Genomic DNA, 58,387 nt, shown 5'->3' on the forward strand with positions numbered 1-58,387 from the left:
CTTCTATCCATTCTAACATCCTGTGAGTGGATTACACAACTTCTGAAGTCGACCACTGACCCGGCTCCTTGTCCCCCAGCCCCCACCCCAGGTCCTGCCCTGCCCCTTGCCCTCCCACGGGCCCGGCTGCAGTGTCTGTCCTCTGGGGGGACGGTGACCTCTGACCTGCCTTTGAGGCTCCTCTACCATCCAGCTCTGTGACCCGGGGTCCTGCCACGGACTTCAGAGGACAGAGAGGAAACACTAGATCTAAAGTTGACTCCCTGGCCACTGGTCACTCCTAAAGCTTTAGGCAACTGTGACATGATGACAAGAGTAAATTATTCCATGACTAGTGGCTGTAACCTGAGTTCAAATCAAATCACAGTTCCCTTTATCTAAACTTTCACTTAGCTTTACGGTACACATAATCTTCCCTTTCACCTAGTACTACAGTACACAGAATTGTGTATTGACATTTACAGTATGTATTTTACAATGAATATCTGAACGTAACTGGGCTGAATGTTTGAGGAAGTGAGCATGCTAAGATAGAAAGATGGAATAGGCCTATTCCTAACCTCCTAAAGTCCTAACCTTCAACATTCTAACCTCAACATTCTAACCTTAACATCCTAACGTCATTCATTATGAGCAGGTAACATTGGTCAATATTTTTTCTTTCCCAGGAAGGACCATTAAAAAGTCCAAGAGCAAATCTGAGAAGATTAGAAACCGCTATTATTCGTCTGGATGATAGTTTCAAACTGATCTCTCTCCACTATGTATGCCTGTTAGTTGAGAAGGATGTTTGGTTAGGAGAGAGGGATCTGGATAATGATTTCTCAGGGGAGGCCTTCTTAGTAAACACTTAGTGGGATCTCAATGGACCTCTTGTTTACCTTTGACCCGAAGCTCGAGGAACTCAATGGCAGGTCCTCCTAACATTGCGTGTTTGTAATTCAACACATTAGGCTAGTGGGTGAAAAGTGAGAAGTGTTGCTCCCACAAAGAGGAGGATCACCTGTGTGATTAGAGAACAAAATATAATTTATAAATGTAGAATTGATACAGTATATACGACCATAAAACAGAGGGGTAAACAATGACTACTTTTTGTCATTTGAAATTCATGTCAAATATAGGTTCAATAAAAACCTCTACCCTTCTCCACAAGTGTGCAGAGTTCTGAATATAGAGCTATCCAAATAAAGGGAATTCAGAAAGACATATTAATATTATTTTTGTCACTTTATGGGTCCTTGAGAATCCATACACTATTCTGTGCATACAGAGTTATGTTCTGTGTGTGTCTGCAGTTGGAAGGTCATCGAATCCGGCATGACCACAATACATTTGTAAAGTTACTTCCTAAGCCCAAGTAGAACTCTTAGCATATGTGCTAATCCTCCCCTCAGAAATATTATTTTGTATGTGTCGTATAGTTGTATAATGTGTGCCATGCAGGTCTACATACGTCCATACATGTTCTGGTCTTCATTAGATTATGGCTGAACATCCTCCCGGCCTGACAGAGGTCTTTCATCTGCACCTCCCCAGCCTGGTCCTGCTCAACCAGAGTATAACTAGTAACACCCCACAGCCCCGGGCAAGGTCAGAGTTTGCACCAGCACACAACATTACAGCAACATTGCCTGCTCTAATTGAAAAATAACATTCAAGTTACCTTGCATCAATCTCATAGACAATGTATTCCAGTCCAACCATTCATATAAGTCCCAATGGAAATAGAATAGTTCCAGGTGGTTGTGATCTAAAAATAATATCATACTCCATCAATGGCAATGGAACTGACCTGGAACTCACATGGGAATAAACGGGTGAGCATTCAAATCATTAAGGTTACCCATCATAACTGGTAACGTCACGAATGACAATGAATGGGAAATTACTGTTTAGCGAGCTGTCCTTAAGTTTGCCTAATGAAATGTAAATACTATATTAGGAGGGCCCCAACCCCAACACTGCAGGGCATGAAAACCATCTGAAATCCATTGATTCCTTATGAGGTACGGCTGATATTGTTTGGGCAGTAGGGTGTGTGCTTGCGTTAGGACGTGGCGAGTCTATTGTAAGTGAAAAGGGGAGACAGAACTAGCGTGCAAGGTTTGATAAATGGCGAAGCATGGCTCAGTGCATTGCTAATCTGCAGAACGGGTGCTGAGGGGTCAGAGGAAATGTGTGGGAAACACAGACAATCGTTGTTGCTGTCAACTGAAAGGAGTTAGTGTTTTGCATACCTCATTTAATCAAAAAGACAAAATGTCATCGAACAGAAGGGTAAATATTTGACTGATCGTGATTATTTGAGGGCCTAAAAGACAATAATTGTTTACCAAAATATGTTTCAATTGGAGAACAATATCCCCTAGCCTGGAACAATGAGCTTGTAATGTCACGCAAAATGAATAAACACTATCTGGGCTTGTAGAGTCTGAGACAAGCTTTTGTGCCTTTTATTTAGTTGCAGTTTTTCTTTCCTTTTATGTCCTCAGAGACTTGGACTTAGTGCAGCGTGGCTCAAAGGAGGATGGAGGCCTTTGTTTTAACATTTTCACACTTGAGGGCTGTGGTATTTGGTGTGTGTGTAGAGAGGACTGTGACAGGCTGAAAGGGAGAGAAGCTGGCTCACAGAGAAAGGAGGCCTTGGCAAAACACTGGCCATGGTCCTGGAGCACAGAGCAGCACAGGGGAGGATTAGTGTGCATGGACTGAGATGAACTAATCTCTTGTGACATTATAGAACTGTACATAAACAACATCCTGAGAGAAGAGTGGCCTGCCACTTCCTTAGTCTCATCCACATCCAAAGACAGCCTCTGACTGACTGGAGAGGAGAGGGCCTGAGTGGGGGAAAAGCAGGATTCTGAATAATTACCTAGCTGCCAACTGTGGAAAGACAGGGCTGGTTCTTGACCACTTGGAAATGTGGACGTCCTTAGAGGCCCAGCAGCCAATCGTCTACAGTCTAGACTTCTAGGGTCTCGGTTGTCACAGAGAAAGTTGTTCAAGCACAGTGCGCGCACACACGGAAAAGCATACACGCGCACATGGCAACTGGGATTGAAGACTTGGCAATATACAGTACACTAATCCAATAATCTTGAACATGAATCTTGATATACCACAAAACAGTGCAATTATCATGCTTTTCACAGATTCATGATATTGCATTAATAAACAGTAATAGATCCCATAATAGCTTGAGACCATACCATTGTATAAAACCCATATGCAGAGAACACTTAGCGGTCTGTGGGAGAGCTACAGTAAATCGGCTGTCTGTCAGTTGTGTATATGAAAAGCAAACCAGAATTTGAGGTCAAAAACAGCACTGTAGACATTACAAGGGACATAAGGGCTAAGCAAGTGTAACATGCTGGGTTGTCCATAACAAATGTCAGGATGTCCAGACTATGTAAAAACTACATCAGGCAACACACTTGGCCAGCGCTGATGGGTGTTGTATGGGTGTTACTGGCACAAGCGTAGAAGGTATGAGTCAGTCGCAGACAGCTGACTGACTCATCACAGCCAACAAATAACCATTAAGTAGCACTGGCATCTGTGAGGTATGATTAATATCAAAACGCAAGGAAAACACCACAAACCTCTGGCCTATGCTAATTTTAGTCGATTTCACACAGTTTACTGTATTCTCTCTCATACCATAAGAATTTAAGTACTCACAAAAATGTCAACATTCCACAGCATATTGAAAAAGTGAAGGGATTGAGACAAAAAGGATTTAAAGCTGTTTGAATACAAACAGCACACTTTACGCAACTGGCAGGGCACAATACTGTAGTCTAAAGGAGAGTATTATGTCCAGGGCACCCAACTCCAGCCATGGCTTGCTGGTAAGCTCTGAATGACCTGTTTATTTGGACTGTATGTCTCAAGCTTCTGGGGAGATCAGTGAATATGCTTTGTTGGAGTCTGGCGTTATGGACCACACAGCCAACATAAGCACCAGTATCTGCCAAATAGTCCAATGTTTAGACAATATACACTATTTCATATTGACTCCTCACAGCAATTTCAATTAAGAGGATAAAGCATAAGGAATAGGTTAAGGATTATTTTATTACTTACCAGTTTGTACAGTTTCTACCATGGAAAAATAACATGTAACATGAGACTATATTTACAATTCCATTTTTACAAAATGTCTTTACAAGATGTTTTGCCGGTTCAAAAACACTAGACTAAAAACACAACACACACACACAAATAAATAGACATTCACTGACTGTTCCACAACAAATATTTCCACAGTCAAGAACATAAAATTCCATAATTTCCACATAAAAGTTATAATTTCATTAATAAACATGACATATGAATCCCCATATATAATTATCTGTTAATGAAACATTGCTAACATATCCAAAAGAGGTAACAGACATGCTCATGCCTACAGAACACTAACGTTTGACATGCAAAACCATTACAAGCATTCAATTTGAAGCTTGTGATTTATTTACAGTTTTACATTCAAAATGTTCTACATGCAACATGCTAGGAGAAATATTCTGGGTTAAACTACACTGGTTTTAGTTACATTATTCATCGCTACATAGGGTATGCCTAAGCGACATCTTTTTACTTGGTAAAATAAATAGGTGAACACACGCCTTTCTCAATGAATACATGATTGTGTTTTACAATTGTATGCCGTTCTCTCCACTGTTATTAACGTGCCTTCAGTTAAGTTACCATGATATTCAAACAAAATCTGATTGACTTTTTTCCTTGTCCTTTTATAATCTAACAATCTTTGAGTTCGAGATATACAACGATATACAATTGGAATCGATAAAATACTGTTGCTTTGTTATTGTTTCTATTGGAACAAACAGTTTGAGAATTCCTAAACCAACTTAGTCTTAGTGTCCCATAAATAACAGGAGAATGAACCAGCCAGTCCTAAAGAAAAGAGTCCTACATATCAGTATGCATCTAACCGTATGGAGAGTCCAGTCAGTGGATGGAATCAGGAAGGACTGAGGGGAAAGCATATGCTGTGCAGCCTGAAGGTGAACCCATTTCACATAGGTTGGGGTCAGATTTCATGGTCTGCTGTGTTGCTGTTTGGTTCCACACTGTATTCCCTCCCTGGGTGAAGGTGCTGAGAGACATTGGTTCCTGTCGCACTGGGTCTGATGGGTCAGGGGTCTCAATGTCTCTCCGCTGAGGACTTCTGGTGATGTGGATGGTGCTGCCTGAGTCTGGGTCCTACAACACAACACAAATACATGTCAATTTCAGTTCCTAATGGTACTACAGAATAATGATCAAAATAGAGTAATGTGTGGTCGTGCAAGAAATATACTGGTCATTGATGAAGATGTCACTGGTGCGTCACAGATTTTCTCAAATGAGCTATGAGTCATGTGGCTGACTACAGGAGAGCAACAGTCAGTGGTCAGTGAGTTGGTACTTACGGTGTTGAAGGACTGGTAACACACTGGGGGTCTGGAAGGTCTTAATGGTGGCAGGACCCTCACCTCCTGACGTCATCACCTGGACCTCCAGTCTGTAGTACGTGGCTGGCCGCAGGTTAGACACCACCAGCAGACTATGGTCCTGAAAGGGTTAACAGCACAAGAGAAGACCATTAACCATCTTTGGTGCCACTGTAGAAAACCTTATTTGACATACCAAATGTTGTATGTCAAAGTTGATCTACTTTTTGGGGTCAAGAACTCACACTAATAACATTTTCTATCAGCTTCCATTTTCTTTTGTGAAACATTTTCTACAACTGTAAAGGATTTGAGCAGCAATGTTCTATAAACTTTTAATTGTCCTCCAAGACTGGCTGAATACCTTTCTCACAGACAGACTGTTGTTTAAAAGATTTAATCTTGGTTGGACTTCAGGGCTAGTATAACTTTCTGGTACCTGTATAACTTTTTCCCCATAGAAGTCTAGAGTTTTTGTCCGTTCGGTTGTTAAGATGTTGAATTATCTGTTAGGTAAACCTGGGCTACATCCCATCCACCATCTGCTCTCTATTCAGCCACAGAGGTAAATAAACACTTATCCTGATAAACTGAGTGTAGTGATGAGTGTTTTTATTTTTTAGAGCTGCGAGCGGCTCACTGGGTGGCGCAGACAGGCGGAACGTGTTGTTGATCGAGTAGATTATGTAAAACAGTGGGTTTTTCAGCGCGCTCATACAGGATGAAAGAGGAAGCAGGGAAGGTAGATGAAACACAGGAGGAGGAGAACTTCTAACGGGATCCCTCCCTCAGATCTCTGTGTATGATTGCACAGCACTGCTTATCTAGTTCTTCATGTAAAGAGGGCAATACAGTGTATCCTTAAAAACACCTCCACTCCTGGCAGGCATTGTATAATGAAATGCTGAAGATCACACTTATTTTTTCAGCACACAGAGGGCAGTGTCCCTGGGAAAAGTACAATATATTATTGATAACATTTTCCTTCAAATGTTGTGTCCTACAGCAAAAGCAAATAAATTACAATAGCCACTTCCTGGTATAAGCAATTCTAAAGTGACTGCATGTACCTTTCCAAACAAGAATTTTCACTACAGGAATAATAGTTATTTGAATATTATGGAGTTGAATAGACTTACTGGAGGCAGGACCTGGGACTGGGAGATGATGCTGTTGGGCAGGCTGTTTTGTCGGCTCTCAGTGGTGACCTCGGCCCAGGTGACCTGGAAGCCTGTGATTCGTTGATGGGCCAGGACCTGTGACACCCGCCACAGAAAGCTGCCTGTGATGTTTCCCTCGTGGATGGAGAAGGACGCTGTCAGATTCTCCGACTTAGCCAACACTTTGGGAAGTGGGGCTGCAGAGAGAGATCGGAATAACTATGCTGAAAAACACTTGTCTGATGGACATGTATTCTTGGCATAATGTAAACTGTATGTGCTAGGCTGGGAAGAAATAAGTCATAGTAAATAAATAAGGCAAAAATCTACTATAACATGAGAAGAAGCAGCCTCTTTCAACAACCGTGTGGAGAGTCTTGGAGTCAGGCACATAATGCAACATGATAATAAGAGTATGAACATAACATGACTTGGTTGTACTGGGCAGCTGACTCACCTTCCTCCCCAGGACAGGGGATGTGTTTGTGGCTCTTGCTCCTGATGGTGGTGCAGGACGGGGTGAGGAAGGTGGTGCTCTCGTCCTTGGCGCGCCTCTTGGACTTGAGCATGTGAACAGTCACTTTGTACTTGCAGGAGAAGAGCAGGCCCGGGAGGTTGATGTAGTTCTCCTGAGCCAAGAGACGCATTAAACGTTCAGAGCCCTGACATGATATCACCCAGGTCACATCCCAGGGAACCACCACAGATAATTAAATACATGGAGTCAAGAGAGGATCAGGTTCCCTCCCTATGCCCTGGAACATGGCCCACATTACTGAACCACTTTGAACATTCACATGTTAGGGGTTAACCCACTAGTCCTCCATTCAAACTACAATGAAAAAAATATTACATTATTTTGATGGGTTCCAAGTGTAACACAAATATAAAAAGGAGGTATCTGATAAAGACGAGGGGACAAGAATGCATTTCGGGTTCATTTGAAATGAAAATGACATGTTAAATGAATTACTTCAGACACTTTTTCCAGAAAACATGAAGATTTCCTGCTGAGTGAGTGGCTGATCTTTTTTATTATGATTTCTTCGAATAAAAACAACAATACAATATAATATGAATGGCCGCTCCCATCAGTCTGTTCATTGGGTGAGCTCGTCCCCAGACGCCAGCAGGGCAAAGCACTCGCCCCCGGCCCGAAGGGGTTTTCCAATGGCGGGAAGGACCAAGCACCGCCCAACGCCCGGGAGGGCATGGAAGCGAGCATACCCAACCACCAGGACCAGCACACACACTGCTCAGTGTGAAACCAAAACAGAAAACAGAATTAACTAAATGCAAAACATTCAATAATCACATCCCCACCCTCACACCTGATTGGAGGACCTCAAACATGATACTGTGCATGTGTGTATGTATTTATTCCCACACTCATTCATTCCAACCTTCAGATAGACACAGATCAACCCATCTTTCTCATTAAATCATCATTCTACCATTTCCTCTTGCAATACAAAACTTCATTCTACCACGGTGTCTCACGAGGGACTTCAAACTCTCCATCTGCAACATTTCAGCCCAAATTTCCTCCAAAATAAATTTTTTACCCAAGAGCACAATGATATTTCCTATTGACTGACTGTGGTCCAACCGCGCTCTGATATTGACATAACAATCATTCTTGGACCCGACTCCAAAAACAAGCCACCGATGGACAGTACCAAAATATATGTTTTATTGCTTCGGCTTCCTCGTGGCATAGTCTGCACAAGGCTGACTGACTCTTTTTGTAACAATAATTTTTATATAATAGCTTAAATTGAAAAGAAAGAATTCATGTGTCAATTGTTGTTTTGTATATCAATTCATAAACCCGATGCCATGTTATTGGGACATCGTAAATCTGTGCCCAACCATTTTGAATTTTATGTGGCATAGTTGTTAACCCTCTTGACCGTAAGTGAATCTGACACATTTTACATGGGTCATTTTAACTTCTTCGATATAGGGGGCGCTCTTTTAATTTTTGGATGAAAAACGTTCCCGTTTTAAACAAGATATTTTGTCACGAAAAGATGCTCGACTATGAATATAATTGACAGCTTTGGAAAGAAAACACTCTGACGTTTCCAAAACTGCAAAGATATTGTCGGTGAGTGCCACAGAACTGATGTTACAGAAAAAACCCAGATAAAAATACAATCAGGAAGTGCCGCATTTTTTGAAACCGCCTCATGGCAATGACTCCTTATATGGCTGTGGAGGAGCTAGGAGTCAGCTTACCTTTTCCACGTTTTCTCCAAGGTGTCTGCAGCATTGTGACGTATTTTTAGGCATATCATTGGAAGATTGACCATAGACTACATTTACCAGGTGGTCGCTTGGTGTCCTCCGTCGCAATTATTGCGTAATCTCCAGCTGCAGCATTTTTCCGTTTGCCTCTGATGAGAAACCGACTGCCAGGAATGATTTTTCATCGAATAGAATTGTGAAAAACAACTTGAGGATTGATTCTAAACAATGTTTGCAATGTTTCTGTCGATATTATGGAGCTAATTTGGAAAAAAGTTTGGCGTTGTAAGTGACTGCATTTTCGTTTTTTTTCTTAGCCAAACGTGATGAACAAAACGGAGCTATTTCTCTTACACAAATAATATTTTGGGAAAAAATGAGCATTTGCTATCTAACTGAGAGTCTCGTCATTGAAAACATGCAAAGTTCTTCAAAGGTAAATTATTTTATTTGAATGTTTTTCTTGTTTTTGTGAATGCTAGGCTTAATGCTATGCTAGGCTATCAATACTCTTACACAAATGCTTGTGTAGCTTTGGTTAAAGCATATTTTTAAAATTTGAGATGACAGTGTTGTTAACAAAAGGCTAAGCTTGTGTTTCAATATATTTATTTAATTTGCGATTCTCATGAATAGGAAACGTTGCGTTATGGTAATGAGCTTGAGGCTATGATTACGCTCCCGGATACGGGATTGCTCGACGCTAGAGGTTAAGCCATTTATGATTTTACATTTTTGGCAGACAAACGAATTAAGTAATTGCCTCTTCCATTTTTGTGACAGAACTGCAATGAGTTGTTATCATTTTGTATTGAGCATACATCTCCATACACCTTGATTAACTGCTTGTATGACAATTTTAACAAAGTTGTTTCCAAAGTACATCATAAACATGACACCTTATACTATACATTATCTTGAAAAACATGGGCTTACCCTCTATCAGTACAGTGAAGTTTAGCCATATTATTTGCTGTAATAAATGTTCTGCCTCTTCTGAAAGATAACATTTGAATTGTAGCCAACTCTGTATGGCTTCATTTAAAAAGGAGGATACTTTAAACAGGGTTCCATTGTCAATCCACCGAAAATTGATGGTTTTAATCTGTATAACAGCAAAGAGACAACTTTTAAGGATTGGATGTGCCTCTCTTAGTGTCTCACTGGAATTAAATCGTCCATTTGTAATAACGACATTCTACACTAATAGTCGTGAACTCAGAGGGCGAGTGTTTTCTCTCTGATATGCAACAGCCCTGATTAAAAACGAACCAAGGCGCCATGTTCACACACAAGAGACAAGGACAGCGCTGTGCTGGAATCCTTCCCAGGGATCTATAGAAAAAGGATGTGTATTTCCTAGCAACCAGAGAAGGGCTCCCTGAAGAATGTGTTGCTTGCCAGGCTATGCCATCCTGGAACAGTGCTGAGTTCAAACGGCGCAACCCCCCCCCACCCACACACACACACACCCAGCCCCTGCACCCAATGTGCTCATGCTGGGGGTGCATGGTCCATCATTCCCGAAAACATTGTTTTAGTACAGCGCACCATGTTTGGGCAGTGCACCATGTTTGACCACACCGACTGAGTCATAATCAAAACAGTCGCTGATTTACCCGCTGCAAAGCTGCACAGCAGGACTGAGGCGCTGAGTGGGGCCCTTTTCTTTACACGAGATGTCTTTTCTTAGTGCCAGACAAAAGGCTGGCGGGCACTTTGCATACCACTGAGATGTAGGGCTGTGACGATACCAGCATCGCTATATTTTTTCCTTGACAAAAATTAAAACACAAAGCAGACCAAACTCTATGGTCCTTTAAAAACCTACTGTACGTCAAATATATTGGAAAATAAATACATGTGACTCTGAATGACAACATGCTGTTTGGTTCTGACACTAGAGCTGCTTTCATAAAGAAATGAAATCTGCTTCATGTTTTGAACAAGACACAGCCAGACACAAACTTGCCGCAATGACTGTACTTTGATAGAAGGATAATTTGGGGTATTAGACAGACCTGTGTGACTGACTTCTCTGGTCCTCTGGTCTCGTTGTGACTGCAGTACTCAGGCATCCACTGGACATGGTAACGACTCACCAAAGGATCTGGGAGGAGAGGAGGAAGAAGAGAGAGATGAGAGTATTCAATGACCTGGTGCAAAAACAACAAAGGACCCGATGACAAAGACAATATCAGACATGATACTTGCTTGTTGGGTAAAACGATCTTATCGTATAATACATTATCTTACAATAACACCCAGTCAGACTGTCTGAGTACTCTCTATTAGTGTCCCACCATCAGTCTGATCTTGTCAGGCATTAACAGATGCTGCTGATACACTAACTGGTGAAACGCATTAAAACACGATTCTTACATTTCCTACTGTGACTCATTTCAACATGACATTAATGTCAACATAATAAAATAAGAAATAAAAAGAGTTTGAACGACTAAATACGTACATACAAATATTTCTCCTAAATGTTGTGTTGAATCATCTCATCAGCGGAACGTGGCCATGTTTAAAGGCCTACCCTAAGCAATGGTGAACCAGCGCCAGTCTCAAACACCGGGACCCAGCCCCAGTTCGCTTCATTACAAAACCGTAGACCCTCATTGCCTAATCAGCGCTGTTTATGCTCCCATTGCCCCCTGATATTTGACAGGAATTATTATTCATCTGGCTGTGTGCGTTCAGATGTGAAATTATACTTCTCCGATTAATAATTGAGTTACGCTGTGTTAGCCCTCGGCAGGGGACTGGATTGCGGTCGGGAGATAAAAGGAGGCCTTTGAAGGTTTCGACACGGATCTGGCGTGCTCAGCCTCCCAGCAGTTTGGAAGCAGAAGAGAGGAATTAAGGGGAAGCGGGAAATTAGGGGAAAATAAACAAGATATGCGTAGCTGAGCTGACAGAGAAGTAGAGGTACGTAAAAAAAAAGGGAAGGAACATTAAATCAGGTATAGAGCAGCGCGGCAGAGCTCGCCTCAGAAGTCTACTGATCTGTCTGTCTGTCTGTCTGAGTCAGTGATCCACTATCTCACCCTTTGAGACAGTCCTTTATAAACCTATGTGTTATGAAACAGTACAGATAGACATTCCTACTTGACCAGATGTGTCCCAATGTTGAGCTGCCTCTGAATGAGCGAGTGCAGTAATCAGCAGTGTTGAGTTAATCTGTCCCTCAGTCTGAAGTTCTGAACACAGAGTCTGATGAAAAGAAACCTGATCCTAGGCTATCAGGGACCAGGTTTCTCTCTCTCTCCTTCTTCCAGTATAACCCGGGTGGTCAGACGCAGACCCAGAGGCAGACCCAGAGGCATCCATCATCAGCCCAGTTAGAGGCTGAGTCTGTGCCACACCATCACCCTCACAGACTAGGACTGCTGCAGCGTAGTGTAGTCATCCCCCCAGGCTAGGCCATGGAGCGAGCCCAGAACTAACTCCACAACACTCTGGGACTGAAAGCTTAGCCAACCCAGTCACAATCACTCAGCCTCCGGAGCCCGGGCCAGCCCTGCTAATCACTCTGGACCAGGAAGACTTCCGTCTCTTCATGGTCTCTTTCTCTCTCTGCGACTGAGCAGATGGCTTCTCCATCAGAAGCACCACTGGGCCTCTCCTCAGCCAGGCCAGCCTGGGCATTCCTGCCTCCACTCTGTGGAGTTTGGCTTGGCGATGACATACACTACCGTTCAAAAGTTTGGGGTCACTTAGAAATGTCCTTATTTTTGAAAAAAAAAAGATCATATTTTGTCCATTAAAATAACATCAAATTAATCAGAAATACAGTGTAGACATTGTTAATGTTGTAAATTACTATTGTAGCTGGAAACGGCAGTTTTTCTATGGAAAATCGACATCGGTGTACAGAGGCACATTACCAGAAACCATCACTCCTGTGTTCCAATGGCACGTTATGTTAGCTAATCCAAGTTTAGCATTTTAAAAGGCTAATTGATCATTAGAAAACCCTTTTGTAACTTTGTTAGCACAGCTGAAAACTGTTGTTCTGATTAAAGAAGCAATAAAACTGTCCATCTTTAGACTAGTTGGGTATCTGGAGCATCCGCATTTGTGTTTCAAAATGGCTAGAAACAAATAACTTGTCTGAAACTCATCAGTCTATTCTTAATTTGAGAAATTAACGCTATTCCATGCGAGAAATTGCTAAGACACTGAAGATCTCGTACAACACTGTGTACTACTCCCTTCACAGAACAGTGCAAACTGTCTCTAGCCAGAATAGACTGAGCAAGAGGACAAGTACATTAGAGTGTCTAGTTTGAAAAAAAGACACCTCGCAAGTCCTCAACTGGCAGCTTCATTAAATAGTACCCTCAAAACACAAGCCTCAATGTCAACAGTGAAGCGGTGATTCCAGGATGCTGGCCTTCTAGCCTTTTAAAATGAATAACTAACACTATGTGCCATTGGAACACAGGAGTGATGGTTGCTGATAATGGGCCTCTGTACGCCTATGTAGATAATCCATAAAATAATCTACCGTTTCCAGGTACAATAGTCATTTACAACATTAACAATGTCTACACTGTATTTCTGATCAATTTGATGTTATTTTAACTTCTTGAGTGTAGGGGGCAGGATTTTCATTTTTGGCTAAAAAAAAACATATCCATTTGAAACTGCCTATTTCTCAGGCCCAGAAACTAGAATATGCATATAAATTGTCAGATTAGGATAGAAAACATTCTAAAGTTTCCAAAACTATCAAAATATTGTCTGTGAGTATAACAGAACTGATATTGCAGGCGAAAACCTGAGGAAAATCCAACAAGTGCTGTTTTTCCTGAAAGCTCTCTGTTCCATTGGATGCCTTTCCTCCATTTAAAGGGATATCAACCAGATTATTTTTCCTATGGCTTCCTCAAGGTGTCAGTCTTTAGACATAGTTTCATGCTTTTATTTTGAAAAATTAGTGAGAAAGATCACATCACGTCAGTGGATAGCTGGGTGTTCGCAGAGTTTTGCTTGCGCAACAGAGTGGGGCAGCTACTGTCTCTCCCTCTCCTATTGAAAAAGCTACAGTCCCGGTTGATATATTATTGATTATATATTTTAAAAACAACCTGAGGATTGATTATAAAAAACATTTGACATGTTTCTGTGCACATTACGGATACTATTTGGAATTTTCGTCTGCGATGTCGTGACCTCTCGAGCCTGTGGATATCTGAACATAACGCGCCAAACAAATGGAGGTATTTTGGATATTAAAATAATCTTTATGGAACAAAAGGAACATTTATTGTGTAACTGGGAGTCTCGTGAGTGCAAACATCCGAAGATCAAAGGTAAGCAATTTAATTTATTGCTTTTCTGACTTTCGTGACCAATCTACTTGGCTGCTAGTGTTTGTAATATTTTGTCTACCGAGAGAGATGTTCTTACATAGATGCTTGTTATGCTTTTGCCGAAAAGCTGTATTGAAATCTGACACGCCAGGTGGATTAACAACAAGCTAAGCTGTGTTTTGCTATATTGCACTTGTGATTTCATGAAAAATACAAGTTTAGTAATTTAATTTGAATTTGGCGCGCTGCAATTCAGCGGGTGTTGATGAAAATTATCCCACTAACGGGATAGGTGCGTCAAGGAGTTAATGGACAAAAAAAATGAGCTTTTCTTTCAAAAACAAGGACATTTATAAGTGACCCCAAACTTTTGAACAGTAGTGTATATTAGCAACATAATATAGTCCAGTGAATGGGACTTGACTGGCTTACCTTTGGAGCACGCCTTTCAAGGTTTCCATATTTTCGTAGGGGCTGGGGAACGGGATCTAAGGAATTTGTGGACACTGCAGTGGGGTGAATGTTTTAACTCTTACATGTGGTCCGTGTGTTTCTGGAGGGTGACGTCAGGTCTTGTAAAACAAAATGTAAGGTTTCAACACTAATATATGAGAGAGGGCTCATATTAATTTATTTGGGACTGGGGGGCAGTATTGAGTAGCTTGGACAAAAAGGTGCCCAGAGTAAACGGCCTGCTACTCAGGCCTAAAAGCTAGAATATGCATATAATTAGTAGATTTGGATAGAAAACACTCTGAAGTTTCATGTCTGTGAGTATAACATAACTCATATGGCCTGCAAAAACCTGAGAAAAAATCCAACCAGGCAGTGAGAAATCTGAGGTTTGTACTTTTCAAGTCATTGCCTATTGAATATACGGGGTCATGGGGTCATATTGCACTTCATATTGCACTTCCTAAGGCTTCCACTAGATGTCAACAGTCTTTAGAACCTTGTTTGAGGCTTCTACTGTGAAGGAGAGCTGATTGAGTCAGGTGTCTGGCAGAGTGCCATGAGCTCAGTCTCACGCGCTCCCGTGAGAGTTAGCTGCGTTCCATTGCATTTCTACAGACAAAGGAATTCTCCTGTTGAAACATTATTGAAGATTTATGATAAAAACATCCTAAAGATAGAATCATGTCAAACGAAGTATAGAATCAATGAACTGTAAAATGACTTTTCGTCTGAACTTTCGCCTGGACTTGCCCGGCACTCCTGAGTTTGGATTTGTGTACTAAACGCGCAAACAAAAATAGGTATTTGGACATAAATTATGGACTTTATCAAACAAACATTTATTGTGGAACTGGGTTTCCTGGGAGTGCATTCTGATGAAGATCACAGGTAAGTGAATATTTATAATGCTATTTCTGACTTCTGTTGACTCCACAACATGGCGGATATCGGCATGGCTTGTTTTTGTGTCTGAGCGCCGTACTCAGATTATTGCATGATTTGCTTTTTCCGTAAAGTTCTTTTGAAATATGACACAGCGGTTGCATTAAGGAGAAGTGGATCTAAAATTCCATGCATAACATCAATGTTTATAATGGGTATTTCTGTAAATTGATGTGGCTCTCCCCAAAATTACCGGATGATAAATATGAACTTTATCGAACAAAACATACATGTATTGTGTAACATGAAGTCCTGGGAGTGTCATCTGATGAAGATCATCAAAGGTTAGTGATTCATTTAATCTCCATTTCTGCTTTTTTCTTTGGCGGGAAAAAATGGCTGTGTTTTTCTGTGACTGGGTGCTGACCTAACATAATCGTTTGGCGTGCTTTCGTAGTAAAGCCTTTTTGAAAATCGGACACTGTGGCCGGATTTACAACAAGTTTATTTTTAAAACGGTGTAAAATACTTGTATGTTTGAGGAATTTTAATTATGGGATTTCTGTTGTTTTTAATTTGGCGCCCTGCAATTTCACTGGTTGTTGCTGAGGTGGGACGCTACCGTCCCACATAACAGAACACCCTAGGCCGCCATTCCTCCTGGTCCACAGTAGATTTAAACTCACCCTGTGCTCGTATTGCCCATGTCAAAGACAACCCGTTTCATTTAGTTGATCTACAATATCCAATAGCTTTTCCTACAGATTTATCTCAATTGAGAACCAATCATTTCCCGACATTGATTAACCAATGCAGGATGCCTGATGAAGGGCAGAATGATGTGGTAATTACAGTAGGGTCGGCGCCAAGGCCCACGTACGCTACAATAATATGGTACGTACCCCCTCGGTTCTTCCAGTAAATGCGGACCTGTAGCTGGCCGTCCTGGTAGAAGGGTGTGCCCACCTCCAGAGGGCCGGCCGGGCGCTTGCCAAGGGTGGAGCCAACAGGCATCATAACCTCCTCCTTCTTGGACACTGGTTTCACTGGGTTGGAGAAGGAAAAGAGAAGTTAACATCTGATTTCTAGTCCAGCTAATCTCATAAAATCTCCAAATGTAGCTCAAAGCTCTAATATGGGAAGGTTACAGTATGCTTAAACATATATTATCGTACCAATAGTTATGCTAATAAATACTCTAAAATGAACTCATAAAAACTAATAAACAGTGTCATTATTTATCATTAAGTCAGATGGGTGCAGCCTTGTTTAGACTCGATGTCCCATGATGCCTTACCAGAGTCATTGTTCTGGGCAGCGGTGCTGAAGTGGAGTGATGCCTTGGAGCTCTTCAGACGCACCTGACCCCAGTAGGTGACTGCCTGCAGCTCCACTGTGTAGCTATTGTTAGTCAGAAGGCCCTCCAGATCCACCCAGCTCTGGGCCTGAAATCCCAGAGACAACACCACGTCAACCACAGCCAGAACACAATGTGGCCAGACCACAACCGTATCACTCAAACCAGATGACTCAGATCCCTGTCCCAGTCTTGTCCATTCCAGTCCCAGCCCAGGCTAGCCCAGTCGAAGCCAGGTCTGTGGGAATAAGGACCATCCTTATTGGGAACACGTGTGCTGGTCTAAACCAACATGGAGAGAGAGGAGATAGTGATAGAGTCTTAGGCCTGAGGCTTTACGCGCTGTGAGAGGGAGCAGTGTTATCCCCATCCCCTGGGGCTTCGTTACGGTGTGTTTAGGTCTCAGCATTCCTCCAGCAGCATGAGCCTGATAGGCTCCAGTTATTGACCAGTGCTTGTTTTGATATTCCACCATCAGCAGGTAGCTTTCAAAGCCCTGAGGTGCCAAAGTATCAAAAGATATCTGGTGTCTCCCAGCTTTCTCACCTCCATGCCACATCTGCATCTGGTTACCAACACTAATTCCGGATTCTAAGTCAGCACAAGTGGAATGACTGTCTAGACAATAGCGTTTTTGCTTTATTCTTCATAGCGATGCTAAGCTAAACAGACATTTGATACTATTGCACTTGTTAAACCACTTCATTTGACAGCTTGTTAATTGTTATTCAATTAATAAGAAACCACTGGGCTAAAGGACCTTGACTTATTCTCAGTTACCAGTAGTCAATCTAAATAACAGTAACCTTGACAAATATGGGTTAAGTTATCAAAGGAACACATCCCTGTGACACTATCTAGCCGTAAATGAGGAATACATTATATGTTATGTTTTCTTTCAAAGCCTAACCAAGCGTTTAAGGGTAATTTAATTTGTCTGAGGAAATAAAACAATGAAAAGGGCAGTGTGCCGTGCTGCATGAGCGATTTCTTTAAGAGTTTATGTATTTAAATGGCTTACGTTGCTGATCTTTTTCCATTGTGGGGCCTGTGGTTCTTATTTACAGTGCAGAGACTAGGGGAGTGAGGCTGAGCTTGAGATGGGTCTGATCCAATCAGCCCATCCAGGCCCTCGGGTGTCTAGCCTCCCAACCCGCAGACACATCACCCAGACGGGAAGAGAAGAGCCGATGCTTACCCCGTTGGTGGTCTTCCTCCTCTTCTTCTTGGACGGCACCAGCGACTTCCCGGGAACGGTCCAGCTCCAGAAGACTTTGTAGTGATGGACGGGGATGTCGGGCTCCGAGGGCAGGGTCCAGTTAAGATGGACTGTCACCGTCCCCTCAGCACCTAGCGTCATGTTAGTAACATGCAGGCTGGTTGGTCTGGGAGGGGCGGCGGGATCTGGAGAGAGACCAGGAACACAGTACTCTAATGTCATGTAATCCACAGCAGTTCTCCTTCTCTCTCTCTCCAGCTGTTAAGCTTTAATTCAGGGACTGAGTGAGGAGGATAATGTTAGACACAGAAAGACTATTGTTTCTTAATGGAAGACAGAAAGAGATCATGATAGAGCTGTTTTTGTTTGTACAATTTGGGAACGACCACAAATAACGGCGCCGGCAGAAAAGTGACAGCTGCAATGTTTTTTTGGTGCTAATAAGTGGCTGGAGACTCACAGACCAATGAAAAAACACTAATCAACAAAATATTGAGATTCATTCAAATGGACGATCACTTAAACCACATTAATGTGTTGATCCTTGCTTAAAATCATATCAGAAGTTTGGTTTAATGTGTCTAACCAGGATACATTTGCACCAGTTAAGACAGCTTTGCAGTGCAGCTGAGAGACCAGAATAAGAGGGGCCCATATGAGAGGCCCAGCCAGTATGATGGTGTAAAGTTATTAGTCCACCACTGACAATCTGTCATGAAATGTTATGACAGGTGTCACGTCTACGGCAGCGTTACACAGGACAGAGAGCTCGGCTCAATGGTCACCAAACACATGCTGCTCACTTTCACATTCCATCTTAACTTGAGTCTACCTAGCTGTGTGCATCCGAGTGTGTGTGTAAGATGATGTTTCAGAGCTTGTCTGGCCAGATGGGGTCTGCCCCAGGATTGCTGCCGGCTGCCGCATATAGTCAGTACTGATGTCAGGCCATGGGTCCCAGGCAGAGGCAGGGCCAGGCAGAGGCAGGGCCAGGCAGAGGCAGGGCCAGGCAGAGGCAGGGCCAGGCAGAGGCAGGGCCAGGCAGAGGCAGGGCCAGGCGCCAGACCAGAGGGAAAGGCCTATTCCTGAGAAAATGATGGAGACTACAGCCCTGTTACTGTTAGCTCATCTCCCCTTTCTTCCTTCTCCCACCTGAAACACATTTGGGGTGGTTTCAAAGTGCAATTGGACGCATCGTTTCTGAGTGAACCAGCTAATTATATCCACGCTATATAAATAAGCAGTGAGTTTTTTGCAAATTGCCCAAACAAAGTATGGTGGTGCGAAATTGCAATCAGATGATCAGGCTGAGCTATGTAAATAACAATGGAATGACAGAATCAATCGCTCATCATGTGACAGCTCTCATCCATCCATCAGCGTTGTGGGACTGATTGGAGGTCAGTTTCCAGGCCTGCAGCACAATCCTGTTTCCACCTGGTGTCTGGTGATGTCACGCAGCCTGTCAGAACACCCAGGGGACTTCATGTTAGAATATAAATGACAAGGAAGGTCATTCAGGCAGCATACAGTTACCACTACCACAAAACATATGAGGATGAAGCAAGGTACTTCATTTTGCTTCCCTGGTGAATATTGCACCACAATCTTGTCATAGACTATGTAAAAAAAGAAATGCCTTCATTACTTCCTCAGCTATTCATATTGAAGACGAAGACAAAGGTGGTCCCTGCTAGACAAAATCTCTAGCCAAAGCCATGTTGGTAAAGCAAACACACCACAAGAACTCAGACAAAGGGCCAAATCCGGAGCCAAATCAACTGAACTGCAGAACGTTGCTCACAGCTCTGCCTCTACACCTCAAACCAAACTATCTGCTCTACCTCAGATGAAATCTAGACACAATATTACATTCATAAACCTGTAATCCAGACTAAAGGGTTATTTAGAGTCATTCGACATACAGTAGAAACACTCAGAGTAGTACAGGCATCAGCACAGTCTCAGCCCACTATCAAACACAATGCTAATCTGTAACACAGATCTGAAGCACTGAGCAGCCTACCTTACCTCATTCTCCCTGGAAGCCAGACAATAACTTACATGCAGTTGAAACCTGCAATATCCTGACTAATTTGGACATATGACATTTTATACAGCTGTAAAGAGGGAAAGCCCCACCTTTGAAGAGTTAAATGTACAAAGGTGTGGCTGCATCGCTATGGAGAAAAGCACATGTTCTGCACGCACAGGGGTTTCTGATGACATTCTATGTTCTGTTTGGCATCAGTGTGCATCAATTTCCATTTAGCTCAGTGGACAACTTTAGGGACGGAGGGGCGAGGAATGCTTAATAATCTGATTTAAGGTTCGGGTTTGTTAGATAGGGTAAAGAAAAAGAAACAGATTACATATGGTTGTGATGGATATTTAAAGACACTGTGCCAAAACTATTTTGTTATTTGCTTTTAATAAATGTGAGCATTACGGGTGTAATCTTGCAGAATATTCCAGCACAGGAACAATGTTACGTTCCTGCAGTGTGGGTGTTTCCCCTCACTGCAGGGTGGATTGAATTTCAGGCAAAAGTTAGACACACTCACAAACATGCAAAAAAACACAATTTGTCCATGAACAAAATGGGGAAAATGGCCGTTACTGAGACAAATCAGGCTGTGATGGATTGTCCCAAAGTCTCCACCTGTTCATAGCCCTTGACTGTAGTAAATGTAAGGATAGGGTGTCACACAGGAACTGACACCGAGTAGGGGCCACACACACACACACAACCCCCACACTCTCCCAGACACAGCCTACCTCTGGAGGAGCGGAAGTGCTTGCTGGGGGCAGTAAACCCGCGGGTCCCGTGTACATTGACGGCAGCCACTCTGAACTGGTACCATCTGCTGGCTCTGATGTCGGCCAGTTGGATGCGCTCCTCTGTAGTCTGAGCGACAGATGGGAGAGAGCAGCCACACAGGGGTTAAAGGTCACACAGGGTCGCAGCTCGTGTGAGTGTTGCTGCCACATCAGTCATCTGTCTGTTTCTCTTTGCCAAACTTTCAAAGACACTGCAACTAAGGAATGTGCAACAGTGTGCGACAGTGTGATTGAGTGCAGTGCTTCCACAGCTGTGGAGTACCACCCCGACATTGTTATGTCTCTCTCTTTTGTGTAAAACATATTATGCTTTAGTTTTAGGGTTGGTTTTTCCACCAAATAATTCAGCACTGATTCTTCATCTTCCTAAAAAGCACTGACCATGTTATTAATTTAGGATAACTTAACAGGAAATTATTTGATTATAATATACTGTATGTGAATGAAAAAGCAATCCTCCAGCAGCATTGAGGTAGTCAGAGAAGGAGCCTGATGTGGTGCCCTACCTGTGCCACGGTCTCCCACTCTGTGGCGTCGTCCTCACTGGGGTGGATGCCATAGTTCCAGCGGCGCTGCACCACGTACAGGACAGGCTCCACAGAGATGTTGAACTTAGAGGACCAGCGGATCACCAGGCCTCCAGACGGCTGCTCTACAAACACCAGCTCCTTTCTGGGCTTCAGGGGTGCTCCTGAAAACAGTCATTGACATCACTGTGAGACAGAGTTAGGGAGAGAATGGGGCATGACATCACTGTGAGTGACTTTAGGCAGAGAGGAAGAGGCGAAGCCAGATGATTTAGATAAGTCCTTTTTTGTATGGAGGTCTATGAGAGTGTAGAATTACGTGAGGCTTATTTGAATGAATGTAAGTCTCGTAATGTTTAGGCTGTTATAAATGTACTAATATCACCAACTTTGAGAAGAAAAAAAACACTTTGTTATGCCTGTTGTTCACACGCGTATCTGCCCTCATTGTCTAGAATGGTCTCACCTGATCTCGCCTGACTTCAATCACTGAGGACATGTATTTCCATTGTTAGAGCGGTCACTTGGCTATCTTGTCAATAAAATAGATAATCTTTGCTTGAGGACAGACATATAACATCATCACTGTGAGACTGACTTTGGGAGAAACAGCACAGATTTGAAATTGACAGACACTGTCCGAGACACTGTCCACTGGGTCAATATCATGGTCATTGTGCTGTGACGGACCGTGATATACTCTTGGATAGAGAGAACATGTTTTACCAGCTGTCTCTTTGGGGAGGACACAGATAGTTAGCCTCTGGGTATGTGAGGTAGTGGAAAGCCGAGGAGCTTACATTATCTTCTCTCCATGTCAAAACACACTCAGACGCACACACACACACGTGTACAATCCATTTGCCTCATTGTCCCTCACATTCAACCCATTTAAACTCTGTCAATGTGCCCATGTGCGATAAAGCCGATTTATTAAGTGTGCGTGCGGTGTAGGGAAAAGTGAGTGTCCATGACAGACTAACTCTCTCCTGGAGGATTTATTTCAGCTGAGATGTAGTGAGTTGTTGATTGAGCATCGGGCTGAGTGTTAATGAGATGGAGATTGGAAACGCAGCGTTCAGGAGTACAGAAGAACACTGAATAAATCCCACACCTCTCAATAAATCACCTGCCGTTCTCACACACACTTACTTACCCAAGGACCTCTCCCCTCGAACCGAGGAGAGCGAGTGCCTAGCGCTGCTCTACATTCATGAAATGCACACAGTATAAACACACATACTCAAGTCAAAGTAACTGCAAACAAGGTGCTGAAAATAGTGTTGAATTGCCTGTGCTGCATAAGCAGGCTGCTTCAACTTGTTACATCTCTATTGATTCTTTTTAACGTGATTGATTTATACTCATTGAATGCCAGGTGGGAGATGGAGGTGGGCCCATTTGCCAGACACAGAGTCTGTCTTGAGTCTCGTAGATAGAGGCTCTACACAGAGTAACAGCTGTGTGCCATTGTGCTGATGTTTCACAGCTCCAGTGTGTGTGTGTGTGTGTGAGAGACGAACACAATACCACAGCATTCCTACTCCCTTCGCCATGATTCATCTTCCCCTCAGCCACACACATCCCGTCTCTCCATCCAACAACCATCCACACGCAGCAAAGTGACAAACCCTAAACCCGCTCTTAGCTAGCACCCCTACAAAGATTACCCCTATGGGGCCAGATCCCAACCAAGAATCCATCCATCCAAGTACTAGCAGGATTCATCGTCCAATGGCCACATGCTTGCTCTGCCCCATCTAAAAAACATAACCATGAAGTTTGCCTTGATGAACAGTCATCAAGAGCTGAGCATTCATTCATGTATTGTGCATTCCAACAATAATGCTCCTGGATTATAATGCTGAGTGCTCACGCACACACTGACCAGGCTAATTACTGGGGCCGTGGCAAACAAGCACCAATCAAGGTGGGAGGAACACATCCAACAATACATTCTTCAAAAGGTGATTGTAGTACAATGGCCTCCCATAGACTTCAAACACTGATGAGTGCTCAGTGTCATGCCATGGTTCCCAGAGTCATCAATATACATGGTTACATAGGTCTCTGACGGTTAACAGTAAAGATATGCTTCATATTTTATGTGCATCAAATTAATGTCTTTGTTTTGGAGCACAGAGGCAGCAATACATCCATACCCCAGGATGGTCATGCACTGTTCAATCTTTTAAATCCATTAGGGGTGTGGAGCTGTGAATGGCTGGGGAGGACGACTGCTGGCTGGCTGGCGAGTGTGAGGATCAAGCATCATAGCGTCTCCAGAGGGAGAGACCATAAGTAAAGACTGACATATTTACATAAGGACACGGGGCTGAGAACAAGACTGCCTTTCCACACTGGTCTCTCAGTGATCTCCATTATGGTGACAGAATAACCATCTATCACAAATGACTGCCAACACATCATGGCTGAGGGAAAAGACATCTTATTCAAAACTCCACTTTGCTAGTACAGCTTTGAACAAAAAAGAAGACGTTACAGTCTAGTGAATAGTATGTAACATCACTGGCTTCTATTGATATCAAGAAAAAATCTCTACATATGGGACCAAGGCCCTGTAGTTGTCTTCTGTGTATTTGTGTTCAAAAGACATAACACACACAATGAGCTCTGCTTTCTACAGCGCACTCTTCCACTGTCACACACTCGCTGGGGACCTTCACCTGCACACACACAGGGCACACAAACACACATCTGAGAGCGATCTCCATGGGGGGGAACACTCCATTTCACCCGGCTCGCGTCAGAATAATGGCTTCCAGCATTATGGAGCATCTTGAACACACACTTGTGCACATACAGAAACAATTACTCTCTCCACACCGTGAGCACATAATTACACCTTCAACAATGGAGATCAGGATTGGAATTCAAACATGACTTAAAGCAGACTGCGAATTAAAACATGTGCAAATCTCCTTTTATCTTTCTCCATCCACACAGGCTGTGAATCTCCAGGCCATGACACTGCCTTTACTGTACATCCATTCTTTCAGAATATATTAATGTATGCTTCAACACAGACCCCCCCCCCCCCCCCCCACACACACACACGTCTGTGTGCACTTCAATAATAGCCACAGCTCTGTCACTGCATTGCTTCAAAGACTGAAAGAGGCAGGTTCCAGTCGTTCCACTTCTCCTGCCTTGTTATGGTCCAAGGCTGTCAGCAGCCTGAGAGAGTCAGTGTGCTGCTGACAAACACAACTGAAGAAGATCCAGCTTCCATCTCCTGGCCCAGAGGCACTGAGAGAGTCTTCTCTCGCTCTTCCACAATGGGCTGTGCGCTCTCCTCTCCTCTCTGAACATCCACCTCAGGCAGTGCCATTAAAACAGTTTTACTGGAGGTCTCCCTCCCTCTCTCTCTCTCTCTATGCATCTGTTCTTTTGTGAGCCTAAAGCGGATTTAGAACAATTTCACACACTGGATGTATCATAAAATACAGCATGTACAGAATGTGGGGATTGCGTGGAGACAAAGAAACTCAAGTGAAATATTGGTCTATTTTGAATAAAATTAAATGTATGGTTCACTGCATAGCTAAATGGATTTTGCAGCACTACTAGTGAAACTTGGTATAGCGTGCATACACAAACACACACACTAAAAAGCCTTGCTAAATAATAACAGAAAATGATTTACAATATTCAGGGACAAAAGTTACGGCGCTGAAAGCTACTGTTGCATTTGAATAACCGAATCTGACAAAGGTCTGTGTACAGTAACTAGCGTTAGTATTGTACCCAATGATGTCACATACGGCGCCTGTACAGTACGTGTCATTGTACCTTTGTAGAGGTTCTTAGGGGTCTGACAGGTGTGTCCGCAGCCATTGGAGCAGCACTTCTTGACAGCGGAGCACTCTCCATCCTCCTCACAGCTCTCCACGCAGGCTGCAGCGAAGCCACTGGCCTTCTCAGGGGCCGAGCAGTCCCCCTGTTTCACCCCTTCTACAGACTTCAGGAACTCACAGCTAGTCAAACACTCATAGTGCTTCTTGGGAAAGAGGGGCTGGAGGGTAAAGGGGGACGAGGAGGTAGTAGGAGGAGGAGAAGAAGAGGACAAAGAGGACGAGGTAGGAGGGGGAGAAGGAAAGGCAAATGAAAAATGTGTGTCAGGTGACTTGTAGAGTTGAGTGTGCCAGTGCTTGAACAGGCAGGTCAGCAAGCTAACAGGGATTGTCCTGTTTACATTGAACCTGGTGACTAATTTGAGTGGTGAGTAAGTTAAACAGCTTTGATTCAATCTTACACGGAGTGCCATTACATTACATTACAGTAGAGAGAAAAAAAAGAGCCTCCACTTTACTTTGCTTGACGCTCTTCGTTCCCTCAGACTTTCCCCACTCCAGAGGGAGCACTCAAACTCAGAGGCGGTGGCAATAGTGACATACGTACCTCGCATAAGTCCTGGCACTGATTTTCCTTCAGGTCCCAGGATTCCTTGCAGGGCTCCAGGCACTACGAAAGGGAGAAGGAAGGGTGTCAGTGCTTCAAAGAGCCAGCCACATTAAAGAGCTTAGTGTGAGCGAAGCCTGAGAGGGTGCTATCTCTTGCTCTCCCTTGCTCTCTTTCTGTCTCACTCCCTCTCTGACTGCCAAGCACCTCACACAGCCACTTCCATGGTACACACCACAATCAGCATTCACACCTCTTTGTTACAGAATCCCCACATACTTTCAAAGAACATCAACAATTTTCTACAAAAGAAGGTAACAGGCCAAGGGCCAAAGCGGATTCGTTTCAGAATAGAGCACAGTCGCTGTGACTCCCAAAATCCACTCAATAGCTATCATTTTTTGTCTGGCTCTTCTGCCCTTGACATATTCCTTACAAAAATGCATCAGCATAAACCCCAACCCCCCCTCACCAGCTCTCTCCACCACTGCATGTCTGGACCCGATACAGCCTCTCTACCGCCCTCTCTCCCTCCCTACCTCTTCCAGTTGTACACAGAGAGGATGGTTAATAGATAATACACCCAGTTAAAATGTTCTTGGGATTCCCTTTTCAAACATGTGGAACTTATTTACTGGATGATTGGCGCGGGCATGGGATCAAAGAGGATCCTAGAAGAGACTGCAGGGCAAGTCGTTTAGCCCAACATATCGGATGAAGAATTTAAAATGAAAATACACCAATAATGGTCAAATTCCTCTCGCTGTAAATACAACCGCTCGCCCTCAACTAATCAAACTCAATAAGGCTAAATGTAATAAAACATGAAAGTTCATGCATGTCCAAGGGAATCAGGCATCAGATGCCACCGCAGAAAAAGGGGCATGTGTTCAGAACCTTCATAGGATAGAGTGGCTGGAGGCTGATGTGTTCCGGGTGCTGCTAGCTGGCTGCTACAGAACCAGTGGTACTGCTATAGCCAGTAGGAGAGTCTCCCAGAGAGGAACCACTGCTGGGCTGCTGCTTCTGGGCAGCCACTGGGACAGGCCCAAACCACAGTGACCATTCAGCCCCATTCAATTTAGGCTCTCTGACCCAGCTCCAATACAGAGACCCAGCAGCTAACTGTCAGACTCCACCACCGCATTCCTCGTATGGAAAAGTCCAATATGTTGGTCAGCAGGGGGGAATCATCTTTGATGAACCAGAGCATTCTGGATGTCTCACGTCAATCTCAGAGAACATTACCTATTAGATATATAGAGAGAGACAGAGTCATTCGATGAGCGTAAAACAGTATGTGCCCATGTTTTACTGATATGGTACAGAGACACTTGCATGAGAATAAGATTGTCTTAAAAGGCAACATAAGAAATTACACCTTAGTCAGGGAGCTGTGTTTATGTGTCTTTAATCAGCTCATTAGCAGCCTGTTTTTATTATGCCATTGCCAGTGAAAAGTTGACTTGCTTTTTATGGAGTGCGTAGGGCGGGCACATGTTGAAGTGTAAACCTGGCTTCTAGGAGGAACATGGCGCAATCAGGGCCCTACACTTGGGTTGCCTGACAGTTCTCAATTACACACTGTGGTCTCTCAGTTAAAACTCGCTAAGCTCGGTCTCGCTTTTTCTCTCCACTCCACTCCACTCCCACGGAGCGGGTTTGGAAGAAGACCACCTGGACACTGAAGTGTTAAGGAGGAGATACAGGACTGAGAAAAGGGAGACAGGAGGCAGTAGGGAAGCAGTAGTTCATATTTCCCCTAAAAACAAGTATAGGCTATAGTATGCGATGAGCAGTAGTTCATATTTCCCCTAAAAACAAGTATAGGCTATAGTATGTGATGAGCAGTAGTTCATATTTCCCCTAAAAACAAGTATAGGCTATAGTATGTGATGAGCAGTAGTTCATATTTCCCCTAAAAACAAGTATAGTATGTGATGAGCAGTAGTTCATATTTCCCCTAAAAACAAGTATAGTATGTGATGAGCAGGAGTTCAGAATGAACCCCTGGAGATTCAAAATAAATCATTGTGGGTTCCACAGAATTACACAGTGGGAAAAACTGAAATAAGAGTCTTGCAATGTCACTATCCCCACATACTGCATGGGAATATGATTTGATGAACACCTACAGTACATGTAGTAGCACTAATGGGCAGCCAGTCTTCCTTCCAGAGACACCATGCTGACACATTGAGGTGTTGAGGCAATGGCTTTTGCTCCAGCAGTCACACTAGTCTAAAGGAACCTCTGCCAACAGACACGGCACATGCCAAAGGCCTAAAATCCCCTCTACAAATCACTGAGCATACACATGTAAGCTGCGGAATCAAGCCAATTTTCCCAATGAAAGATCTTGTGAGCATGGCAATGAATGCATTCCAGTGGTTGAAGAAAGGCTTTTCTTTGGGATCAGGCCCCTTTATGCTTCATCACAATTAGATCTATAGGGAAAGTGAAAATGGATTGAAACTTGCATTTGAACTGCCCGAGCTCGCGTGTGAAGGCAACAGGAATTAAGATGGCATACCACGTTAAAAGATAACATAGATTCGACCTTGTATGGTTAGTGCATGATGTCTACCTCTTCAATGTGTCACACACACACACACACACAAATTATTTAGTCCAAGAGAGGTGTTTTCAATACAATAGAAAAAACGAAGGCAAATTACAAATAAAGGAAGTGCATTCCTATGGATTTTGCAAGTCTTTGCACTCTGTGAGGGAGTGGATATGAGGATCACAAAAAGATAAGCATTTGAGTTCCTCGCTGTGAGAGCTCTCCACAGGTGTGCTGATAATTGACAATCTGTCAGCGTTTTTCCTCAGCCACACCCACATAACTGACATTTTAGTAGGAGGGGGCGTGAGTGACGACAGATGTCTTGCCAAAGCAAATAGGAGACGCTCCGTATAATTACAAAAAGGTGACTCAATCAAAACCACAGTTGTATTGACACAGTTTTGCTGCTGACTCCAACAATATCTGCTTCTGTGGGTCTTTAACATGGGGTTTAACCATTACTGAACAAAAATATAAATGCAACATGTAAGGTGTTGGTCCCATGTTTCATAAGCTGAAATAAAATTCCAGAAATGTCCCATACGCACAAAAAAATATTATTTATTAAATTTTGTGCACAAATTTGTTTACATCCCTGTTAGTGAGCATTTTATCCTTTGTCAAGATAATCCATCCACCTGACAGGTGTGGAATATATCAAGAAGCCGAAAACAGCATGATCATTACACAAGTGCACCTTGTGCTGGGGACAATAAAAGGCCCCTCTAAAATGTGCAGTTTTGTCACACAACACAGTTGAGAGTGTGCAATTGGCATGCTGACTGCAGGAATGTCCACCAGAGCTGTTGCCAGGGAATGTAATGTTCATTTCTCCATCATAATCCGCCTCCAATGTTGTTTAGGAGAATTTAGCAGTACGTCCAACCGGCCTCACAACCACAGACTGTGTAACCACGTCAGCCTAGGACCTCTATTTCTGGCTTCTTCACCTGCAGGATGGTCTGAGACCAGCTAACCCAGGGGTGGACAACTCCAGTCCTTGAGGGCCTGATTGGTGTCACACTTTTTCTCCATCCCTAGCAAACACAGCTGATTAATCAAATTGCATTCTAAACTGAAGATCTTGATTAGGAGATTATTGGAGTCAGGTGTGTTATTTGGGTCTGGGGCAAAACTGTGACACCAAATCAAGCCATCGAGGACCGGAATTGCCCACCCCTGACCTAACTGGACAGCTGATGAAACAGTTTGCAAAACCAAAGAAAGTTTGTGCAAACAGTCAGAAACCGTCTCAGGGTAGCTCATTTGCATGCTCATCGTCCTCACCTGGGTCTTGACCTGACTGCAGTTTGGGGTCGTAACCAACTTCAGTGGGCAAATGCTCACCTTCGATGGCCACTGGCATGCCGGAGAAGTGTGCTCTTCACTGATGAATCCTGGTTTCAACTGTTCCGGACAGATGGCAGACAGCGTCTATGGCTTCGTGTGGGCGAGCGGTTTGCTGTCAACGTTATGAACAGAGGGCCCAATGATGAAGGTGGGGTTATGGTATGGGCAGCTACGGACAACGAGCACAATTGCATTTTATCGATGGCAATTTGAATGCACAGAGATACCGTGACGCAATCCTGAGCCTCATTGTTGTGCCATTCATCCGCCGCTATCACCTCTTGTTTAAGCATGATAATGCACAGCCCGATATTGCAAGGATCTGTACACAATTCCTGGAGGCTGAAAATGTCCCAGTTCTTCCATGACCTGCATACTCAGACATGTCATTTAGCATGTTCGGGCTGCTCTGGATTGACGTGTACGACTGCGTGTTTGAGTTCCCGCCAATATCCAGCAACTTCATACAGCCATTAAAGAGGAGTGGGAAAATATTCCACAAGCCACAATCAACAGCATGATCAACTCTATGCGAATGAGATGTCGCACCACATGAGGAAAATGGTGGTCACACCAGATGCTGACTGGTTGTTTTCTGACCCACACCCCTATAATTTTTTTAAGGCACTATCTGTGCCTTAAACAACAGATGCATATCTGTATTCCCAGTCAAGTGAAATCCATAGATTAGGGTCTAATGCATTCATTTCAATTGACTGATCTCCTTATATGAACTGTAACAAAGTAAAATCTTTGAAATTGTTGCATGTTGCATTTATATTTTTATTCAGTGTAGGAGATCTCAGCTGGGCAGAGACAACATGGAAGGGAAGGCGGGTAATTGGGATAGACATGCTGCATCTGTCTAGTTAACCTGGGTGCCAGCCTGAGATGGTGTTGAAGCTAAAGTCTGAGACTGGCATCCAGGCTAACATATGTTGGCATAACAACACCACATGAAAATGTTCTATGATGCATAAACATGCAAGTTAGTACACTAAATGATGTTGAATTGAACTGTTCTCATTCCCAGATGTATACAAGGACTTTGGCTATTGGTTGAGGCCAGAGCTCCACCAAAGCAGTTGGCTGTAGCAGTTTCCCAACAAAAGCATTTGTGCTCCCGACTCTCCCTTTGTGTCCTTATCGTCCTTCCAAAAAAGTGACACATTCTGCATGGGTAAGTAGGACCAGCCTTGGAGCCCTTTCACTCCCCATTTCACGCTGTAATAAAACACAGCAGTTGTTGCACTGTGGAGCCCTGAAAGGCTTTCTGTGGGGCCGATGTGAGAGTCAGGGACTGAATGGCTGCCAATGCGACAGCACCGTCCTCACTTTGTCACAGCGAAGGGGAAGGGGGGGGGGGTAAGACAACTCGGATATGTGTGTGTGTGTGTGTGTGTGTGTGTGTGTGCGCGCACTTGTGCATCTTAGAACTTCCACTTCCCCAGGCGGCTGGGGTAGGGGTGCGCTGGTTCTCGGTCCAACGTAAAAAAGACTCGCTTCCCAATGGGGACAGCTGAAAAAACAAACTCTGACAAAATGTATTGTATAAAATGTCACAGAAAGTGTTTTGCTTCAGTTAATGAAGTGTGAACCGCTACCAGTCGAGATTGCCTCGGGCTTCACAATATGCACTACAGACATAACAAAAGGCATGAACATCATTCATGCTAATGTATTACGTATAGGAGACATTTTCCCATACCGCCTGAGCATATTTGTACAATCATAGGGCGGGTTTAGGAGAGATGAGTGGTTTTCTGATGACAAGCTATGATTCCTTCATTTCGTTACCATACTGCAATCCATCAAATAATTTGCTATTTTATTAGGATCCCCATTAGTTGTGAAAGCCACAGCTCCTTTTCCTGGGGTCCACAAAGAACATGAAACATGAACATTAATAAACAAGAACTGCTCAAGGACAGATCTACAGTGAATTGTGTAAGTATTCCGTGAATTTTTCCACATTGTTATGTTACAGCCTTATTCTAAAATTGATTAAATTGTTTTTTTCCCCAATCAATCTACACACAATACCCCATAATGACAAAAAAACATTTTTCTAGAATTGTAGAAAATGTATTCAAATATTTTAAAAAGTAGTGTTGAAACACCTTTGGTAGTGTTCACAGAGTCTTTTTGTGTATAAGGCTACAAGCTTGGCATACACATATTCTCCCATTCTTCTCTACAGATCCTCTAAAGCTCTGTCAGGTTGGATGGGGAATGTCGCTGCACAGCAATTTTCCGGTCTCTCCAGAGATGTTCGATCGGGTTCAAGTCCGGGCTCTGCCTGGGCCACTCAAGGCCTGACTAGTCTCCCAGTCCCTGCCGCTGAAAAACATCCCCACAGCATGACGCTGCCACCACCATGCTTCACAGTAGGGATGGTGCCAGGGTTCCTCCAGAAGTGACACTTGGCATTCAGGCCAAAGAGTTCAATCTTGGTTTCATCAGACCAGAGCATCTTGTTTCTCATGGTCAGTGTCCTTTATTTGCCTTTAGGCAAACTTCAAGCGGGCTGTCATGTGCCGTTTACTGAGGAGTGGCTTCAGTTTGGGCCTCCTTTTACAAAATGCCTGATTGCTGCAGAGATGGGAGAACCTTCCAGAAGGACAACCATCTCCACAGAGGAACTCTGGAGCTCTGTCAGAGTGACCGTCAGGTTCTTGGTCACCTCCCTCACCAAAGAAGAGTCTTGGTGGTTCCAAACTTGGGGACTTTCAATCCTGCAGAAATGTTTTGGTACCCTTCCCCAGATCTGTGCCTCGACACAATCCTGTCTCAGAGCTCTACGGAGAATTCCGTAAACCTCATGGCTTGATTTTTGCTCTGATGTGCACTGTCAACTGTGGGACCTTAGAGAGGTGTGTGCCTTCCCAAAACATGTCCAATCAATAGAATTTACCACAGGTGGACTCCAATCAAGTTGTAGAAACATCAAGGATGATCAATGGAAACAGGATTCACCTGAGCTCTATTTCAATTCTCATAGCAAAGGGTCTGAATACTTATGTAAATAAGGTATTTCTTTATTTGTTTTGAAAAAATGTGTAAAAACCTGTTTTTGCTTTATCATTTAGGGCTATTGTGTATAGATTGATGAGGGAAAAAAGTATTTTATCCATTTTAGAATGAGGCTGTAACATACCAAAATGTGGAAAAAGTCAAGGGTCTGACTCCTTTCTTAATACACTATATATATACACACACACACACACACACACACACACAAAAGCAGCACACATAGCCTACATACAACACAAAATATCTAGGTCAGATACTGGAGTGACGCTGTGCCGTGGTGTTGATTTATCTGGGTTTTTTTTTACCAGGTTTGCTGTTCATTTGAGCAATATGAGATGGAAGGGAGTTCCTTGCAATAATGGCTCTATACAATATGGTACGCTTTCTTTAATTAGTTCTGGATTTGGGAACTATGAAAAGACTCCTGGTGGCATGTCTGGTGGGGTAAGTGTGTGTGTCAGAGCTGTGAGTAAGTTGACTATGCAAACAATTTGGAATTTTCAACACATAGTTTCTTATAAAAAAGAAGTGATGCAGTCAGTCTCATCAACTCTTAGGCAAGAGAGCATGCCTAGTATTTAAATTAGCCTTCTGATTACAACGAAGAGCAAGATGTGCCACTCTGTTCTAGGCCAGCTGCAGCTTAACTAGGTCTTTCTTAGCAGTGTGGTGTAAAAAAAGCTTTATTACGGACAGACTTCTCCCCATCTCTAAAACCACTGAATCTACATGTTTTGACCATGACACTTTAAATCTAAGGTAACGTCAAGTAATTTAGTGTCAACTTGTTCAACAGCCACACCATTCATTACTAGAGATTCAGGTGAGGTCTAGAGCTTTGGGAATGATTTGTACCAAATACAATGCTCTTAGTTTTAGAGATGTTCAGGACCAGTTTATTACTGGCCACCTATTCCAAAACTGACTGCAACTCCGTGTTAAGGATTTCAAATGACTTCATTAGCTATGGTTGCTGACGTGTATATGGTTGAATCATCAGCATACATGGACACACAGGCTTTGTTTAATGCCAGTGGCATGTCATTGGTAAAAATAGAAGGGGAAAAAAGTAGAGGGCCTAGAGAACTTCTCTGCGGTACACCACACCCTACATGTTTGACAGAGATGCCTTTGAATTCTATTAGGTAGATGGCTCTGAATCCACGACATAGCAGAAGTTGAAAAGCCATAACCTGTTGTTGAGAACTTGTGTTATGGTCAATAATATCAACGGCTACACTGAAAACAGTACAGCTCAAACAATCTTCTTATCACTTTCAACCAATCATCAGTCGTTTGTGTAGTACATGTTGAGTGTCCTTCTCAATAAGCATGATGAAAGTCTGTTGTCAATTTGTTTACAGAGAAATAGCATTGTATTTGGTCAAACACCACTTTCTCCCAACAGTTTGCTAAGAGCTGGCAGCTAGCTGATTGGTCTGCGGTTAGAACCAGTGAAGTCCGCTTTACCACTCTTGGGTAGCGGAATGACTTTGGCTTCCCTCCAGGCCTGAGGACAAAAACCTTCCTCTAGACTCAGATTAAAAGATATGACAGATAGATGGAAGTCTACTGTGTATGGCCACTCCTAAGTTGTCAATGCCTAGTGTGCCTGTCCCACACTAACTTTGCAAAATTCTAACTTACAATGCTTTTCTTTCATTAGTTTTTTATGCATGAATATGATGGCTCACTGTTCGTTGTTGGCATTTCCCGCTTAAGTTTGCCCACTTTGCCTATGAAGTAATCATTAAGATAATTGGCAACATCAAATGGTTTTGTGATGAGTAAGCTATCTGATTAATTGAAAGATGAAGTTGAATGTCTTTCTGCCCATAATGCCATTTAAAATATGCTAAAGTGTTTTGATCATTGTTCTTGGCTTCATAATACAGTTTCTTCTTATTATTGCTGAGTTTAGTCGCATCATTTCTCAATTTGCAGTAAGTCAGGTGTGCATCCAGACTTATTAGCCACTCCTTTCGCCCCATCTCTTTCAACCATACAGTTTTTCAATTCCTCATCAATCCATGGAGCCATAACAGTACTAACAGTCAGTTTCTTAACAGGTGCATATTTATCAATAATTGAAAGCAGCAATTTCATAAATTCATTAAGTTCAGCATTTGGATGCTCCTTATTAAATCACATCAGACCAACAAATATGTTTTACACCCTCCACATAAGAGTCACAGAAAACTTTTGATGATCTCTATTTTAGGCCCCACTTTTGGAACCTTGGTTTTCCTGCATATAGCCACTATATTGTGATCACTGCATCCAATGGGTATGGATACAACATAATATTTCTACACATGAATAACCAAAATGTGAGAGCTGTCCATACATCCCTTCAAATGTGAAGTTGACTATAAAGTCACCTAGCCACTATGAATACATAACAGGCCTTCCAATCCATGGTATAAGTGTGTGCCCCCCCCCATCTATCCCATAAAGGAAAAGATGGCTGGGGCCAGTAGAAACTGTCGATCATGGTCCTGAAGTTTAGCGTCAGCTTGGTAATGCGGTGGGGATATTTACAAGGCATGTCTGGAGTCCCTGGGAGTGTGCAGAGCTGCAGCAGGAGTGACCAGACTCCTCTGGGATAGAGTGATAGGGAGGGGCTCTCCGTTGATCACACGCTGTAAATATCACCTATCTATTCTGCTGCCCTGGCGCTTTTCATGCACACCACCAGACTCAATTACTCCAGCGGTGCTTGCTAGACGCCCCGCTCATATTTATCGACCCACACAGAAGCTACCACTGGTCACCAGGACCTACTCTGGTGTTGTGGTTAAAGTGCTCTCTTTTTAATCTCTCTCGCTCTCTGTATATCTTTCTCCCCCTCGGTCTCTTTCTCTCTCCCTCCATCACTCCCTTGCTATGAGCACCATTACTCTTAATGGTTCCCTACATCCCTCCTCATTCATATTCATGGCAGAAGGCCCACTTCAAACTGCATTAGATAATTCAAAGTCAGCTTGATTTACACTGAACAAAAAAATATAAAAGCAACATGTAAAGTCTTGGTCCCATGTTTCATGAGCTGAAAAAAAAAATCCCAGAACTTTTCCATACACAAAAAAAGCTATTTTCTCTAAATGTTGGTGCACACATTTGTTTACATCCCTGTTAGTGAGCATTTCTCCTTTGCCAAGATAATCTATCCACCATCCACAATGCCACAGATGTCTTACATTTTGAGGGAGCATGCAATTGGTATGCTGACTGTAGGATAGTCCAACTGAGCTGTTCCAGAGAATTGAATGTTGATTTCTCTACTATAAGTTGCTTCCAATATCTTTTTAGACAATTTGGCAGTACGTCCAACAGGCCTCACAACCGCAGACCGGCCCGTGACCCCCACATCCGGCTTTTTCACCTGCAGGATCTTCTGAGTGGGGCTGGGAGAGTGCTGAGGAGTATCCCTGTCTGTAATGAAGCCCTTTTGTGGGGAAAAACACATTTTGCTTGACTGGGCCTGGACCCTATGCCCTCCCAGGCCAATCCCCTGCCCAGTCATGTGAAATCTGTAGATTAGGGCCCACATCCATATTCAAGTCAAGTGTTTGTTTTCTACCATGTCCAAGAAAACATTCAAAAAGTGAATTCCGTGACATATTTGAAATGAAATAATTAAAGTTGTACATCTGGTGAAGAGTTGCCTGTCAGCTGATGCACACTGGGAGTATCAAAACAAGCGGAGGTCAACAAATCAGAACAGTTTAAACATATTTCATCGAGTGTTGGGTTGTGATGTGAATAAGTAGAAAATTGTACGTCCTAAAGGCTTTCCAATATGTCATTGACTTGTCATTAACTTTCGTAGGATTGTAAAAATGTGGAGAATAAAGTGTGGAGTGATTTACGGTGACTAATAAACAATAAAGTTCAGTGTACCTTCCACATTTTTCTTTCAGTGGACTGTGAGTAAGATGAGGTGTGGTCGTGCATAGGACTCTCCGGTTGTCGCTCTCGCTGCGCTTCCAGTAAACCAACACAGGTGCAGGTTTGAAAAAGCAGTTGAGGCATGCTGCCACACCAGGGTGTGTGAGTGGATTAGATATTTCAAGGTTGGAGGAGGAGACCGATGAACTGAAGTGCTCAAACTTGAAACATGGTTCTACATCCCTCTCCCCAGCACACAAACACACCTTTTTAATCACAATTCATGTCCTGGTAGGACTCAAGAAAACTCAGACTTCAAAGTCCATCCCATGGGTTTGTGTTGGTTATGATGTTTACCATGGATGACATGACTCATGTCACCATATGCCCTCTCATTAGTTCACAGCACAGAGCAAGGATAACACAGACATGCCTCTTCTCAATGTCTGTCATATAACAGACTAGGGGAGGAAAAACCATCTGGTTTCCATCTCTCTCTTCCTATGGAGATCGTCAACTCCTTTCATAAGGCCCTTGGTCTTCATCTCAAATATTTTCCAAAAGTCATTTATCAATCACTTGCTATCTGGGGAATTACATTTGAATTCAAATCACTTTTTGACAGCATCCCTTTTTATTTATACAAAACCTTCCAGACATGTTTGCCCATGAAAGAAGTGGTCAGAAAGTGCCTTTTTAGACCTGAATGACAAAACCAGGAGATAAAGGTGCTCAAAGTTGAGCCAGTTAGCATACCAACATACCATGAGAAAGCCATGTCTTCTTTACTGGAAAATATCAAAATGGTTGGGATTGATATCATTTCAAGACTTAGACAGGGTTGTCAAACTATTTTATAATTTCTTGAAAAAAATTATGTCAATTATCTAAAAACACAAACTTGGATTTCATATTGCTGTCCCTTCAGACCACTGCAATTTAGCTGGTACACCGTTGAAATGTCCATTTAAACTTCTAGTTAGTACCACAAAAATGTAACAGATATTTCCATTCAAGTAAACATTCTCTGATGCGTGGACTTCCAACCATCTTTGTTGTACCATTTGAAAGTTGACATTTAAAAATTGTATTGACATTTTAGTACATTTATCAGCCAAAACATGACAGCCACCTTATATTCAAGAGCATGTTGTGTACGCCATTGGTCGAGACACAACACAAAACCCTTAGATTATATAAAATAGGGTCTAAACTACAACATATGTTAATATCTAGGTCAGATAGGGGATTTACATTAAAAAAGGTCAAATAAATAACGATTTTTAGTCAAATAATTTTTCCCGACAGAAATGATAAAATAGTTTGACAACCCTGTCTGTAAGCTTTTAAATGATATCAATCCCAACCATTTATATTTTTCAGTGAAGAAGACATGGCTGTCTAATGCTATGGTGGGGTATGCAACATGGATAAACTTTGAGCACCTTTATCTCTTGAAGGTTTAGCCATTCAGGTTTAAAAAGTCACTTTCTGGTCATTTCTTCAATAAGCAAATATGTATGGAAGGTTTCAGTCAAATCAAAAGGTGAGCTGTCAAAAAGGGATTGAATTCAAATAGATTTACTCATCTACCATTTGTTGGGAGTCATAAGCTGTCAAGGCATAACGCAATTAAATATGACCTGGAATACCTTTATAGCTCATGCACCAATTGCAATTAACAGGGTAATAACAATGAAGACCTGCAGGCATGCATGCCAAGTAAGTCAACATACCTTTAATGTTCTTTGACACAATTAGCGATTCATTACATGTCAACTCTAAACAGCATATAGCCTTGAAAGAGTAGTTCAAAACATTGTGAATATCATTATTTATCCAATGTTTTCAAACCAACAAAAACAGCGCTGTGCTGCCACTAATGGGCTGAAATCTATATGGTTGAAGACATGCTATGTTATTCAATAGAGAGCGGGAAATGATGAGCAACCTAGCAGGTGGTATCACAGACATTCTTTGAGTTTCACTTTAATTATTCATTGAAATGCAGTTGAAGGGAACAGAGCCTTGGAGGAATATGTTGCCAGAAAGGGAAAAAAAAACAGAGGAGTTCATGCATTATAAATGTACCCCACAATCGAAGTTGCCTGCGTTATTTATGAGCTAAAATAAACACCCAGCCCAGCTAGGATCGGGGCTTTGTCTGTCTGCTGTGGAATGCAATAGCAGCTCACACTAATTACTTCATGACTGAAGTTTCACCCATAACAGCCATTCAACAAACCACTGACATCCCACTCACTACTATATTTCTGAAAATGCATACCAACACAACAACCAAAGCGGCAACGAAGCTGATGTGACTCATTACGTTCTGGTCCTTTGGAACGGTTGTTACATTACGCCACCAGCCAGACAAGAGATGGATATTACAGTGGCCGGTAACGTGAGCCTCACTTATCACCTTTCTCAGGGCTAGGTTGACACGTCATGACAAATAGACTCAACAGGATGTCTCAATCAGATGGGGTCAGATGGGTTAAAAACATGTCTAGTTGTCCTTTTACTGTGCTGCGGTGGCCTGGGAAAGAGCTGGGCCCTCTAACTCTGTGGCTGTCCCACGCCACTCTGCTTAACGTCCCATCTGATTTACTGTACTCTAGCAGCTCCCCCATACCAGTGATGATGGGAACCACCACATCATCCTGCCTGATGATGGACGGATGAAAGCGTAGCGTAGAATGGGAGTACGAGCTAATGCACTTTCCCAGCATCACTGAGTCATTTGTTTAGGTTTTGTTCGCAATGCAAGATTTCAAGTTGTGATTATCAGATCCTATTTTCCACAGAGTAGAAGTGAGAGAAAATACAATTTCTGTTATGGGCAGTGTAGTCAGTGGTGAATTGGGGAGATAGTGGGCGAATAAATGGATTTAGGCTTCGTTAAAACATGCTCCTGCTGGGCCCATACACACTATGCGGTGGAATTGTGTCTGGACTGGGACTGGAGGAATTAGAAATGAAATGTGAAGGATTTGGAGTCAGGAGACTTCAGACCACTCTCCCTATCTAGGCCAGAAACGTCTGCAACATGAAAAGTCTTCAGAGGGAGTGAGACTGACCTGATAACATTCCACTGCCATCTCCTGTTATTTGAGGTTAAAGAAACACTTCAAATCCACTGATCCCACTCAACCAGCCCCCACTAACTTTCACAAACGGTAGTACTCTTCCTCAAAAACAAAATGTGATCTGTATTATCTCTACCAATGAGGACATATTGAGGAACACAACAGCCAGAATATCAATATTCAGAGCATGGAAGGCTTTACCCAGAGGGCCATAGGGCCAGGTCAAAGGTCACTGGATTTACACTGCTGCGTGTTTGTAGGGATCAAGCGAGAGCTTAGGACAGAATGGTCAATTTCGATTAGAGAGACATTTGGAGCCTTTGGAAATCCTAGCTGTGTAAATTACTCCTCTGCTGACATACTGACCACACTGACGCCCACATTATCAGAGTATTACTATGGACTTCATCATACCAGTGATGCCCAAATTAATGTCACACAAGATCTGTGCAGTTTCATTTCAGGATTTGGCCATCTCGAACATGACGTGATTGATTCAATAAAAAAAACATCCATAGTCAAAAACACCCTCCTGTTGATTGTGTAACAAACTAACAATCCAACCTTTCCTTCAGAGATCATTATAATCTAAGAGCTCTCAAAGTAGAGAGGGCAACATCAGGAGAGGAGAGTACTAAGCTATGGGCTGAGCTTGTGGGTGCTGATAAGCCACGCGGCCAATAGAAAACAACACAGAGCTCCTCGTCCGCAGAATGGGAATAAACAACATGGATTAGAGCAGATTGTATCGGCTTGACAGGTCATTATTGCTTGAAAAGGATTTGACAAGCAGTTGTGATTACAATGATCCTTCTAGAAAAGAAAGAACACGAAGAAAAAAAAAAGCCCGACATTTGACAAGGAGATGTGTCGTTGTAGCTGTATAAGCTTATTTCTGTTTAACAGTTTATTTGGGGCATTTGAAGATGCTTTCTGCATGTTAAAAATGTACATTGATGCATGGTTGAACAGGAAGTGATCAAAATAGCTCCTTGAAATGATAAACAAATACCTGTTTATATTAGCGACTCACATTTCCAAGCGATGCCATAGAGGAGACACCCATGGTAATGCAACTTTTTCCTTCAGCTAATCCTCACCTCCTCAGAATCATTGGAATGTTCCGGAAGGGAACCATCACCACTAGAGAAAGTCTAGGGGCTGTAACCTCAGTGAGGAGAGAATGCGCGTCTCCAGCGTCGATGGTCTGGTGTTTCTGGGGGGGGGGGGGGGGGGTTCTCTCCCTGCCACCCACATTGTGTATAATGAGCTCCACAGATAGCAGGCAATGGAGCAACCCCCCTCAGTCAATGAAACTTAACAGCCATGTCCAGATCCTTCCTGCTAGGACTGACCAGCCTTGCTTCACACTCCTCCTCCGCCACACACACAGGCCTCAGACTCAAACACTATTCAAGTATAAAAGTGCAGGGCGGAGAGTGGAATGAATAAAAACAGTAAGAGATGTGCACACAGAAATTAACCTAAATAAAAAGTGTTCTCAAACAACTACCACCACTGTCCAATGAGACAAATAAGTGGTGTGAAGGAATACCAGATAATAATTGTGCATTCGGAAAGTACTCAGACACCTAGACTTTTTCCACATTTTGTTACAGCCTTATTCTAAAATAGCACACAATACCCCATAACAACAAAGAAAAAACAGGTCAAGTCATTTTTACACATTTATAAAAAAAATTAAAAAGTGGAATCACATTTACATAACTATTCAGACCCTTTACTTTGTTGTAGCACCTTTGACAGAGATTACAGCCTCGAGTCTTCTTGGGTATGACGCTACAAACTTGGTGCACCTGTATTTGGGGAGTTTCATTTTTCTCTCCAGATCCTCTCAAGCTCTGTCAGGTTGGATGGGGAGCGTCACTGCACAGCTATTTTCAGGTCTGTCCAGAGATGTTCGATCAGGTTCAAGTCCGGGCTCTAGCTGGGCCACTCAAGGATACTTGTCCCAAGGTTGTTGTCCTGTTGGAAGGTGAACCTTCGCCCCAGTCTGAGGTCCTGAGCACTCTGGGGCAGGTTGTCACCAAGGATCTCTTTGTACTTTGCGTTCATATTTCCCCTTGATCCTGACTAGTCTCCCTGTCTCTGCCACTGAAAAACATCCCCACAACATGATGTTGCCACAACCAAGCGTCACCGTAGGGATGGTTCCAGGTTCTCTCCGGACGTGAAGCTTGGCATTCAGGCCAAAGAGTTCAATCTTGGTTTCATCAGACCAGAGAATCTTGTTTCTCATGGTCAGAGTCCTTTAGGTGCCTTTTAGCAAAGTCCAAGCGGGCTGGTATGGGCCTTCCACTGAGGAGTGGCTTCCGTCTGGCCACTTTACCATGAAGTCCTGATTCGCGGAGTGCTGCAGGAATGGTTGTCCTTCTCGTAGGTTTTCCTATCTGCACAGAGGAACTCTGGAACTCTCTGAGTGACCATCGGGTTCTTGGTCATCTCCCTGACCAAGGCCCTTCTTCCCCGATTGCAGAGTTTGGCGGGGCTGTCAGTTCTAGGGTGAGTCTTGGTGGTACCAAAGTCCTTCCATTTAAGAATGATGGAGGCCACTGTTTTCTTGGGGACCTTGAAGGCTGCAGAAATGTTTTGGTACCCTTGCCAAGATCTGTGCCCTGACAAAATCCTGTCTCGGAACTCTACTGACAATTCCTTCGGTCTCATGGCTTGATTTTTGCTCTGACATGCACTGTCAACTGAGGGATCTTATATAGACAGGGGTATGCACTTTTCCAAATCATGTCCATTCAATTGAATTTACCACAGGTGAACTCCAATCAAGTTGTAGAAACATCTCAAGGATGATCAATAGAAACAGGATGCAACATAACTCACTTTCAAGTCTCATAGCAAAGGGTCTGAATACTTATGTAAATAAGGTATCTGTTCATTTGTAATAAATTTGCTAAAAAGGTTTTTTTTTTATTAAAAAAATTGGCTTTGTCATTATGGGGTATTGTGTGTAGATTGATGAGGAAAATAAATATTTAATCAATTTTATAATAAGGCTAAAACATAACAAAATGTGGAAAAAGTCAGGGGGTCTAAATACTTTCCAAATGCACTGTTCATCTCAATATTTGGTCTGCTTTAATCTTCAGTCAGACTCTAGCAGCACACCTGGAGGCTCCTCAGAGGAGGAAGGGGAGAACAATCCTCCTTATTGAATTTCAGAAAAAATGTAATAGCGAAACAAAGACAAAACTACCATATATATATATACATACACACACACACACACACACACACACACATACATACATGTCACTGATAATTGATTAAAACACATTGTTTTTTTAAATTAATGTCTACAGTAGCCTCAATAGCACTCTATAGGGTAGCATAATGGTGTAGCCGGAGGACAGATAGTTTTCATCCTCTTTTGGGTACTTTGACTTCAGTACAAAACCTAGGAGGCTCATGGTTCTCACCCCCTTCCATAGACTTATACAATAATTATGTCAACTTCCGGAGGACATCCTCCAACCTATCCAAGCTTTTACAGCATGAACTAACAGTTTATCAACTCAACTGAAAGGATCAGAGAATGAATCAAGTACTGAAATCATAAGCTATAGCGAGCTAGCAGAGTAGTGCATAAAATGTGGTGAGTAGTTGATTCAAAGACAGAATAGTTGAACAGTTGATCAAATGAATTAATTTTTAAAAAATGGAGAAGCAAGAGCGAGAGAGCGACCTAGTTATATTTTGTTGCATTTTCACTCTAACTTTCACTTAGTTAGTGAATTCAGCTAGCCAGTTTAGCCTACTCAAACACCCAGCTCAAACAGAGAGGGATGCTATGTTAGCTAGCCCTGCTATGGCTATCCAACACTGGAACTCGTCCAAGTCAAGGTAAGCTTGTGGATTTATTGATTGATTTCCACCGGGGCCCGCCTGTGTAACTACTAAACTGCTTGCTGACTGTACTGCATGATTGTAGCGGGTTTACAAACTTGTTAGTTCTAGTAGCTATGTTAACTACGACATTAGCTAATATGGTGACAACGATGTAGGCTGTGTGTAGCAGTCATGATATGAAGGTTTGGCTTGGATTTTTTTTTCTCCAACTGGTCATAGACGGCTGATGTGTTGTGCACTGAAGTCCACAAGTGAAGGGAAATGGTGAAAGGAGGGGAGCGCATCGATCCGAGAAGGAATTATACAATGAGCAGATCATGCTGTTTGTATGTGGTTGCTATGAACGTGAACTGTGTTCGCGTGTGATCAGGGGTGTATTCAATCCACCAATTCTGTTGAAAAAAAAACATTACTTAAACAGAAGCAAACGGAATGAAAATGGGGATAAAAATACCCACATTTGTCCAATAGAAACTCTCGTTTTGGATGAATGATGACACCCTAGATGCAGGCAAGAGTGTGCAAGGCTGTATAGAATGTGTCACTGTCTGTCACCTTGATTACTGACATTTTTCTTTCGACCTGTGCACCTACGTTGTAAACTTTTCATAGGCTAGGTTGTAGCAGCCTCATGATAGCTATAGGGAACATTTTAGTATCATGTAGTAGCCTAAACCTTTTGATGTTAAATTGAGCTGTGTGAATGGAATAGGAATGACAATATGCTGTAATAGAAATATGGCCATGCTCATAAAAAAATAATTGTCCTCCCTCATCTTAAAACGACACCGACCGCCACTGCGGCACACACTTGACAGTAATTGTCACCAAAAGGTGCTTTGAAGTGCGTCCAAGCAGACAAAGACCCAGCCATGCCACGACCATAAACCATCCACACAGCATCTACTTAAATCAGATATTTTCACTGCGCCTCCAAAATATACTGCCTTCCGCCAAATGACCTTAGTAAATTGCCATGACACACTTCAAGTTTGTAGCCAATGAGGAATGCTATATTTTCCCAGAACGCATGCCATTATTTTCTTTTTTAATGACGATTAATGCAGATTGAGGACTGAGCCAACACTACCAATAGACTGATTGACCTAGAAAAACACTACTGTTGGGGAAGTCGGATAAAAAAAAATTGGCGTGAGAAAACTAGTGGGTAAGAAAGGGGGGTGACAGGCTTTGAAAGACACTTTTGAATGAGAGAAGTACATAGCTCTCTAGTTCTTGCTATTGAGGCAAACTGCACTGAAGCATTCTTCACAAAATGTAAAGGTTCAGTTGAGACATGTGTTATCCAATAGAATAAACAGATGTTGTTTGTTCTTAATGCAGGGATGTCTAGTTCATTGGGTATGATGGGTAAGCAGAGTCAAAAGAGACACCTGGAGCATTACATTAAAAAGCTGTCCATACAATGTTGCTTTACAAAGCTTCTCTTGGCAAGCTCTGAAAACCTTGGTGGGTTGGTGATGTGGCGGGCCGGGAAAACAGAGAGGAGAAGTCGTTAGTTCACTGCTAAGGGATGTTAGACTAAAGATTAATGGATTACTTTTGTTCATCTCAAATCCATCTCCCTGGTCAACAAGTGTACATGGCATTATATCTTCATTTCAAAGCATGATTTTCTTCTTAAATCAAAAATACACTTTGATCATACACCAAATTTTTTAAACTGGATATTGGAGAAACGGGTTGAAAACTGGTTATATTCCAACATCTCTCCAGACAAGTGTAACCGAGCGCAGCACACGTGTGGGTAATGAAGTACATTGCTTATTTGCAAACTGGCATTTAACAGTCTCAAGTCAATCCTAGCATTTGATTTGGAGCATGGATCACACCCTTTGGGAAATCAGCCCTGTTAAATGTCAGTCATACTCTGCATGTGGAAAGCTTTTTGGCTGACACACACATTCTTAGCACAAGGAGCAGGAAAAGAGAGAACGCCCTGTAGTTTGAAAAGTTTTGATGAGTACCTTATCCAAATCTCTCAAGTGGGAAGCTATCAAAGCAGAGTAGACTAAATGACAATAGCTCATACAAATGCTGCCTACACTCTGCTCTATCCTCCTGGTGTCCCCTAGCTGAATAGGGGCTGGCCTGGTGTTACGGCATGCTAATGACTGCCCGCCACCTCTCCCTGCCCCGGCAAGCGGGAAGACGGGTTAATCACCATGACAAAGGGGGCTGCTCGGAGTTAGGAGGCAATGGGAGTGACTCCGGCCGTTCCCCCGTCTAAGATGTAAACTGGGAGGCTTTGATTTCCTAAACCGCTGACAGACGGAGAGTCATAGCATCTTTGTCTAAATAATTAACCAGTCTTTACCACACATTGTTCACAAAGGGACCCCCACTATGGACTTGGATGGAAAGAACACCGGTCCAGGGAGGGGGAGGACTTTTTAGCCACTGCTTTTGTCCATCTGTTTGACTGTGAGCTGTTCATGAAGTGAGGAGAAGCTAATCAGAATCCGTAGAGCCATCCAAACAGAGGCACTGTACGACATGGGCCATTTGTAGTGATTGTTTGAGCTGACACAATGGCCCCTGTGCTTTGAGAGGCTCAGAGAGAGACTCTGTAAACACTGTGTGCTGTGTGCGCGCATGTATGCTCATCAAACAAGACAGAACTTTAGGGTTCTAGTCCTTGTTTGAATAACCAAACTCCTATTTGCTCAGTTCTAAAATATACCAGAGGGATACAGGTCTCATCAACAAATTGGAGTTCAGTATTATGATGGTGAACTTTGAATATTACTTTGTAAGATGCTACATCATGTTCACACTCCAATAAATCATGTCTGAAAGTACAAACTGATTTGTAACACCACGCGCACACACACAGACAGAGGGTAAATGAGTGCAAAGTCACATGCTTGTCAAGAGAACAAGAGGTCCATTAAAGAATCTCTGGCATTTTCAGAGATTCAGCCATGTAGCCGGTTGATTATGAAAACAGTATGCTGTACATTGACTTGCAGCCAGCAAAAGCCTTTTCAAACATAAAACTCATGATGAATGACAAGGGAATGGCTGGTGCCAAGAAACGATGTTGGCCATCACTATGGAAAGGAAAGAAACAAGTTGAGCTGCATTAAAGTGAAAACAATGGAGGCTCTACTTTAAAAAATACATATCATTTAAAACACCCCGACAAGGTCATTACAAATTACCTCAAAACGTAATCTTCTGGAGCACAGAAATATTAACTTTGAACATACTTTAGTCATTTAGCAGCTCCTACTTATAAGCATGTGTAAATGTCATACTGTACAGTATAATGTACTATGCATATGATCACATATGTAGGTATCCACACACATACATACTGTACCAGTCAAAAGTTTGGACATACCTACTCATTCAAGGGTTTTTCTTTATTTGTACTATTTTCTGCATGAATTATGTTGTAAACACAGAAATGCTCAAATATATTGTATATTTGAGATTCTTCCATTGCCTTGACAGCTTCATGCTCTTGGTATTCTCTCATGAGGTAGTCACCTGGAATGCATTTCAATGTGTGCCTTGTAAAAGTTAATTTGCGGAATTTCTTTCGTTCTTAATGTGTTTGAGCCAATCAGTTGCGTTGTGACAAGGTAGGGGTGATATACAGAAAATAGCCATATTTGGTAAAAGACCAAGTTCATATTTTGGCAAGAACAGCTCAAATAAGCAAAGAGAAATGACAGTCCATCATTACTTTAAGACATGAAGGTCAGTCAATAAGGAAAATTAAGAAACTTTCAAAGTTCTTGACAAGTGCAGTCGCAAAAACCATCAAGCACTATGATAAAACTGGCTCTTATGAGGACCGACAGAGGAAAGGAAAACCCAGATTTACCTCTGCTGCAGAGGATAAATTCATTAGAGTTAACTGCACCTCAGATTGCAGCCCAAATAAATGATTCACAGAGTTCCAGTAACAGACATATCTCATCATCAACTGTTCAGAGGAGACTGCGTGAATCAGGCCTTCATGGTCGAATTGCTGCAAAGAAACCTCTACTAAAGGACACCAATAATAAGAAGAAATTTGCTTGGGCCAAGAAACACGAGCAATGGGCTAATGCCGGTGGAAATCTGTCCTTTGGTCTGAGTCCAAATTTGTGATTTTTGGTTCCAACCGCCATGTCTTTGCGAGACACAGAGTAGGTGAATGGATGATCTCCGCATGTGTGGTTCCCACTGTGAAGCATGGAGGTGGTGGTTTGGTGGTGCTTTGCTGGTGACTCAGTGATTTATTTAGAATTCAAGGCACACTTAACCAGCATGGCTACCACAGCATTCAGCAGCGATACGGCATTCCCATCTGGTTTATGCTTAGTGGGACTATCACCTCCAGGATGTGTAAGGGCTATTTGACCAAGGAGAGTGATGGAGTGCTGCATCAGATGACCTGACCTACACAATTACCCGACCTCAACCCAGTTGAGATGGTTATGGAGGAGTTGGACCGCGGATTGAAGGAAAAGCTTCCAACATTCCTCATGAAGCTGGTTGAGAGAACAAGAGTGTGCAAAGCTGTCATCAAGTCAAAGGGTGGCTACTTATAAATATATTTTGATTTGTTTAACACTTTTTTGGTTACTACATGATTCCATAGTTTTGATGTCTTTACTATTATTCTACAATGTAGAAAATAGTAAAAATAAAAACCCTGGAATGAGTAGGTGTCCAAACTTTTGACTGGTACTGCGCACACACATGGACCTGAAAAACTGACGTTCCCCAAACCTTTTTCAATTAATCACAATCCACATGGATTTGATTTAAATATCAAAGGAATATAGAAATATTTAGATCTCAAATAAAAGGGGATGGTTTGCATGTGGGCGTGAATACAAGAAGTTGATTGTAATGAATCTTCATAACAAATGAAATACTGCGAAGTCAGTAAAGAGTGTTCAGCAGTTCCACATTTCACTGTTTCATATTGTCCATGTAGTCATTAATATAAAAAAGGGGAGCCCAAATTAGTGTTGGGCAATATTACGATAGTATCGTTTATCGAGGATGATTGACAGCCATCGTTGATGGCGATGACGTCGTGATGCGACAGACGATACCTTAACCTATTTCAACTTGACTGCTGGCGCACAGTAATGAGCCGAGTTAAGAAGCGCACAGCACAGCACTGCACGGATGACAATCTGAATAAACTGCATATATTCCTATTTGCTACAGACTATTACAATAAATGTGTTATATTTACAGAATGCAAAAGAACAATGTAGACAGACCTTAGAGTTTTACCAAAGCAGCACAGAATGTCCGGTAAGAAAATGTGTTTTCGTTTTTTCCCTCTCGAATGATCTGGGTCAAAAGCCGAAGTTCCTTTTTACAGCAGACGCTCTGGTGTCTTAATGTTATAGAAGCCCAATGTTCTATTCTCTCTCAATTTGATATCAATATGACTATTAAGACACTTTCTCAGTTTAATGCATACTGGATTTCCCCCGCCACACTATTTCATGATCAAACAGTGATTGAATCTAATGGAGTTCTAGGCTATTTAAGGAAGTTTAAGTTGTTTATGAATAACCTAAAACCATGGTAGTCCTAAACTAAGGTAATATTGAGGGAGATGGAACAACCAATAGCAATGAGCAAGATAGAAAAAAACTAATTATATATTTGAACAAACCTTACAGTACAAGACAGAAATGCATGCGAGGCCAGACAAAATCCCTCCTTGTCGTTGCAAACCAAACAGCCAAATGCCTTATCCTACTAATGGAAATATCATAAAAGCATTAAGACAAATTCAAATTATGAAGAGTATTTCCCAAACATTCCAATAAAGTGTTTAATGTCCTAAAGCTGCAGCTTTTAAAATGGGAACAATTATGAAAGTCAGAGTCTATGCTATTCTCAATCACAGCTTTATTTTGAATGACATATTTCAGGCCACAAGAAGTCAAATTGAGCAAACAATGTCAAGACGGAAAAATCGAATGAGAAGTCAAAAGAGCTGTGACCTGAAAGAAACGATACGTAGCCTATCGGCATATTATTCTAGCAATATGCTACATACAACACATAGTACCCCAGGCCTAATAAGATATGGAACTGGTATTATCATTATCCAGTTCTGGGAACAACAGAGTTGCTTGCTCTGCACCCTATGATGATTGACAGTGTGTTACTCACTCTGCGCTTTGGCACACACAGACAGGCCTAGGCTACCCATATTATTTTGTTGTTTTTAAATCTAAAGTTGCTATAGCCCAACCCTAGACAAATCCTCATTAACAAATCATTGAACACTGATTGGGCCCAAATGTTCAGCATACAGGCTCTAACAAATAAACTGGGTGTCCTTGGACATTTCCAAATATATGATTTATAATAAAACCTCAATAAAACAGTGTAAGAAACACAAACAATGACTCAAGAGTCATTGTTTTCTCTCCCCGTGCTGCATGAACAAGCCATATGAGTAAGTAGTCAGTACAGACAAGGATGAGATCCAATTTGTCATCGCCTCCGCAACAGCACGCTTCCCATAAGCTATTAAGACAACGTTTTTATAAATGCAAAGGAAAACACGGGAGAGATGAAAAACAAAACAGAGACACGCTCTCGCGAAAGAGAAAACTGTAAGCATCCGTAGAAGTGTGAATGACAACACTCTATTTACATCCTGGGTGGAATTTAGTTCTCCGACGATGACATCATCAGGACCAACGTGTAGGCTGGTTGCTGCTGTCCTGGTTGATATGAACAGAAGAGTCTTTGACAGAGATAGGGTATCAGTTACTGTCCCAAATGGCACCCTATTTGCAGTACCCTAATCTTGGCCAGAGTCACAAGCTGAAAGGTAGTCCACTATTTTGTGAATAGGGTTCAAAGTTGCCCCATGTCTTTGATCCCCACTGTTGTGTCATCATCATCATCATCCTCCCTCCTGGTTGTCCTCCCAGAATGCCCTGGGCTGAGCCTGTCCTCAGTATACTGTCTACTCAGTGGGCTCAGCACCACAGTGAAGGGCTTGTCAACAGCTCCCAGAGAAGCTGAGAGAACGTGTCAGCACCATCCTTTCAGAGGACCTGTCAACACCATCTTTGTACCAACTGTCTTTGGGACAGGGCACGAAAAACCAAACAAGACCTTCAGGAAACTACTGTAATTCTAATGAACAGGGGTTTAGTGGTGTCAGAGACGGGTGGTGGAATCTCAATAACCCTAGAAGAACTTGACTGATGAAAAGGTGAAGTGTGTTCACGTAACGGCTATCATGGTTTGAAATTGTTCACCTAAAACTTCTATCAAGTTTGGGTATAAACTTGCTTTATAAGTTTGTTATTTTATTTAAAGCACATGCAGTCAATACTTGTTACATACCTTTGAGCACTGTTTGTGATTCTGACACCAAACCAAGGATCCATTATTCTGTAATGAAAATAAAGAGCAGATTATGAGTTACAATTTTCAATTCAAGAATGATCAATTAAATGCTAAACACATAATTCAGTCCAGTACAGTAGCTATTCACACAATAATTCATAAGAACATCAAAAACAGAAAGAATGCTCTGAATCAGTTTCACCACAAAACTTAATTTCTTTATTTAGAAGCCATGGGAAATGTATCAAAACTCAGTTGAATCTTTGAACGGAGTAATACACCCCCATGTGTAACCTAAGGAAGCAAGGTCAGAGAGGGGTGGGGGCAGATCTCTGGTCAGTTTCAGTGTCGTTCAGCAGAGCACTGTGACCTCAACTCTTATCAGCCTGCGTTTGATCTCACAACAGACATCCCAGAGGTCACTCACACAGGAACTGATGTCAGCACTCTTGTGTAGACTGCAGACACCTCCAATTCCCCCTAATTGCTGTGGAAGTGCCACCTTCTGGGTTCCATGAAGCCAAACATTTGGTCCTAATTGTGCCGGCTAAAGAGAGTGTCTCCCTGTCATCTTGAGAAGTTCCAATGGGCTAAATGCCTGGCTCAAGTGTCCATTTCCTGAGCTCCAAGAAACCACAAGGCTATTATCTTCAATTATGGTTTCACTTGGACATTAAATGTAACATAAATGATCGCACAGACAAATTGACCAGTTGATTAATTCGCTGGTGGGGGTAATTCCATAGTAACAGAATGATGCCGATTCCCAGATTTTTCACTTTAAAGTGTATGCTAAAAAAAGTTAACAATGATTTTGTTTGATATACATTTTAAAGTGAAAAATCTGAGTCTCAGCATCATTTTGTTACCATGGAATTTCCCTGAACTCAAGGTTCTAGGTATGAAGGCTTGGGTGCAAGTGTTTCATTGATTCACTCAAATCCCCATTGAAGTTTGTCTGCCATTATGAATAGTTGTGAAATTCCAAATGTAGAGAAAGGAAACCTTCTCATTAAAGGCGATGACTCTAAATGACCATTACCAGACATATGTTAAAAATGAAAGGTCACCGTTATACATGAATCCGTGCTTTGTTCCTTACAATAAGACACTGCACCAGGAATGACTGACTAGCCAAACCTTAAGGGTCTGTGAACCAGAAAGTCTGCATAAGTTCAATGTCAAGTTCAAAGTATTCTCAAACAATGTAATCCAGAGGAAATTCCCAGTGAGACCTCGGGAAAGAACTTCTCGTTAAAGGATTTCATTTGCCATCCAGTACCAGTGTGTGTTAGGTGTCAAGGATAATGGTCAGCCAGTTTAAAAAGCACCCCATGGTGCGTCGGGAAGTCTAGAGCAGAAGCTTAACAGCAACGGTAACAGAGTGACAGTGAGACGCTGATTTTTCCATTTTAAATGTGTATGTCAAAAAAAAAACAATGATTGCAAAGTTAAGCAAAACAATTTCCACTGATTTCCATTTGACAGAAATACATTCACTTGAAGAACAATGCAGATAGAAAGTTTGGTAACAAAGTAAAACTGAAGGAGATTTGCCCTACCGTGGAATTGCCCTACTGCTAATTGTAATAACATCATAAAGAAATCCACGTTACTAATGAATAGGATGCAAGCGTGACAAATCTCATAATTCTACTAAACAAAGACCAAATTAATAGACGGAAATGTAGGTAACAAATAGACATGTTTTACCTATAGCTTACATTTCATAGTCAGCCCTAGTTTGGAACAGGAAAACCTGAAGAATTCACCTTAAAAAGGCAGGCTGCAGCAGGAAATGAAACTTTTTCTTCTGTAGTACTATATGTACTGTATTTTAATTGAAATGTTGTGCTCTATAACATGATGAATGTACATGTGTAATAACATGACGTACATCTAAAAAACATGTACATTTATTACATGGTAATACAAATCTAATGGCACTAAATATATCCAAAAAAGATCAATCAAACATGTCAAAATAATATATCAGTGCCACTGACTCTGTAAATAAAACCCTGGCAATCACTCAAGATCATTTATACACATTGACATGACTCCAGCCTGCTCCTAAATCACAGGCACAGTTTTTTTTACACATTTTCTTGCCCATCCGTCAGTGGCAACAGAAAGAGATCTGTGGAGGGGCTAATTTTGCTCAGTGACAGCATCTCTGCAGCACCGGCAGGGCTCTGTGGGATGTTGCCCCAGCTGTCCAGGCCTGACCTCAACATGTCATGGACCAATGGGGAATAATTATAGGTCAGGACTTCATCCCAACGACTCAGTGGCATTCCTCAGCAGTTTCAATATGATGCAGTGCTGCCGAGGAACTATTTAAGACTCCGGAGAGCCAAATAGTTGCTCTGTGTGTCTGAACGCAGAGGTGAACTCACAGCTTTCTCTGTGTCACTGGTAAAGTCATGTAAACACAGATTCACCCCAGAGATGTATTCTGGCTTGTGCCAGCTGAGAAGGCAGAGCAGGTGACCAGGGCCATGTTGTATTTCTAGACATCTGAGGAACATAGACAAAAAGCCTGCTCTGCGTTTGAGTACAGCATTCCTTCTTTTGAAAACAGCTATACATTTTGTTTCCCATCCATCTCTGATTTGTGGTGCCATCTCTGTTCAGTGTTCACTTTCTGAATCCATTTGATCCCTCATCAACTATCGTGTCGCTGACATTACATCACGTGTAATGTGCTGATGAGTGCTGTTGAGCGATGAATGTCCTGCTTTTTTAAGTTCAGCACTTCCGCACAGAAATTACAATAGGTCACTTATAAAAATTAAAAATAAAAATTAATTATACATCACTGACATTGGTAAAAGCCCTGACAAAAATCTGTTTGGATCAAAACATTGTCAACCAATAAAATATGTGTAGCACATAAGGGATGTGCAGACCATCTTTTTTTATATTATGGACTTTCTTTAATGGCCAAGCACCCCATGCAAAGTGTTTGATTTCATAGGCAATTGGAAGCCCAGGTAGAGACAGCTCAAAGAGCTGGCAACCTCTCTATATGTCTATCAACAACCCAGAAGCCTCTCCGGACCAAAATAACTAAGCAACCCTTCAGGTTCCCCTGTTGACTGGTCAAATAGCTGTGGGCTCTAAGCAAATAAATCAGGGAATTGACATGCATGGATTGTGACAGTGAGGTTCCTCAGTCATATTCTTCAGCATCAAGGTTAATATGAAAGTGAATGTTGTATCAAATTGAAATGGTGAAGACGTTGAGCCTGTATCCCGTTAGGAATGTGTAATGTTTGTCTGAGGAGGCACTAGAGGGTGTAGCAGGCAGTAGCACTCACTGGGAGCCGAGATTTACAGACATGACGGTCGTGGTTTAAAAGCTTTTACAGAGAGGTGAGGCCAAGCTACACAGAGCCCTATTCATCCCCTGTCTTCACTAATGAAAAAGTCCACACATGAGACGAGCAATGGCTGTGGTTTGATTCCACCCCAACTTATTTAATATCAAAAGACAAAAACAAGGGGATACGGAAAAACTACTTTCCCATGTTTTTCTTTCCTTCGCTATGAACACAGGTCTCACAAGTGCAATACTTTAACTTTCAGCACCCCCGCTCACTGGGAATGAATGACCAAATTTAAAATGTTATATTTTTATGACTTAAAATGTAATAACAAGACCACATGGACACACCTTGTTTTTTGGTTTCATGGGTAGTCATAAATAATCCACTACAAGACTGATGCTTTCAGAATGCATTAGTGAACAGAGGTCCCAGTTCACTCCTAATATTTTAAATGTCCAGTGACCATATTTATAACAGGGTGTTCCCCTCGCTCTGTCTATTGTACCAGGGTGACAAGTCCCCCATATATGAAGGAAATGTTCAATAAATACATCTGTATTTTGGAAGTACTTCTACATTTATAAATCCTAAATTGCCATAAATCCAAAGCCCAAAAGGTCATGCCTTTTTCCAACTCTGTATCTGTTCCTGCTGAGCTCAGTAACTCATCACTGACAATTATCTTTGGATCCTGATTCGGCCAAGTTCAAAGGAGGACTTGTGGGAGTTTACAGCTTCAACTGCTAAATTGTTTTATTTCAATATGCAAAAAAGTTATGTATAACTTCTACAAAGGACAATATAAAAAACGTACACCCCCTTAAACTTTTTCACATTATGCTTCCTTCATTTTTTCTAATAAGGGATTCAATTTGATTTTTTCATACAGATCTACATAACCTAACTCTGAGATAGGGTTTTATTTTTTATGGGGGAGGATTAAACACATTTTAATGCAAAATACACCAGAGTTTCTTTCAAAGAGGTGTTGAATGTTCCTGACCGATCAAGTCTCAGTCAGACTTAAATCTGCTTTAAAAAAAAAGAAAAAAGAATCAAACACACGGTTTAAATATCACTGTCCATCGATGATCCCCATACAAATGTACTGCGTCTGTGCAATTTTGACAAAAACGATGGATATATGATGCCCTAAGTTGGTAAAATATTGATACAAATTATTCCCAGCTATAATGGCTACCAAAGGTGCTTCCACCAAGCATTAACTCAGGGGGGTGGAGACTTATCCAATTATGATATTTCAGGGGAGGTGTTTCTTAATTTGTAACATTTTCAAAAAACTTTCTTTCACTTCGAAAATTTGTTGTAGGTTGTGTAGAATTTTTTAAATACAATTAAGTCAGTAAACTTTTTTTTTTTTTACGTTTCTATAGGCGTATTGCTGAAAGGGTCTATTTCCATGAAACTGGAAACGTTGTGTGTCTTGGAGTCCTTATAAAGTATTACATTAATCCTAAGCATGAATGATTTCTGAGTTGAATTAAGAGGTCTGCAGTCTCAATCATGGTAGAGGTTGGAGGCAAGCCCCCGCCTAGCTGGGCCTGCTCTGTAATGAGATCTGTCAGAGGAAGCAGATCCACCTGTAGGTCGCAGCACGTTGAGCGCTGACTGGGCAGGCTCCAGTGTTATGGCAACAGTACATTAGAGCTTATCACATTTAGCCAAAGTGGGCCTCTGCGTTTAGCAGGAAGGTGACCTCACTGGGGATAGCATCAGTGGGCCAGTGTCCCCGCTATGAGGTGTGATGCTGGCATTTGGTGGCAAGGGTTAGGGCCATGGGCTAGAGCAGGGGGAGGCATGTTTTTCCAGCTGACCAGACCTCCCATTTCCACATGAAAGAGCCTGCTGAGAACACAATACATTTAACAGTACTCAGCGTATCAACAACAATTGGCTTCTATTCTTGGAGCTCCAAGCATGCTCAACCAGTCCCTTATCACGGAGCAAAAATGCACCTCTCTTTTATAAACACATCCTCCTAATTTCCTGCCCTCTGAACACAACAGAGGTTGAATACAACTTCTGGGGCTCAGCAGTGAATTATCAGACAATTAACCCATTATAATTGCAGGGGAGTTAATACATTTCATCTCAATCTCTAAGACTTTTCAGTCAAATAGTGATTGATTATAGGCCTCCATATTAAGAACATGGGCAGTGCCGAGAAGTTGTTGAAATTATCTTCAAATTCATTTCGGTGAACTTCACTAGACTAAATTGTATAATAAAGAATCTGAAATAAAATATATCAATGCTTCCTAACATAAAACCAACTAATATAAAGAGAGAAGACAGGAGAGGGAGACAAAGCACTCAATGATAGTTAATAACAGTTGACGAGCTCTCCCAACATTGATTCCAAAACACACAGCAATCAGTAATTAAATAGAATAGAGAGTATAAGCCCAGACTTCATCCTGCAAATGTTCTTAAGTAAAAACTAAAAACTGAGTGCAGATAGGAGGTGAAAGACAGTTGGGGGAAGAAAAGGATCTTTTGACTGTGTCCTTGGAGAGAACAATGTGTCTAGTGGAGGGTGAAAAACAACTTCTGACACCACATACCAAATCACCCAATTAAAAGGTTAATTCCACAGCAAATCACTTCTTCCAACTCAAATTCTAGAAGAGCATCGAAACATGCTTGGTGGTCATCTTCGGTATGCATAATCATATTGTGACCTATTTTCTGGGTTATTGTGGGTGCTAATTGTGAGGTAATTGAATATATGGGGTGAAAAATAAAACTGGCCCATTTTGATAGAGGGCTATAAACAAATCAGATCAAACATCTAAGCACAACATTCTTAAGACTCAAAATCAGCCCTCATATTTCTTACTATATAGAATTAATGAACCAGTTTGACAAAAAAGGTTTTCACATGCACAAAACAGCAAGGCTATAATGTCCTTCCACTATAATAATAATAATAATAATAATAATAATAATAATAATAATAATGCCCACAATACAGTATGTACACAATATGCATCAATTTTGCAGCTCTGGAAAGCAAAACCAATAGACTCCAAGTCCAATAGGGTCATCAGCTGCCACTGTTTTAGTCACTGTGTGACAAGTGAAGTCCAACAAAACTATCAGTAGGCTATTCTGTCAGAGAAGAGGCCAAATTGTTTACATTTCAGAACCATTTAATTTATGCCTTGTTTAATTTGTAATGTGACAGAGGCATTCATGTCCAATAGCCTATTCATCAACTCATCCATATGGGGTGACACACACACACACACACACACACACACACACACACACACACACACACACACACACACACACACACTTTTATTTTGAGGGGGACACATGAAGCGTAAAAGTTGGACAGACTGTGAGCAACACGCTCCTACCTGGGAGTGCTTGAAAAAAGCAGAGATGCGAGTGATATGCAGGCTGAGACATCTCGAGGCGCATCTTGCTCGGTAAATGCTAGTAGTGAAGAACGAGTCATCCTGCCTGGTCCTCGCAGCGAAGGTTCCATGGGTCGACAACACTGTAATCCATAGACACAGGGTCACACATACAGTTAAGCTCCTGGGCAACATTGTCCGACGACGGGTGCTGCTTTTTATGCGTTCACTGATCGGGCTACACTGCGTGTTGACTCGGCTGTAGAAACTAAAGAAACTTCAATTATACACTGGGGAGGAGTCAGAACCGCGTGCGCTTTGTGATTGGCGGATACCGTGGTGATTGGCAAATACTGCGAGTGCCTTGCAGCAGGTAGAGGTTATGGACTCACTATCAAGCATTTTCAAATATGAATTCTATTTGAGTAGATGGTTGAATGATTTTGTGCTGAAAATCAATTAAGACAATTGTTATGAATAACATTTATATTCAATGTCACCTCAAATGTATTGGAAATATATTGATTATTTGAACTGTCTCTACCTGCATGTACCAGTGGGTAACCTGTCAGGTGTGAAATGGG

The 58,387-nt window shown here is 42.2% G+C and overlaps 1 protein-coding gene across 1 annotated transcript; it reads right to left on the reverse strand.

Moving 5' to 3' along the window:
• Positions 1 to 4,065: 4,065 nt before the first annotated feature.
• On the reverse strand, positions 4,066 to 58,082 carry LOC139380694 (anosmin-1-like). The gene is made up of 14 exons (XM_071123629.1): positions 57,804 to 58,082; positions 51,083 to 51,130; positions 25,907 to 25,969; positions 25,298 to 25,520; positions 21,464 to 21,648; positions 20,895 to 21,024; positions 18,096 to 18,301; positions 16,838 to 16,985; positions 16,443 to 16,586; positions 10,900 to 10,988; positions 7,086 to 7,257; positions 6,608 to 6,825; positions 5,448 to 5,589; positions 4,066 to 5,238 (listed from the first exon to the last, which is right to left on the reverse strand). Exons 1-14 carry the CDS (start codon positions 57,996 to 57,998, stop codon positions 5,180 to 5,182), a joined length of 2,022 nt encoding a protein of 673 aa, XP_070979730.1. The 5' UTR covers positions 57,999 to 58,082; the 3' UTR covers positions 4,066 to 5,179.
• Positions 58,083 to 58,387: the final 305 nt, after the last annotated feature.

The sequence above is a fragment of the Oncorhynchus clarkii genome, chromosome 22 (genome assembly GCF_045791955.1).
Source record: "Oncorhynchus clarkii lewisi isolate Uvic-CL-2024 chromosome 22, UVic_Ocla_1.0, whole genome shotgun sequence".
Classification (NCBI taxonomy): Eukaryota; Metazoa; Chordata; class Actinopteri; order Salmoniformes; family Salmonidae; genus Oncorhynchus; species Oncorhynchus clarkii.

Coding starts and splice junctions, on each gene's coding strand:
- LOC139380694 (XM_071123629.1), bottom strand. CDS start 57,998: ATGTTGCCCAGGAGCTTAACTGTATGTGTGACCCTGTGTCTATGGATT. Junction 25,970..51,082: donor ATCACAAACAGTGCTCAAAG/GTATGTAACAAG, acceptor TCCCTTTCGTAG/TGCCTGGAGCCCTGCAAGGA. Junction 16,587..16,837: donor TGCCCAGAACAATGACTCTG/GTAAGGCATCAT, acceptor TCTCCAACCCAG/TGAAACCAGTGTCCAAGAAG.